Source organism: Helianthus annuus, chromosome 1, assembly GCF_002127325.2.
Source record: "Helianthus annuus cultivar XRQ/B chromosome 1, HanXRQr2.0-SUNRISE, whole genome shotgun sequence".
Lineage (NCBI taxonomy): Eukaryota > Viridiplantae > Streptophyta > Magnoliopsida > Asterales > Asteraceae > Helianthus > Helianthus annuus.
In genome coordinates this window covers 56,536,762-56,608,850 of record NC_035433.2, presented here as the reverse complement: position 1 = coordinate 56,608,850, position 72,089 = coordinate 56,536,762, and the positions used below count along the sequence as shown (strand labels likewise).

Below are 72,089 nucleotides of genomic sequence, written 5' to 3'. Positions count from 1 at the left end.
AGTACCAGCCGAGATAATCTGTGACAATGGTTCTCAATTTATAAGCAAAAGGACTACTGACTTTTGCAAGAGTTGGGGAATCAAAATGATAACATCTACTCCAGTACATCCTCAAGCGAATGGACAAGCAGAATCCTCAAACAAGATAATTGTCAATAACTTAAAGAAGAGGCTTGGAACCAAAAAAGGAAGATGGGCAGAAGAATTACCCTTTGTTTGTGGGCTGATAGGACAACGGTAAAGAACGCAACAGGCCAGACCCCATTTTCCTTGGTATTTGGAGCAGAAGCAATGATTCCAACGGAAATGACAATACCTACTGCAAGATCTACCCTAAGTGATCCTAAACAGAATCCTGAAGCCTTGAGTCAAGATTTGGATACTATAGATGAAAAGAGAGATGCAGCAAGGCTAAGGATGGCAACATATCAACAAAGAATATCCAGAGCATATAACAAGAATATCAGGGCCAGAAGATTTAAGGTTGGAGATTGGGTGTTAAGAAAGGCTTTTCAGAATACCACTAATCCTGCCGATGGCAAGCTAGCTCCAAAATGGGAAGGACCATATGAAGTTGAATCAGAAGCAGGGAAAAGAGCATATAGACTCAAGAATATGAAAGGGGATATGCTACCGAGATCTTGGAATGCTATACACCTTAAGCTTTATTTCAAGTGAGTTTAGAATTTAATTTCTAACTCAGGATGGTATGAATTCTATCTATTTTAAATATGTTTGGTTTAATTTATTCTTTGAAACCCAATACTAACTTAAGCATTGGAGGGGTGTTAGCCAAGCTAACACCCACCTTAGTGTAAGGATGTTTTGCAGTATATGCTTCGGGATATAGCTCCAGGATGCTCACTCGGGATACTTCAGAAGATTAGAGGATTGGCCCCCTCTCTCACGTACAAGGGATCCTGGTCCCTTCACAGGTTTAAAGGTATTCACCTTTCTTCCGAATTGGGTTTAAACACTCCGCCTGGAGCGCAAGTCATTCAGGGATAGTTCAAGGTGGCGGGACCAGTCCATGTAAAAGTGGCTGACAATTTCGTTACTGTTGGCTATATCCTGAATCCTAAAGGTATATGAGGATTGATCACCCTCTCTCACGAAAGGGTATTTTCATACTCTCTAAGGTTTAAAGGTTTTCACCTTTCTAAGTCTTGGAGTTTATACACTCCCGCCTGTAGCGCATGAAAATTTGGGATTTTCCCCAGGATACATGGAATTTATCTCCAGTACATTCTTGGGTTTTACCCCTGTAACATGAAAAATTGTCTATACAATGGGAACTGATATCCAGAAGATTTTTAAGTGTTTGAAGACATTGTACATAGGGGACATTCCCACTAAAGCAATGATGTAAAGCTCAAAGAGTAAGGCTCGGAACTAATGCACTAAGTATCTCACACAGGGGACATCTTCATTGGAAAAGTTGCAAAGGAATTGAGGTTTGATAATAGGGTTATATCCTATTCCTAGTATGATCTTTCCTTTGTAAATGTCGTTTGAGTTTTTGATAATACTAGGTTGGGTAAAAGGTTAAACATCCTGATTAGGATCAATTCTCGGGATATATTCTCAAAATATATTTTCAAAATACTTCTCAAAATATTTGAAACTAATACCAGTTTGAAACTTTGATCACCCAGGTATTATCAAAACAGGTTTTGGAAAGTGGACTGTTTTTCACTCTTTAAAAAGCTTTCTACAAAGTTGAAGGAATTATCTAATAACAGTTTTTATAATATATTGCTAAGCATATTGATCAGGATATTTCCATAAGATAACAATACAAAATTTTTGCAAAGCTAAGATTTATACTAAGAGAGACGGAAGATAATAGCAAGAAAAATGAAAGATGAAATTTGTTAGGGCTGGATTTTTACAATACATGATCCTCACGTGTGATCCTAACCAGTGATCCTTGTTCCTTTGGCAGATAGTGATCCTCAGCAGAGTTCCAGGATCAGGATCACGGACCATCATAGGATCCTCATGCTAACAGTTGCTTTCGTTGAATTTAATGTTGTTTTGCAGGACATCTAGCAGGAACCGCTCTTAAGCATCACAATTAAAGGACACGTCTTTACAACTATAGCATGTGCTTAATCGGAGATGGACGTTGTGAAGGATATGGAAACTTGGCATGATTTAAGGGCGATAATTTAGGCTAGATTTACTTTTATTTCTAAAGGGGTAATGAGCTGATTATTAGTCTTTTTACCTAAAATAGGTCACCTACACTTGTATATATAACACTCTTCCTCATTCGGAAGAACACACAACACAATTCTCACACGCTTAGACACTCGAAACTATAGTGATCCTTGTACTCAGCTCATTATCATCCGAAGTTGTAACTATTTTTCTTATATTAAAGTTTGGTGATCGGTAGTTGCCATCACCCGAGGTTTTTTATGCCGGAGATCATACATTGATCAAGGGCTTTTTCCTCGTATAAATCATTGTGTCTTTGCATATTTCATAGTAAAAGTGATCCTTTACTCTTTCAACAAACCAAGCATCATACCCCGTTTACATAGAGTTTGGTTGCATTATCCTTTGTGTGATTTTTGACCAAAACAGTTTGGCGCCCACCGTGGGGCAATTGGTGCTTCATTCATAAGAAAACTTTCTGTTCGAAATCATTTCAAAGAATTACATGGCTTCATCATTGAAAAACATGTCCACGGCGATGTCTGCAGTCACCTCGTCTCAGAACACTCTGCCTCCTCCACCGGCAGGATCCCAGAAGAATGCTGAGAAGAGACAAACTCCTACTAACTCTAAACCTCCATCTTCTTCTGCTATGAATTCTTATATTCCCAGTACTAGTGATGTATTTACTTTGATTTTGCAGATGAAGGATCGTATGCAGCGGCAAGATGAAACTAATGAAAGGATCCTCAGGGAAATTGGAGATCTCAAAAGACAAAGGAGAACGGCAGAGGATCATTCCCCACTGATGCCCAAATCCTTGAGCTTTGATACTCCAATGATCACTTCTCAGCCATCGGAAATTCCAGACGTGCAAATTATGGGAGAATCAAGAGGATTGCACCTCGGATCAACAGCAATGACTCAGACATCAGGCTCACACTTTCAGCCGGCAGGATCCTATCCCCAGCATATGGGATCCTTCATGAAATCAGGAGCCTATCCGGGAGCGCAGCAGTTTCAGGGATCCTACTTTGTTCCAGGATCATCCCAGGTTCAAGGATCCTCCTTCGTTCCAGGATCATCCCAGATACCAGGATCCTTCCAGATACCAGGATCCTCCCAGATGCCAGGATCCCTAAAAAGTTTGCAAACAGGAAGTCTAGATGTCCATCAAGGGGACTTCATTCCAATGCAGACCATTGCTTCCACTGGTCCCTCCGTTATTCCAGAATCCCAGCAATATGGATTCACTAACTTGAACCCAATGGGAGGTAACACTTTAAATAATTATCTTACCACTAACCATGGATTCATGCAGGATACAGGTATCAATCATGCTGTGGCCAGGGAGTTGCAGAAGCTAAAAGATATGATCTCAAGTGTTCCAGGGGTAGTCAAGCCTATCCCAGAGATTGCAGATGGAAGTCATAAGGTATCTCGCTTTGCACCACCAATTTGTGATGCAGAGGTACCCAAAAGGTTCCATATCCCTACTATGAAGCTGTATGATGGTACAACGGATCCTGAGGAGCACATAGCACAATACAGGGAAAGGATGGAGATCAATCCAATCCCGGAAAAGCTAAAGGAAGCATGCCTATGTAAAGGATTTGGATCCACTCTTACTGGATCAGCTCTTAAATGGCTGCTAAGTCTTCCCCCTTACTCTATTACTTCATTTGCTAATTTGGTTAATTTATTCAATAACCAATTCTCTTGTAGTAGAAAATTTGAAAGATTAACTAGTGATTTGTACAGGATAACTCAAAATCATAATGAATCATTAAGGGATTATATAACTAAATTTAGTAAAGAATCCTTGGACATTCCCAACTTGGATATGGCTACGGCTGTTGAAGCCTTCAAAATGGGACTGCTTAAGGATTCATTGTTCTATGATGATCTTGTTATGACACCATGCAGGAATCTAGATGAAGTAAGAACTCGGGCACTCAGGTTCATCCGGCTAGAGGATGACAAAAGGATCCAGGAGAGACAAGTAGGATCCTCAAAACAGGAGAAGCATGGATCCTCCTTCGAGAGCAATAAGTTCAAATCCTACCATAAAAACGACAACCAGAATGTGCATGCTGTTGACCAAGAAGAGGATGATGAAGATTATCCTCCAATCTCAGAATATTGTTTTTCCGTTGATAATCATGAGCTAATCCTTGCAATGCAGAATCTAGGAGAAAAAGCTAGGTGGCCCAGGAAGAATGATAAACCATCCGGGACTAAAGATAAGTCAAAATGGTGTGCATACCATGAGGATTTCGGGCATCTAACTGAAGAATGCATAGCTTTAAGAAAAGAGATTGGATATCTGTTAAGCAAGGGGCACCTAAAAGAATTGTTGGGAAGAAAAAAGCAAAAGACTCAGGATCCTGAAAGGATCCCTGAAAAGGCTCCAGCACCTCCGGCAAATGCACAAGTGATCAACTTTATTTCTGGAGGATCAGACATCTGTGGTACATCCTTCTCGGCGGCCAAAAGGCATGCAAAGGAGTCAAAAATGGATAATGGAGAAAGACCTATTAGAACATCAAGTGTCTCAGAAGGGAAGATGATAACGTTTGATGAGGATGATCGCATTAACATTCAGGATTCTCATCATGACAGTTTAGTTATTACTCTCTTTATCTCTAACCATTTTGTCCGCAGGATCCTTATCGATGGAGGAAGCTCAGTGAACATTATCCAGCTTGATGTTCTGAAGAAAATGGGTATTCCAGAATCAGACATCACACCAAGATCCTCCGTGCTTGTAGGATTCAGTGGAGAAACGAAGAAAACTCTGGGGGACATCAAACTCCCAATCTACGTGGAAGGATTACATAATTATCAAAAATTTTGTGTTATTGACTGTTTATCTTGTTGCAATGTTATCCTTGGCAGGCCCTGGATACATGATATGAAAGCAGTCCCATCCACCTATCATCAATGTGTGAAACTCCCTAGCCCATGGGGGATAATCAAGATCGACAGTGATCGGCAGGAGGCTAAGGATTGTTATACATCATCCATGAAGCCAACCTCGAAGCCAAGGGAGCAATAGCAATTACAGTATCCTCCGAGGAATGTCCTGGAGGCAAGGGAACAAGATGTGGATGAAATCCTCTTGGATCCTAGTGATCCTGAATCAAAAATTTATATCGGATCAGGGATCCTTGGCAAGATGAAAGAAGACATGATATCCTTCCTCAAAAGAAGAAAGTCTACCTTTGCATGGAAGCACGAAGATATGACAGGTATATCTAAGGATATCATAACTCATAAACTTGGCATTGACAGGTCTATCAAACCAACCCATCAAAAAAGGAGGAAGTTTGCACCAGAAAGGAATGCCATTATCCAAGAAGAAGTAGAGAGACTACTTCGAGCAGGTATGATCAGAGAGGTAAAATATCCAAAATGGTTAGCCAATGTGGTCGTTGTCCAAAAGAAAAACGGAAAGTGGAGGGTATGTGTCGATTTCACTGATCTGAATAAGGCATGTCCCAAGGATCCTTTCCCACTACCCCACATTGACTCCATGGTGGATGCAACAGCGGGGCATGAACTGTTGACCTTTATGGATGCATCATCTGGATTCCAACAAATTCAGATGGAACCATCTGACCAAGAAGATACAGCCTTTATGATCCTGACAGGTTTGTATTGTTATATTGCCATCCCTTTTGGATTAAGAAATGCAGGTGCAACATATCAAAGGTTGGTGAATATGATGTTCAAAGATCAAATTGGACAAACTATGGAAGTATACATAGATGATATGGTAGTCAAATCAAAGAAAGCTGAGGATCACCTAAGGGATTTGGAAGAAGCATTTGATATCCTTGATAAATATAACATGAAGCTTAATCCTTCAAAATGCCACTTTGGTGTTAAGACAGGAAAATTCCTAGGATATATGGTAACTCAGAGAGGCATTGAAGCAAGTCCGGAGCAAATTAAAGCACTAGTGAACATCAAGTCCCCTGCCAATGCTAAGGATGTGCAAAGGCTAACAGGCAGGATAGCAGCTCTGAACAGGTTCATATCAAAATCCTCAGAAAAATGTAAAGAATTTTACGATATCCTAAGGAAGAACAAGAAGTTTGAATGGACTGAGAAACATGAGAATGCTTTATGTTTTGGTCAAAAATCACACAAGGATAATGTAACCAAACTTTATGTAAACGGGGTATGATGCTTGGTTAATTATGAAAGTAAAGGATCACTTCTGTGATAAAAGATGCAAAGACACAATGATTTATACGAGGAAAAAGCCCTTGATCAATGAATGATCTCCGGCATAAAAAACCTCGGGTGATGGCAACCACCGATCACCAACTTCAATATAACAAAAATATGATTACAACTTTGGATGATAATGAGCTGAGTACAAGGATCACTATTGCTTTTGGTGTCTAAGTGTGTGAGAGTTGCGTTGTATGTCGTGTCTGTTCTTCCGAATGAGGAAGAGTGGTATTTATACATGTGTAGGTGACCTATTTTAGGTAGCTAAACTATTATTCAGCTCATTACCCCTTTAGAAATGAGATACAATCTAGCCTAAATAGCCGCCCATAAATCAAGCCTAGTTTCCATATCCTGTGCAACGTCTTTCTTCGATTAAGCTCTTGCCATATTTGTGAAGACGCGTCCCTGGATCATGATGTCTAGAGCATATCCTGCTAGAGGTTCCTGCAAAACAATATTGTATTGAGCGGAAGTAGCCGTTAGTATAAGGATCACTATAATGTCCCATGATCCTGATCCTGAAGTCCTCCTGAGGATCACTGTCTGCCAAAGGAACAAGGATCACTGGTTAGGATCACTTATAAGGATCACGTATAATAAAAATCCAGCCCTAACAATTGCCCCCAAAATATAAGGAGTTAGTTGTAAATAGACGAGTTATATTTTGTTTTGTTCTTATCTCCAACGGGCGACTCCGAATAACTAGCCGTTACACATGGACTAGCCGTTGTGATCATTACGTCATAGATGTGACAATCCCTGCAAATCATGATTATAAATAGGAGATAGGGTTAGGATCATTCTGCATTTAAATTCGAGATATCTTCCCTTTATAATCGCTACCGAAGACTGATCAGGTATCCTCTTCTTCTCTCTTTCCTTTCTTCTTTCTCTTAGCTCTGTTTCTGTTCCGTCACAAACATGTTGCTCCGGAACTCTCCACACAAGGATTCCAAGAAGGATAGTCCCCTAAAAAGCCAGGGGATTATCAAGGATTCTCCTACGGAGAGGTGTTGTTTCACTGATGTTCACATAGACAGAATTCGTCATTGCTTCCCGGCGAATGCTGTTTTCAAGTCCTTCACACCTACCGCTCTGAGTGACTCTGTTTCGAATACCTGGGTGGCTTTTCCTGCTACTCCATTCACCATAGGATATTCATATCCTTTCCCATCGTTCACCCAATCTTTCTTTTCCTTAACCGGCATCTCATATATCCAAGCTATGCCGATGATCTGGAGGGTTCTGTATACCTTTGAGAGGATCATCGAGCAGAAAGAGATTGATCTGGGGATGACGGAGTTGGCCGAGCTTTACGATCTTACCACTTTTGGTTCTTACCGGTATCTGCTGAAACGGAAAGCCGGGGGGGATCACCCTGTTTTGAAAGTTACAAAAAATGACACAAATTGGAAGCGTCGTTTTTTCTTCGTGAGAAGGGATTCCATCTCAGATGGGAAGGATCTGCCCAAAGAATGGGCCACTCATGGTAGGATAGAGGATCCTCGAAGGATCACTATCAGCCTTGTCTCATATAATGAGGATCACTAATATCTCTTTTTATCTTTTGTGCAGCTATATCCATTGCTCATCTGAAATTAAGCCCTGCTGCAAAAGAGAGAATCCTAGCTTTCAAAAAGCTTGATCCTGAAGTTAGAAGCTTCCAAGTCACTATCCAAGATTCTCAAGAGATATCCTCTGCATCTGCCACAATGTCAAGTAAGTATCCTCCTAGAAAGTAAGTTTTATGTAAGAGTATTTAATTTAATAAGGGAACTTATCTTGTTTCTGGATTGTGTAGGTGCTGGAAAATCTGCCAGGTCTGTTAAATCTGCCTCCTTGTTTGGGATTGATGATCTTGCCAACGTCACGTCTTCGAAGAAGAAGACTTCTGCTGCTAGTCCTTCTGCTTCAGCCCCTAAATTACCCATTAGGGGTAAGGGAAAGAAGAGGAAAGTTTCTGAGGATCTTCAAGGATTTCCCCTGATTCGCCAGCAGTTTCTTGATTCTGTCAACGAGGTCAGGATCACTGCCCCTGTTGGTTATCCTGATGGTTTTTGAGGATCACCCGTGTCTGACGTTATATCCTGTTGTTTTTGCAGAAACTTACTGAAATAGAATCTTATGTTAGCCACGTTGAAGATCAGGATCGCCAGATTGCCGACCTTCATCAAATGGGTGTACTGAAGGATCTCAAGATCACTGATCTTGAGAAGGAGATCCGGGCTGTTAAGGATGAGGCTGTCAAAGCATTGATCAAGTTTGATTATGAGAAGCATGACATTACTCAGGATGCCAAAGTCTCTGCCGCGATAGCTATGTACAAGATACAACTGCAGATGGCCACGGAGGCTCAGGATCCTTCCTTTGATAAGAGCACATGGGATGTTGAAGGCTGGAAGGCAAGGCTGGCAGAGTTGGAGGATGACGATGATGTTGAGGATATCCCTATGCTTGAAGGTGGAAACGTTGGTAAGGATCAGGGGGAGGCAAGTGGAGCTGGTGGTGATGGTGCGGCGAAGGTTTGAGCTGCAAGATTGGGCAATGATGGAAACTTCTAGACATAGCCGGAGCCCAATTTTTTAACTTTTGATAGTAGTTTGTGGTGTTTGAAACAATTATGGTCTGTAATCTTCGAACAATGGTTTTTAGGGTTAAGGATCCTGGATCCTTAGAACAATAGGTAGGATTACAAAAGGTGGAGGGATCCTCTGTTTGGGGGATGAAATCTTTGTGATCCTGCCGCTTTTAATTTCCTGCACAATGCTAAGACCGCATAGACAATGGACACCTTTTGCCAACCCATGTGGACGGGCCACGTTTTGCTGGTAGAAATGTGGGTTGGCAATTTTGACAACTTTTTGAAAGGGTTAATGATCCTTTTGTTTAATAATATAACTTAACTTTTCTGGCTTATCTCGTGTTGTCATCCTTATCTTCTTGTTTCTCAGTTGTTTTTGTAGTATATTTTAAAGTAGCAAGAGTTGAAAATATGTTATCCAAACTTAGGATATGATCCTAGATCAAATATCATGATATTGAAAGTTTTCCAAGTACTTTAGTTCAAGGATCATAGGTTTGGTTGTCAAAGTATAAGGGTCGGTTAGGATAATGAATATAATCAAAATAGTCAAGGATCATACCTGAGGACCCAAGTTAGGATCCTTACCTTCAATCAAGGCAATCATAGATAAGACTTTGATAGTTAATAAGGATTAAGGACCCTTATGTGTTTAGACTTCCAAAACCTGAAAAGTGAGATATAACTTGGGACTAAGCCAATGTAAAAGATAAATTAGTAACTGGGGACATGCTCAAAGGATAACTGGGGATGATCCCAGAGGATCACTGGGGACAAGCCCATAGGATAACTGAGAATGATCCCAGAGGATCACTGGGGACAAGCCCATAGGATAACTGAGAATGATCCCAGAGGATCACTGGGGACAAGCCCATAGGATAACTGGGGACAAGCCCAAAGGATCGTATGTAAACTGGAGTATGGCCCTTTTCTGGCGACTATCCAAACTTGGTGACATGAAAATGTCAAAACCTTAGCTAACGTGAAAACGTTAGAAACCTTAGGAACGGATGTATGGTACGTCTACCATTATACGTAGGATCCTAAATATAGCCAGTACGATGAGGTTGTCAGCCCCGAAAGTGGGTACTGGTCCCAAAGACGTGAACTATACCAGGATCATCGTGCGCTGCTGGCGGAAACTGGGGATAATCCCAAGGATAACTGGGGTTGGACCCAAGGATCTGTGGTGCTTTTGGAGATCTTTGACGACTTGCTGAAGATACCTGAACTATCATAACTCAAATGGTTTGTGAGTAGAGGATGAAGGATACATGATCCTTATCCTTAGGTAAAAAGTAAGAAAATGCAATAGTTTTAGGATAAGCATATTACCAGAGTAAGGATCACTGATATCTCCGGGATCCTTCAAGGATACTTCAATGTAAGGATCACATGCATGAAGGATCACGTTCACATGAAATATTTCTTTAAGTGAACAGCATTCCAGGCTCTTGGTAACAAGTTTCCTTCCATGGTTAGCAACCTGTATGCCCCCTTTCCTGCTTCAGCTTCAATCAAGTAGGGACCTTCCCATTTTGGTGCGAGTTTCCCGTCAGCAGGATTGATAGTATTTTGAAATGCTTTTCTCAACACCATATCTCCGACTTGGAACTTCCTTATCCTGACATTTTTGTTGTAGGTACCAGCCATTCTTTGTTGGTAGCTTGCCATCCTTATTCTAGCTAGATCCCTGATTTCCTCAATAGTATCCAAATCCTGAGCTAGGATTGCAGCATTTTCTTCAGGATCACGAGCAATTGTTCTAGCAGTTGGGATCACCATCTCTGTTGGGATCACTGCTTCTGCCCCAAATACTAAAGAGAAAGGTGTTTGACCAGTGGCATTCTTGGGAGTTGTCCTATCAGCCCATAGCACATAAGGTAACTCCTCTGCCCATTTTCCTTTCTTGGATCCTAGCTTCTTCTTCAGATTGTTGATGATGATCTTGTTGGATGATTCTGCTTGACCATTGGCTTGTGGATGAACTGGTGTTGATGTTATCATCTTGATTCCCCAACTGTTACAAAAGTTAGTGGTTCTGCTTCCAATGAATTGGGAGCCATTATCACATACAATTTCAGAGGGAATGCCAAATCTAGTTATAATGTTTCTTTTAATGAAGGATATGACTTCCTTTTCTCTGACTTGAGCGAAGGCTTCAGCTTCTATCCACTTGGAAAAATAATCAGTCATGGCAAGCATAAATACTTTTCCACCAGGTGCTTTAGGGAGCTTGCCAACTATATCCATTCCCCATCTCATGAATGGCCAAGAGGATGGTATTGGGTGTAAAAATTCAGCTGGCTGATGGAGGATATTGCTATGCCTTTGGCAAGGATCACATTTCTTAGCATACTCTACAGCATCCCTTTTCATGGTTGGCCAGTAGTATCCTGTTCTAAGGATCCTTGAGAATAATGCCCTGCCCCCAGTGTGGTTTCCGCAATCTCCTTCATGGAAATCTTTCAACACTTCCTCGATTTCAGGATCCTCGATACATCTTAAATATGGTCCTGCAAGAGATCGCTTATATAATACATTATTCAAAGTTGTAAATTGAGATACCTTAATCCTGAAAGCTCTAGGATTTTCTCCCGTCGGAATCTCCCCATGTTGCAAGTATCTCATGATTGGTGAGATCCATGATCCTGAATAAGATTGGGTTTCTTCACTAGGGATCATTGCAGTATCCTCTTCTATTTCCATGGCCACCTGATTTTCAATAGCAGGAGCCAGGATATGGATGATAGGGATACTTATATCTTCTGGAATCTTCAAGGATGATCCTAGGTTGGCCAATGCATCAGCCCCTGTGTTCTCCTCCCTTGGTACCTGTGTCAAGCTGAAAGAAACAAAAGAGAGTGCCAATTCTTTGACTATCTCTAAGTATTTGGTTAGTTTTTCACCTTTAACAGCATAGGATCCGTTAAAGTGATTAGTGATCAATAATGAGTCTACATATACTTTAAGATACTTTACCCCCATATCCTTAGCAATTTGTAAGCCAGCAATTAAGGCTTCATATTCAGCCTCATTGTTAGTTGCTTGGAACTCACAGGCTATGGAGTGGGGTATTATGTCCCCCTGTGGCGATTTTAGTAGGATCCCTAGCCCTGTGCCTTTGATATTTGAGGATCCGTCAGTGTGTAGTATCCAAGGATCCTTGGTCTCATCCAGCTGCTGGACCTCCAATTCTGCTTCTTTTTGTAGATCACTACTGAAATCAGCCACAAAGTCAGCTAGTGCTTGAGATTTAATAGCTGTTCTTGGTTCGTATCTTATATCATGGGCACTAAGCTTTACTGCCCATTTAGCCATTCTCCCTGACATATCTGGTTTCCTGAGGACATTCTTAATTGGAAAATTAGTTCTAACAACAATAGTATGGGTTTCAAAATAATGTCTTAACTTAGTCGATGCCATGATTAATGCAAGGATAAGTTTTTCGAGGTGTGAGTACCTGGATTCGGCATCAAGTAGACTTTTACTTATATAGTAGATAGGATATTGTGTACCTTCGTGATCCTTAACAAGGACAGCACTTACAGCGGTTGAGGATACCGCCAGATATAAGGATAACACATCTCCTTTTTCCGGTTTTGCTAATGCTGGTGCTGAGGACATATACTCTTTTAGGGCTTGTAAAGCATTCTCATGCTTCTCAGTCCATTCGAACTTCTTATTCTTCCTTAGGATATCGTAAAATTCTCTGCATTTCTCTGAGGATTTCGATATGAACCTGTTCAAAGCTGCTATCCTGCCTGTCAGTCTTTGAACATCCTTGGCATTGGCAGGAGATTTGATATTTATTAATGCTTTGATTTGTTCCGGGCTTGCTTCAATGCCCCTCTGGGTTACCATGTATCCTAAGAACTTTCCTGCCTTAACACCAAAATGGCATTTTGAAGGATTAAGTTTCATGTTGTAATTATCAAGGATATCGAATGCTTCTTCTAAGTCCCTTAGGTGATCCTCAGCTTTCTTTGACTTGACCACCATATCATCTATGTACACCTCCATAGTTTTTCCAATTTGATCTTTGAACATCATATTTACCAGCCTTTGATATGTTGCACCTGCATTTCTTAGTCCAAAAGGCATGGCAATATAACAATATAAACCGGTTGGGGTCATAAAGGCTGTATCCTCTTGGTCAGATGGTTCCATCTGGATTTGTTGGAACCCAGATGATGCATCCATAAAGGTCAACAGTTCATGCCCCGCTGTTGCATCCACCATGGAGTCAATGTGGGGTAATGGGAAAGGATCCTTGGGACATGCCTTGTTCAGATCAGTGAAGTCGACACATACCCTCCACTTTCCGTTTTTCTTTTGGACAACAACCACATTGGCTAACCATTTTGGATACTTTACCTCTCTGATCATACCTGCTCGAAGTAGTCTCTCTACTTCTTCTTGGATAATGGCATTCCTTTCTGGTGCAAACTTCCTCCTTTTTTGATGGATTGGTTTGATAGACCTGTCAATGCCAAGTTTGTGAGTAATAATATCCTTAGATATACCTGTCATATCTTCATGTTTCCAAGCAAAGGTAGATTTTCTTCTTTTGAGGAAGGATATCATGTCTTCTTTCATCTTGCCAAGGATCCCTGATCCGATATAGATTTTTGATTCAGGATCACTAGGATCCAAGAGGATTTCATCTACATCTTGTTCCCTTGCCTCCAAGACATTTCTTGGAGGATACTGTAATTGCTATTGCTCCCTTGGCTTCGAGGTTGGCTTCATAGATGAGGTATAACAATCCTTAGCCTCCTGCTGGTCACTATCGATCTTGATTATTCCCCATGGGTTAGGGAGCTTCACACATTGATGGTAGGTAGATGGGACTGCTTTCATATCATGTATCCAAGGCCTGCCAAGGATAACGTTGCAACAAGATAAACAGTCAATAACACAAAATTTTTGGTAATTATGTAATCCTTCCACGTAGATTGGGAGTTTGATGTCCCCCAGAGTTTTCTTCGTCTCCCCACTGAATCCTACAAGCACGGAGGATCTTGGTGTGATGTCTGATTCTGGGATTCCCATCTTCTTCAGGACATCAAGCTGGATAATGTTCACTGAGCTCCCTCCATCAATAAGGATCCTGCGGACAAAATGGTTAGAGATAAAGAGAGTGATAACTAAACTATCATGGTGAGGATCCTGAATGTTGATGCGATCATCCTCGTCAAATGTTATCATCTTCCCTTCTGAGACACTTGATGTTCTAATAGGCCTTTCTCCATTATCCATTTTTGATTCTTTTGCATGTCTTTTGGCCGCCGAGAAGGATGTACCACAGATGTCTGATCCTCCGGATATAAAGTTGATCACTTGTGCATTTGCCGGAGGTGCTGGAGCTTTTTCGGGGATCCTTTCAGGATCCTGGGTCCTTTGCTTTTTTCTCCCCAATAACTCTTTTAGATGCCCCTTGCTTAGCAGGTATCCGATTTCTTTTCTTAAGGCTATGCAATCTTCAGTTAGATGCCCGAAATCCTCATGGTATGCACACCATTTTGACTTGTCTTTAGTCCCGGATGGTTTATCATTCTTCCTGGGCCACCTAGCTTTTTCACCTAGATTCTGCATTGCAAGGATTAGTTCATGATTATCAACGGAAAAACAATATTCTGAGATTGGAGGATATCCTTCATCATCCTCTTCTTGGTCAACAGCATGCACATTCTTGTTCTCATTTCTATGGTAGGATTTGAACTTGTTGCTCTTGAAGGAGGATCCTTGCTTATCTTGTTTTGAGGATCCTACTTGCCTCTCCTGGATCCTCTTGTCATCCTCTAGCCGGATAAACCTGAGTGCTCGAGTTCTTACTTCATCTAAATTCCTGCATGGTGTCATAACAAGATCATCATAGAATAATGAATCCTTAAGCAGTCCCATTTTGAAGGCTTCAACAGCTGTAGCCATATCCAAGTTGGGAATGTCCAAGGATTCTTTACTAAATTTAGTTATATAATCCCTTAATGATTCATTATGATTTTGAGTTATCCTGTACAAATCACTAGTTAATTTTTCAAATTTTCTGCTACAAGAGAATTGGTTATTGAATAAATTAACTAAATTGGCAAATGAAGTAATAGAGTTAGGGGGAAGACTTAGCAGCCACTTAAGAGCTGATCCAGTAAGAGTGGATCCAAATCCTTTACATAGGCATGCTTCCTTCAATTTTTCTGGGATAGGATTGATCTCCATCCTCTCCCTGTATTGTGCTATATGCTCCTCTGGATCCGTTGTGCCATCATACAACTTCATGGTAGGGATATGGAACCTTTTGGGTACCTCTGCATCACAAATTGGTGGTGCAAAACGGGATACCTTGTGGCTTCCATCCGCAATCTCTGGGATAGGCTTGACTACCCCTAGAACACTTGAGATCATATCTTTTAGCTTCTGCAACTCCCTGGCCATAGCATGATTGGTACCTGTATCCTGCATGAATCCATGGTTAGTGGTAGGATAATTGTTTAAAGTGTTACCTCCCATTGGGTTCAAGTTAGGGAATCCATATTGCTGGGGTTCTGGAACAACGGAGGGACCAGTGGAAGCAATGGTCTGCATTGGAATGAAGTCTCCTTGATGGACATCTAGATTTCCTGTTTGCAGATTTTTTAGGGATCCTGGTATCTGGAAGGATCCTGGTGTCTGGGATGATCCTGGAACGAAGGAGGATCCTTGAACCCGGGATGATCCTGGAACAAAGGAGGATCCTTGAACCTGGGATGATCCTGGAACAAAGGAGGATCCTTGGCCCTGGAATGATCCTGGAATAAAGTAGGATCCTTGAAACTGCTGTGTCTCCGGATAGGCTCCCAAATTCCTGAAGGATCCCATGTACTGAGGATAGGATCCTACAGGCTGAAAATGTGAGCCTGACGTCTGAGTCATTGCTGCCGAGTTGAGATGTGATCCTCTTGACTCCCCTATGATTTGCACGTCCGGGATCCCTGATGGCTGGGAAGTGATCATTGGAGTATCAAAACTCAAGGATTTGGGCATCAGTGGAGAATGATCCTCTGCCGCTTTCTTTTGTCTTTTGAGATCTCCAATTTCCCTGAGGATCCTTTCGTTAGTTTCATCTTGCCGCTGCATACGATCCTTCATCTGCAAAATTAAAGCAAATACATCACTAGTACTGGGAATAGAAGAATTCATAGCAGAAGAAGATAGAGGTTTAGAGAAAGTGGGAGTTGATCTCTTCTCAATATTTTTCTGAGATCCTGCCGGTGGAGGAGGCAAGGTGATCTCTGATGAGGTGACTGCAGACATCGCCGTGGACGTGTTCTTCAATGATGAAGCCATGTAACTCTTTCAAATGATTTCGAACAAAAGATTTTCTTATGAATGAAGCACCAATTGCCCCACGGTGGGCGCCAAACTGTTTTGGTCAAAAATCACACAAGGATAATGTAACCAAACTTTATGTAAACGGGGTATGATGCTTGGTTAATTATGAAAGTAAAGGATCACTTCTGTGATAAAAGATGCAAAGACACAATGATTTATACGAGGAAAAAGTCCTTGATCAATGAATGATCTCCGGCATAAAAAACCTCGGGTGATGGCAACCACCGATCACCAACTTCAATATAACAAAAATATGATTACAACTTTGGATGATAATGAGCTGAGTACAAGGATCACTATTGCTTTTGGTGTCTAAGTGTGTGAGAGTTGCGTTGTATGTCGTGTCTGTTCTTCCGAATGAGGAAGAGTGGTATTTATACATGTGTAGGTGACCTATTTTAGGTAGCTAAACTATTATTCAGCTCATTACCCCTTTAGAAATGAGATACAATCTAGCCTAAATAGCCGCCCATAAATCAAGCCTAGTTTCCATATTCTGTGCAACGTCTTTCTTCGATTAAGCTCTTGCCATATTTGTGAAGACGCGTCCCTGGATCATGATGTCTAGAGCATATCCTGCTAGAGGTTCCTGCAAAACAATATTGTATTGAGCGGAAGTAGCCGTTAGTATAAGGATCACTATAATGTCCCATGATCCTGATCCTGAAGTCCTCCTGAGGATCACTGTCTGCCAAAGGAACAAGGATCACTGGTTAGGATCACTTATAAGGATCACGTATAATAAAAATCCAGCCCTAACACTTTACAAGCCCTTAAAGAATATATGTCCTCAGCACCAGCATTAACAAAACCCGAAAAAGGAGATGTGTTATCCTTATATTTGGCGGTATCCTCAACCGCTGTAAGTGCTGTCCTTGTTAAGGATCATGAAGGTACACAATATCCTATCTACTATGTAAGTAAGAGTTTACTTGATGCCGAATCCAGGTACTCACACCTCGAAAAACTTATTCTTGCATTAATCATGGCATCAACTAAGTTAAGGCATTATTTTGAAACCCATACTATTGTTGTTAGAACTAATTTTCCAATCAAGAATGTCCTCAGGAAACCAGAGATGTCCGGAAGAATGGCTAAGTGGGCAGTAAAGCTTAGTGCCCATGATATAAGATATGAGCCAAGAACAGCCATTAAATCCCAAGCACTAGCTGACTTTGTGGCTGATTTCAGTAGTGATCTACAAAAAGAAGCAGAATTGGAGGTCCAGCAGCTGGATGAGACCAAGGATCCTTGGATACTACACACTGATGGATCCTTAAATGTCAAGGGCACAGGGCTCGGGATACTACTAAAATCGCCACAGGGGGACATAATACCCCACTCCATAGCCTGTGAGTTCCAAGCAACTAACAATGAGGCTGAATATGAGGCCTTAATTGTTGGCTTGCAAATTGCTAAGGATATGGGGGTGAAATATCTTAAAGTATATGTAGACTCATTATTGATCACCAATCACTTTAATGGATCCTATGCTGTTAAAGGTGAAAAACTAACCAAATATTTAGAGATAGTCAAAGAATTGTCACTCTCTTTTGTTTCTTTCAGCTTAACACAGGTACCAAGGGAGGATAACACGGAAGCTGATGCATTGGCCAACTTAGGATCATCCTTAAAGATTCCAGAAGATATAAGTATCCCTATCATCCATATCCTGGCTCCTGCTATTGAAAATCAGGTGGCCATGGAAATAGAAGAGGATACTGCAGTAATCCCTAGTGAAGAAGCTCAATCTTATGCAGGATCATGGATCTCACCAATCATGAGATACTTGCAATACGGGGAGATTCCGATGGGAGAAAATCCTAGAGCTTTCAGGATTAAGGTATCTCAATTTACAATCTTAAATAATGTGCTATATAAACGATCTCTTGCAGGACCATATTTAAGATGTATCGAGGATCCTGAAATTGAAGAAGTGTTGAGAGACTTCCATGAAGGAGATTGTGGAAACCACACTGGCGGCAGGGCATTGTTCTCGAGGATCCTTAGAACAGGATACTACTGGCCAACCATGAAAAGGGATGCTGTAGAATATGCTAGGAAATGTGATCCTTGTCAAAGACACAGCAATATCCTTCATCAACTAGCTGAATTGCTACACCCCATACCATCCTCTTGGCCATTCATGAGATGGGGGATGGATATAGTTGGCTAGCTCCCTAAAGCACCTGGTGGAAAAGTATTTATGCTTGCCATGACTGACTACTTCTCTAAGTGAATAGAAGCTGAAGCTTTTGCTCAAGTCAGAGAAAAAGAAGTTATATCCTTTATCAAAAGAAACATTATAACTAGATTTGGCATTCCCTCTGAAATTGTATGTGATAATGGTTCCCAATTCATTGGAAGCAGAACCACTAACTTTTGTGACAGTTGGGGAATTAAGATGATAACATCAACACCAGTTCATCCACAAGCCAATGGCCAAGCAGAATCATCCAACAAGATCATCATCAACAATCTGAAGAAGAAGCTAGGATCCAAGAAGGGAAAATGGGCAGAGGAGTTACCTTATGTGCTATGGGCTGATAGAACAACTCCCAAGAATGCCACTGGTCAAACACCTTTTTCTTTAGTATTTGGGGCAGAAGCAGTGATCCCAACAGAGATGGTGATCCCAACTGCTAGAACAAGTGCTCGTGATCCTGAAGAGAATGCTACAATCCTGGCTTAGGATTTGGATACTATTGAGGAAATCAGGGATCTGGCTAGGATAAGGATGGCAAGCTACCAACAAAGAATGGCTGGTGCTTACAACAAAAATGTTAGGATAAGGAAGTTCCAAGTCGGAGATATGGTGTTGAGAAAAACATTCCAAAACACTATTAATCCTGCTGACGGGAAGTTAGCACCAAAGTGGGAAGGCCCTTACTTGATTGAAGCTGAAGCAGGAAATGGGGCATACAGATTGCTAACCATGGAAGGAAACTTGTTACCAAGAGCCTGGAATGCTGTTCACTTAAGGAGATACTTTATGTGAACGTGATCCTTCAAGCATGTGATCCTTACATTGAAGTATCCTCGAAGGATCCCGATGATGTCAGTGATCCTTACTCTGGTAATGTCCTTATCTTAAAACTATTACATTTCCTTACTTTTTACCAAAGGATAAGGATCCTGTATCCTTCATCCTCTTCTCACGAACCATTTGAGTTATGATAGTTCAGGTATCTACAGCATATCGTCAAAGATCTTCAAAAGCAACGCAGATCCTTGGGTCCAACCCCAGTTATCCTTGGGATTATCCCCAGTTTCCGCCAGCAGCGCACGATGATCCTGATATAGTTCACGTCTTTGGGACCAGTACCCACTTCCGGGGCTGACAACCTCATCGTACTGGCTATACCCAGGATCCTACGTATAATGGTAGACGTACCATACATCCGTTCATAAGGTTTCTAACGTTTTCACGTTAGCTAAGGTTTTGACATTTTCATGTCACTAAGTTTGGATAGTCGCCAGTAAGGGCCATACTCCAGTTTACATACGATCCTTTGGGCTTGTCCCCAGTTATTCTTTGGGCTTGTCCCCAGTTATCCTTTGGGCTTGTCCCCAGTGATCCTTTGGGATCATCCCCAGTTATCCTTTGGGCATGTCCCCAGCTACTAATTTATCTTTTACATTGGCTTAGTCCCAAGTTATGTTCCATTTTTCAGGTTCTCGAAGTTAAACAAATAAGGATCCTTAATCCTCATTATCCGTTAAAATTTCACTTGTGGTTATCTTGATTAAAGGTTAGGATCCTAACTTGGATCCTCAGGTATGATCCTTGACTATTTTGATTATACTAAACAACCCTTACACTTTGACAACTAAACCTATGATCCTTGAAATTGATTGCTTCAAAAATTTTCAGTGTCAGGATATTTGATCTAGGATCATATCCTAAATTTATTAAACATGGTTTGCTCAACTCTTGTTACTCTAACAAATATGTTTCTAAAACAAACTGGAAAATAAGAAGATAAATAAAGGATAACAACACGAGATAAGCCAGAAAGATTAAAGTTATATTATTAACAAAAGGATCTTAAACCCTTTCAAAAAGTTGTCAAAATTGCCAACCCACATTTCTACCAGCAAAACGTGGCCCGTCCACATGGGTTGGCAAAGGGTGTCCATTGTCTATGCGGTCTTAGCAGGTGCAGGAAATTAAAGGCGGCAGGATCACAAAGGCTTCATCCCCCAAACAGAGGATCCCTCCACCGTTTGCGATCCTACCTATTGTTCAAAGGATCCAGGATCCTTAACCCTAAAAGCTATTGTTTAAGTTACAAACCATAAATTGTTTCAAACATCACAACCACAAACCACTACCAAACTTAAAAAAATTGGGCTCCGGCCTAGTCACAAATATCCATCATCGCCCAATCCAGCAGCTCAAACTTTCACTGCTCCATCACCACCAGCTTCTCCACCTTGATCCTTCTCAGCATCACCGCCCCCCAGCATTGGGATCTCCTCGGCTTCGTCCTCATCCTCCAGCTCTGCCAATCTTGCCTTCCAGCCCTCAACATCCCATGTGCTCTTATCGAAGGCAGGATCCTGAGCCTCCGCAGCCATCTGTAGTTGTATCTTGTACATGGTAATTGCGGCAGAGACCTTGGCATCCTGGGTGATCTCCTGCTTCTCGCCATCCATGTCGATCAGCCTTTGAGCAGCCTCATCCTTTGTAGCTCGGAGTTCCTTCTCAAGATCGGCTATCTTGAGATCCTTCAATACGCCCATTTGTTGGAGGTCGGCGATTTGGCTTTCCTGATCCTCGACATGGCCAAGGTAGGTCTCAATCTCAGCAAGTTTCTGCAAAAGAGAAAAAAAGGTAAGTTCAGGATCAGGTGATCCTCAAAGAAGCAGGATATACAGGCAGAATACACAAGCAGGATATTCGAGAAGGATAACCAACAGGGGCAATGATCCTTACCTCATTGACATAGTCGAGAAACTGTTGGCGGATCAGGGGAAATCCTTGGAGATCCTCAGAAGTCTTTCTCTTCTTCCCCTTACCCCTAACAGGTGCCTTAGGGGCCGAAGCAGAGGGACTGGCAACAGAAGTCTTCTTTCTTGAAGACTTGACATTGGCAAGTTCATCAATCCCGAACTTGGAGGCAGACTTGGCAGACTTAGCAGGTTTCCCAGCGCCTACACAATCAAAACAAGATAAGTTCCCTTACTAGCTAAATAGTCTTACATATAACTTACTTTTTAATAAGGATACTTACTTGACATAGTGGCAGATGCGGAGGATACTTCTTGTGAATCTTGGACGGTGACTTGAAAACTTCTGATTTCAGGATCAAGCTTCTTGAAAGCTAGAACCCTCTCTCTGGCAGCAGGGGTTAACTTGAGATGAGCAATGGAGATAGCTGCACAATAAACAAAAAACAAAGAAAGACATTAGTGATCCTCATCATAAGAGACAAGTCTGATGGCGATCCTTCCAGGATCCTCTATCCTACCATGGGTGGCCCACTCCTTGGGCAGATCCTTCCCATTAGGGAGGGTATCCCTCCTCACAAAGAAGAAACGACGCTTCCAGTTTGTATCATTTTTGGTAACCTTTAAAACAGGGTGATCCTCCCCGGCCTTCCGTTTCAGCAAGTATCGACAGGAACCAAATGTGGTAAGATCATATAACTCGGCCAGCTCTGACATCCCTAAGTCAATCCCCTCCTGCTCGATGATCCTCTCAAGGGTACACAGAACCCTCCAGATCATCGGCATGGCTTGGATATAGGACATGCCGGTCAGAGAAAAGAAGGATTGGGTGAAGGCTGGAAAAGGATATGAATATCCTATGGTAAACGGAGTTGCAGGAAAGGCTACCCAGGCGTCGGAAACAAAATCACTCAGAACGGTGGGAGTAAAAGACTTGAAGACGGTATCCACCGGAAAACAGTGACGGATCCTATCAGCATGAGCATCAGTAAAGCAGCACCTCTCCGTAGGAGAGTCTTTGACGATCCCTTGGCTTTTCAGGGGACTGCTCTTCTTGTGATCCTTGTGAGGGGAATTTCGGAGCAACATACTCTTGGCAGGATAAAAGCAGAAAAACAGAGCAAGAGAGGGAAGAAAGAGAAGAGAATACCTGATTGATCTTCGGTAGAGATTATAAAGGGAGAATATCTTGAATTTAAATGAAGATTGATCCTAACCCTATCTCCTATTTATAATCATGATTTGCAGGGATGTCACCTCAATGACGTAAAGGTTGCAACGGCTAGTTCGAGATTAACGGCTAGTTATCCGAGTTGTTCGTTGCAGATAAGATCAAAGCAAAATATAACTCGTTAATTTACAATAAACTCCTTATATTTTGGGGGCAATTGTTAGGGCTGGATTTTTACAATACATGATCCTCACGTGTGATCCTAACCAGTGATCCTTGTTCCTTTGGCAGATAGTGATCCTCAGCAGAGTTCCAGGATCAGGATCACGGACCATCATAGGATCCTCATGCTAACAGTTGCTTTCGTTGAATTTATTGTTGTTTTGCAGGACATCTAGCAGGAACCGCTCTTAAGCATCACAATTAAAGGACACGTCTTTACAACTATAGCATGTGCTTAATCGGAGATGGACGTTGTGAAGGATATGGAAACTTGGCATGATTTAAGGGCGATAATTTAGGCTAGATTTACTTTTATTTCTAAAGGGGTAATGAGCTGATTATCAGTCTTTTTACCTAAAATAGGTCACCTACACTTGTATATATAACACTCTTCCTCATTCGGAAGAACACACAACACAATTCTCACACGCTTAGACACTCGAAACTATAGTGATCCTTGTATTCAGCTCATTATCATCCGAAGTTGTAACTATTTTTCTTATATTAAAGTTTGGTGATCGGTAGTTGCCATCACCCGAGGTTTTTTATGCCGGAGATCATACATTGATCAAGGGCTTTTTCCTCGTATAAATCATTGTGTCTTTGCATATTTCATAGTAAAAGTGATCCTTTACTCTTTCAACAAACCAAGCATCATACCCCGTTTACATAGAGTTTGGTTGCATTATCCTTTGTGTGATTTTTGACCAAAACAAAATTATTCTTGAAACAATCAATACTAGTTGATAACCGAAGGTTTCATCCTGAAACCCAGGACCCATCCACCTTCGGCTATCAAATTGTTTCGATACAAAAATGAAAATTGTTCATAAAATAGTTCAAACAATTTAAAGGAAATAAACTTTAGGGGGCAGTATCTTCTTCGTCCATAATGATTTCAGCAGCATCCGTCTTGGGATCCTCCTCAGCATCCTTCTCAGTATGGGTTGCTTTTTCAACTGCTTTGGAAGATTAAGCGATAGCTGGTTTAGAAGAAGTGTCGCCAAGGTTCTTTAGCTTGGTCTCCCAAGCACCGACGTCCCAAGAAGGGCATTCAAAACCTAATGCTTTGGCTTCATGGGCCATCTTCAACCTGGCTTGGAGAAGAGAAATGACGACGGAACTCTTAAGGCTTTCCCGGTAGCTGACCATATCCTGTTCATGTTGCATATGGACAGCTTCAAGATCGGCATGGGCTTGAAGAGTAGCTCTGTTGAGAGCAGTCTGGTGTTCTTGAGTCATAGCTTTGAATTTCTCCTCGTAATGACGGGATTTGGCGGCTGCAATCATGCCTTGATCAGAGATTGTGATTTCTGCTTCCTTTAGCTTGGATTCAAGCGTCTTGTTAAGCCTGCAGGATTCTTGATATAGGTGAACCAGACGCTCAAGACCCTGCGAAGGTAAGAGGACAGGTACTAATAAATCTTTGTAAATGATGTAAGCCGCAGGATTTAATATGAGAATACTAACCTGGTTAAGAAAGGAAGTCATAAACCCGCTAGCTTCAATGAACCCGTGCTTCTCATAAGGAAAGGTGTCAGAAATGACAGGGGAATCAGGCTCCTTCCTTTTGCGGGAACTTGAACTCCGGGGCTTGGTAGCCGGTGAAGGTTTGGGAATAATGATGGCTTTGGAGCTGCTGGGTTTGGATGAGGCTGTGGCCTTGGGACTAGGTTCCTTCTTGACCTGAACCTGATCAGAATAACTGTCCAACTCGTCGAGGTCAAAGACTTCAGGGATCTTGGCCGGTGCTGCATAAAGGGAAAAGTTTTACATCATTATTACTTTTCATTTTATTATTATACTGTGTTAGCTAATTATTTTAAAAGTAATCTTTACCAGACATTTCAGATGACGAGTATTGACTGGAACTCGGGACGTGTGTGGTGAAGGTCCTGTCTATTGCAGGTAATCGGTAAACAGTGTTGATTCTTTCTTCTGATTCGGCGGTGGGGGGAGCTACTTCCTTGAAATTCACTGCATAGGGATAAAAAAGAAGGCAAGGAAAATTGATAGAAAGTAAATAAGAAATGAAGAATTACCTGAAAGCTCTGTTGAAGATATCTGCTTTTCAAACAAGAAGAAAGAAGATATAGGGGCATTATGGATCTGCATTGAGCAAAAAGCGCGTTGGAAGTTACGATGTGATCTCGACCGTCGCTTCGTTTTAAATGCCTTGAGTTATGGGATAAGACTTTTGAAATATATCCGTTGGATTGGTATACCAACCGATATATTTGGGGACAATTGTTATGGGTCATTTTCTGAGTATACATATCCTGACTGATATCCCGCTTTTAATTGTTTATTTGTGATCAGGATACTGGACGGGGATATTGTTAACATCCTGGGCGATATCCTAAGGTTGAGTGAATTAAACACGTGCAGGTTAATGGCTGTAAGTTACTAACGGTCATCAGGACTTCTTCTCCTCAAGACTCGGGCGTATTTGTTATAAGGAAGCCGTTGAACCCGAAAGACTTGGTCCTCAACGTTCGAGTGGGGATATTCGCTGGATCCCGAAAGTTTAGGATAGTTTGTTTGTAACACCTCGAAATTTTGTGTCCAATGATGTGTTAACACGTGTCATTTGATTACACGTGGCATCTATAATAAATAAAGGACTAATTTTGACAAACCTTGAAAGTATATATAAATTCGAGGGTTATAAATGTCAACAAGGGTAAATATACTGTATAGTATCCCTAAATAATGCTTAAACCTTCAAACGAATAAATTATAGATCGTACAAAAATAAAACGCGGAAGAAAGTGAGAGATTACAAACTACAGGGGTTAACTGTGTCAACATGTTTAATAATACCTCTGAGTGACCCTTTAACGTTCCAAAGACTTTGTAACGGTATTATACCCTCACTAAAATAATATATATGAATTTCGCAAAGTTTCGATATGAAACGAGAAAGTTACGATCGAATTCGTAGAAGAAGGGTTAAAAGCGTCAACAGCGAAAGTTAAGGCTTTCCAATATAATTAATAAATAAACCGGGGACTTAATAATGCGGGTAATTAACACGAGGCCCCTATCGGTAAATAACCGAGGGCCAAACCGCAAAGTTACCCCTTCAAAACCGAAAGGTCAGGCGAATCATTACGAAAGATTTCGTTATTAATGGCCAGATTCTGTAATAATTACAAAAAGATTTAAAAATTCAGAAAATATAACCTTAGGCGACCCGCGTAAGGTTTCAACATAAGTTGAGGCGGGCCGCGAGCCTCCTCTATTTCGCGTCTGATTTTTGAACTTTAGGCGACCCGCGTTAAAATGGCATGGAACTCCCATGCGGGCCGCGTAAAGTGCCCAGATGCAGAAAAATTGTGTTTTCTTGACTTTTGGAGCTTGTGAACGATCATGCACATAATTATGGGGCATGGGCACCCTATGCTCAACCCATAACACTTAGGGGACACCTACCATCACCCCTGATCTGATAGTAGTGCTTGCAATGATCAATAAGGCTTGGCATTGGCTATAAATAGCATGCCTTAAGCATAACAATTCACACAACTCAAAAACACTTATATCTGATCATTCAAGAGCTCCCTAGCATTCTTTTCTGTTCTCTCATCAAGAGTTAGCTTCTGTAAGTCATTCATAACCATTTTGGTTTCACATTTCCATAGTTATAGCTCATAAACGCAACCGTCGTAACTAACGGTTGTCATTGCAATATCTTGCAAATGGTTCAGTCTTATGACGAATCAAAAGTAGTTTTGAGTTGGTATTTATGTGGGTAATAAACCCCTAAAAGGGTTCCCTCTGATCACCACTCTAACTATGTCAAATATCGAGTCAAACGTGCGGTTAAAAAGTCAACAGAAAGCCATTTTGGCGATTTATGCATAATCTGTAATATATATGTTATGGAACCTGTTTTGACAATCATAAAACATGATAATATGTATATAAACATGTTTGCGCTCGTTTGAATCGATCATTTACTATATAGAACCGGTTCGGAGCCGAAAGTCGCAAAAGTTTGACTTTTGCTTTGACTTCAGTTCTGACCCGTTTTAGTGAGGTATAAATATACCTTAGGACTCTCTTAGGACCAGGTCACATGTTGGTATAAGCCTCTGTGGTCGGTTCATGAGTTACCCGAGTCTTTTACGCAATTCCGTCATTCGCCTAAAAGTTGACCGTAACGGCCTTTTGAAATTAAAACGAGTATTTCGGACACGTGAACGGACCAAAACCTTGCTTATTAAATTATAAGCATGTCCCTAAAGTTTCACGTCAAACCGAGGTCTAGAATGAGAGTTATGCTAAAAGACGCACTTTTAAGAAAGTTTTGTAATTAATGGCGCAATTAGCATAACGCCCATCTAACCCAAGTTTTCGTCACCAAAACTTTTACCCACTGTGGTAAAATAATATTTTGGGAATTTTAAAGATTTTTAATAATTTTTACCTTGCTCATAACCTGCGGTTATGGCTACGGTTCGGTAGATACCGAATATGCCCTTTTTGGCCAAAACGGGAGTTCTACAAGGTCTTTTGACCCGATTCCAGTTGCTACTGGTTTTAAATAATAAATAAAGTATTTTGAGCTTCATAAACTGTTCGGGAAACTCAGATTTCCTGTAGAACTCGAAAATCCCTTTTAAAGTCTTTAAAATGACCGAAAAGCCCCTACGGGGCATAATATAAACTTAAACTCGTTACGGGCATTACGGAAGGTATCCTACTGATACCAAAATACTTTTAAGGCATATTGACTTAGGAAATAAGCGTAGGACACATATGGTTAACCGTTTCGCCTATTTGCGCACACGGTACGGCTCATGAAACTAGTTTTCGTGCAATAGCCGATATGGGTCAAAATATATTATTTGAACCCCAAAATCCAGAGTATGAACTATAAACCCATATAAAACAAGTCACTAAACTTGTTGGGTCCAAATCATACTCCATTCTCGGTTTTCGCCTCTTCGTGCGAATTAACCATATCTATATATCGGAATCAACCGGTTTAAGCTACGGCTAATATAAGGACCGTTAGGATTCTAAGAGGTTAATTAAAACCTTCGTTCCAGATTAGGAGCCCCAGTAAAAGCTATCGGTGACTTGATCTAAATTAAGGATTAATACTTGCAAAGGTAAATACTTTTGACTTATTTCCCCTATATGGGCTTGGGTTACGGTATATTAATACCGCTTGATTGAGCATTATATAATTCCATCGCTTAGGTGGTTAATTGATTAAATATGATCGGCTCATTTAAACAGTTTTGTTGCTTATAAGCCTTTGGGGGGTTTAATGACCGTTGTCCCGGATATCCTCGGCATCATTTTACGAAATGGCCACGACCATCGACATCCCGGTGTAGGCGTACACCCGGTATAAAGTGTCGACATTAAAATTAAAAGACGTAGCCGTTGGTTTTTGTACTACGGTTTTACGCAAACGTGGTGTGTCTATAAATCTTTAACCCGGCACGACCCGGGCTACTGAACGCATAAAAGAACATGTAAAACGTTCACAATATCATTATGAATTTTCCCAAGTTATAAAAGAGTTTGTGCCTTGTGCATTCAAATCAATTTTAATAAACATTTTCAAATGTGTCAGTTGAATGTATTTACCAGTGTAAACTGACGTATTTTCCCCAAAAAGATTAAGTGCAGGTACCTAAACGTAATTGGCTGGTATTAGCTCCCTAGCGTCGGGATAAGCCTCGCAAGCTTGATTGCAGTATCTAATGGAACAATACTTTATCTTTATTTTCGATCCACTGTGGATATTCAACTCTGTAATACATTGATATTATGATCAGAGGTTGAAATTTATATATTTATCTTATGCTTCCGCTGTGCATTATATAATTGTGTGGTTTGACTATATTGTTGCCAACATCGTCACGGTAATCCCCCACCGGGCCCATCGGTGAGACACGTGGAAATCGGGGTGTGACAGGTTGGTATCAGAGCCAACATTGAGTGAATTAAACACAATAGGCAATGTGTTTAATCTCAGTGACACAATTGCACATACTTGAGTCTAGACAAGAACTTAGGACAAATTCGGATTAATACTCCTTTTTGTCTTTATTTTTCGACTTGATTTTTAATAAGTATTGGAGCAGGAAAATGCCACCTGTTATATTCCGAGGAAGAGGAAGGGGAAGAAGAGGCCGAGGAGAAATCGTGACGCATCACGATCAAGAAGCTGGACCATCTGGTACAAGACATCCTTCGATGACACGAAGCGAAGAGCCACAACGACGAAGAGATCTTTACGAACCAGCGAGGCATTCCACTTCGCACAGCTCAACGCCATCCTACCGGCACTCCTTTGGGCCAGATTCAGAAAATAACCCCAACAACCCACAACCTTCCTTCATACCTCTACAACGTTCGGTATCGCACCGAAACTACGACGACCCTAGTCCATACTACGTAGCTCAGTTTAATCCGGCTGACTACATACAGGAACCTTCAGGTTTTGTTCCACTAGGGCCACAAGACCATTTTTCTGAAGATCCCATGGAGGAAGATGAGGATCCAACTGAACCAGCTCGTGGTACGCCCACGCATCCGATAGAAGTATCTGATGGATCTTCATATCATGGTCCGCAGTATCAAGGCCCAGACAGCTTTATGGCCTTGTTTGACCGACATGAGTGGTACAACACACCATCTCATCAGACACAACAACCGAGACATCCACAGGATCCCTCTGAGGATTCACGCTTTGAGGCAGTTACGCCACCACCTCCGCCACCGGCACAACCAGTTATACCTGATCCGCCGAGGCGTAGGAGGACCAATGCTCGTATGTCTACACGAGGAGGAGGGGGTAACCACTTCAGCACTCCTCGACATTCAAGTAGTAGCCACTATCCGCCACTACATGAAGAAGGACCTTCAAGTCCTATACAGGAGGCGAACTCCGCACCTACTGCACGAAATTCGCCACCATTTGGGTATGACCAACCCATACCAGCTTACACAGGTCCAACGGCTTACAACCCGTTTGAACCGTCACAAGCACAATACAACTACGGCTATGAGCGCGACCCCTATGTGGTGTCGGCAAGATATAATGCGCGCTACCCTGACGGAGCACATGGAAACATGGGACCACCGGATTACTCAGCTCATGGGTATCCAATACCTCCCAGACCTCCCGTTCCGCATCAAGCGCAACAACCACGTTTTTCTCCTCCTGAACAGGAAGAAATACTCCATCGACTAGATCGTGTGGAGAGAGAGTTCGAGGAAGAAAAGAAAAGCCACCGAGGATTTCTCAAGGGCTTGGCGAACCTACTAAAGGGCAAAAAGAAGAAACGTGACCACTAGCCCTTAATAGTAGTACTACTGTAATTTCTACTTTGAAATAAGTTCCTGCGTGGACAACTTATCGTATTTCAGTCCCTACGTGGACTTATCTTTAGTCCTTGCATGGACACCTATCTTATATTAGTCCCTGCGTGGACTTGTCACTTATTTTAAAACCTCTATGGAGGTATGTATTATTTGAAAGACCCGTTTAGGGCAATATGTAATTGTATTTGAAATTTCGGAATGTATGTTATGAGTTTTGTTTTAATATATATAAAAAAATAAATCAAAACCATTCCTTTTATATTGATCTGCCTAATAAAGAATCTTAAGGGGGTGAAACCTAGCTTGGGGTCTTTTAAAGATCAGTCAAGATGGTACGACCTAGCTGAAAAGATTCTGATTCCCTGTTAACCTCTGTACGCATGTTAACATTCATGGCAGATGTGATTCGTTATAATCACGCACGTCATTCTTATACAATAATCCTTTAAGGATTTCAAAACCCAACTAAATGATATATAAATCGTGGGTTAAATCACCAATAAAGGTGATCAATACTATAAAGACATCCATTAGTGATGCAATGCCTACGGGCCAGTATTATAAAGACATCCATTAGTGATGCACTGCCTACGGGCCAACATATTAAAACATCCATTAGTGATGTAGAGCCTACGGGCCAGTAATATTAAAACATCCATTAGTGATGCAATGCCTACGGGCCAGTATTATAAAGACATCCATTAGTGATGCACTGCCTACGGGCCAACATATTAAAACATCCATTAGTGATGCAGTGCCTACGGGCCAGAATTATTAAAACATCCATTAGTGATGCAGTGCCTACGGGCCAATATTATTAAAACATCCATTAGTGATGTAGTGCCTACGGGCCAACCATATTAAGACATCCATTAGAGGTGTAGTGCCTATGGGCCATAAATATTGTCTTATAAGACAAAAGGCAGTAGTAGTCTATGACTCTCTGTCAGAAAGAGATAAAAGAACTACGGTTCAACTCTCTATGCCTTTGATTCTCTGAAATCTCGGCTAACATTATAAAACATCATCATGATTAGGCTTTATGCCGCCAATACTATTTATATAGTTTAAATAGGAGATATTCAGATCCTAATATATAATGAAATAATAAGTTAACCAGATATGGTCTCTGTACCATGGTTGACAAATTGTCATAAAAGACAATTTTATAATAATCTCCTAAATTAAAATTTTGTTATCTTCTGTAACAGATTCAAGTTACAATGGCGGATCCCAATGGAGAGAACAGCCACACGAATGAAGATGACTATGACAATGCGTCAGTACATTTGACAGGCGCACAGCTAAAGGCTCTGATCAACAATGCTGTCCAGGCAGCTATTGATCGTCAACATACTGAGTCTCAAGGCAGATCTGTGTCAAAACCACCCTCTAAACCAAAGACACACTCCAAACCACCCTCTGAACCCAAGAAAGATGACGACAAGCATTCGTCTACTGAGCACAGCGTTCACCGCGATAGAGAATATACTGATGCGTCTAGTGCTAAGGGTTGCACCTACAAATACTTTGTATCATGTAAGCCTCGTGAATTTACAGGGGAGAAAGGTGCGGTTGACTGTATCACCTGGCTGGACGAGATGGACACGATTGTGGACATCAGCGGGTGCGCTGAGAGGGACGTGGTTAAGTTTGTGTCCCAGTCATTCAAGGGCGAGGCCCTGGCGTGGTGGAGAGCTCTGGTGCAGGCTTCAGGTAAGTCTGCCTTGTACAAAATGTCATGGGGGGAGTTTATTACCCTCATAAAAGAGAACTACTGCCCTCAGCACGAGGTTGAGAAGATTGAGGCAGATTTTGTCTCACTGGTGATGACAAACCTGGATTGTCAAGCTTATCTGACAAGCTTTAACACTATGTCACGCCTGGTGCCATATCTTGTGACACCAGAACCACGAAGGATTGCCCGATTCATTGGGGGCTTAGAGCCGGCGATCAAGGCCAGCGTAAAAGCCTCTAGGCCAACGACCTTCAGGTCAGTTACTGACCTCTCCTTGTCTCTTACACTTGATGCTGTCCGTCTGAGGGCACAAAGGAGCAAGGAGGCTGAGAAGCGAAAGCGTGAGGATGATACCTCACGAAAGTCCGGTAAAAAGCACCGTGGAAACGGTGAAGGAAAGAGAGGGTCGGAGACAAAGAAGGAGGGGCAAGCTGATGGAAGACCTTACTGCAAGGTCTGCAAGAAACCTCACTCCGGGAAGTGTAGGTTTGCGTCTGGTTCGCAGTCGCAACAACGGACTCCACCCTGTGGGCTATGCAAGTCCAAGGAGCATAAGACAGTGGAGTGCAAAAAGATAAAGGATGCAACCTGCTTTAATTGCAATGAAAAGGGGCACATAAAGAGTAATTGCCCGAAGTATGCCAAGAAGGCGGAAGAGACGAAGAAATCAAATGCGAGAATTTTTCGCTTGGATGCAAAGGAAGCAGTTAAGGACGACACTGTGCTTACAGGTACCTTTCTCGTAAATAATATATTTGCAAGAGTACTGTTCGATTCTGGCGCTGACAAGTCCTTTGTAGACCAGAAATTTTGCCAACTACTAAATATGCCAATCAAAACCCTAGACATGAAATACGAAGTAGAGTTAGCAGACGGAACGATAGAAACCGTCTCTACCGTTCTAGAAGGATGTGAAATATCCATTAGGAACCATTCTTTTCCTTTATCTCTACTTCCTTTCAAACTTGCGGGTTTTGACATCGTGCTAGGCATGGACTGGTTATCCCATAACCAGGCCCAAATCATTTGCGGCAAGCGGCAAATAGTTTTAAAGACTCCGAGTGGTGAATCTCTTACCATTCGAGGGGATACGCATTACGGATTGCCCGAAGACGTATCTATGCTGAAAGCTTCAAGGTGTTTGAACAGAGGCTGTGTAATTTACATGGCTCAAGTGATAATTGAAGAACCAAAGCCGAAGATCGAGAATCTTCCTGTCATTTCTGAATACCCCGAGGTTTTTCCTGAAGAACTACCTGGTTTGCCACCAGATAGACAAGTGGAGTTCAGAATTGACATCATTCCTGGAGCAGCTCCGATAGCAAGAGCACCTTACAGATTAGCGCCAACGGAAATGAAAGGACTGAGGACCCAGTTGGATGAACTGCTGGCGAAAGGTTTTATCAAACCTAGTTCATCTCCCTGGGGAGCTCCTGTCCTTTTTGTAAAGAAGAAGGACGGGTCGATGCGGTTGTGCATCGACTACCGAGAGCTGAATAAGGTTACCATAAAGAACAGATACCCTTTACCAAGGATCGATGATCTGTTCGACCAGCTGCAAGGAGCAAGCTACTTCTCCAAGATCGACTTAAGGTCGGGTTATCATCAACTAAGGGTCAGAGATGAAGATGTACACAAGACTGCATTTAGGACTCGCTATGGTCATTACGAGTTCCTAGTGATGCCTTTTGGGCTCACAAATGCACCGGCTGCGTTCATGGATCTCATGAATCGCGTTTGCAAGCCATACTTGGACAAATTCGTCATAGTCTTCATCGACGATATCCTTATCTATTCCAAGAATCAAGCTGACCACGAGAAGCATCTCCGTTGCATTCTCGAATTACTACAACGTGAGAAACTCTACGCCAAATTCTCGAAATGTGAATTCTGGCTACGAGAAGTTCAGTTTTTAGGACACGTTGTGAGTGAGCGTGGTATCCAAGTGGATCCCGCTAAGGTAGAGGCAGTCATGAACTGGCAAGAGCCAAAGACGCCTACCGAAATTCGAAGTTTCCTGGGTTTAGCAGGATACTACCGGAGATTTATTGAAAATTTTTCAAGGATTGCTGCGCCCTTGACTTCCTTGACCAAGAAGAAAGAAAAGTACATTTGGGGCCCGAAGCAGCAAGAGTCCTTTGAAATACTGAAGCAGAAGCTAAGCAACGCACCTGTGTTGACCTTACCTGAGGGTACAGATGAATTCGTAGTTTACTGCGATGCATCACACACGGGCATGGGGTGTGTTCTTATGCAAAAGGGCAAGGTGATTGCCTATGCTTCAAGGCAATTAAAGGTGCATGAAAAGAATTACACCACCCATGATTTGGAGTTGGGTGCCGTTGTATTTGCACTGAAGTTGTGGAGGCATTACCTTTATGGTATTAAATTTGTGATTTATTCAGATCACAAAAGCCTTCAGCACTTATTCAACCAGAAAGAGTTGAACATGAGACAGCGCCGTTGGATGGAAACCCTGAATGATTATGACTGCGAAATCAGGTACCATCCCGGCAAGGCGAATGTAGTCGCCGATGCATTGAGCAGAAAAGAAAGGGTAAAACCCATTCGAATCAATGCCAAGAGCATTGAAGTTAAAAACAATTTGATCGAAAGGATTTTGGCTGCACAGCGAGAGGCTGTGTTGGAAGCTAATTGTCCTAATGAGAAGCTGGGAGTAACTGCGGAGCAGTTGACTCTTAGCAAGGATGGAATTCTTAGGCTGAATGGACGTATATGGGTTCCGATTTATGGGGGACTACGAGATGTTGTTCTCCAGGAAGCCCATAGTTCCAAATACTCAGTCCATCCTGGTGCTGATAAAATGTACCAAGACTTAAAGGCAAATTATTGGTGGATAGGCTTGAAAAAGTCTGTAGCCGCCCATGTAGCAAAGTGCTTGACTTGTGCTCAAGTCAAAGCCGAGCACCAAAAGCCGTCTGGCTTGCTACAACAGCCTGAACTTCCCGAGTGGAAGTGGGAATGCGTAACTATGGACTTCATAACCAAGTTACCCAAAACCAGGAAAGGAAACGATACAATATGGGTCATAGTCGATAGGCTGACTAAATCAGCTCATTTTCTACCCATCAAGGAGACGTATAGCTCCGATATGTTAGCCCAACTATATGTTGATAAGATTGTAGCCTTACACGGCATACCTGTGTCTATTATCTCCGACAGGGATACTAGATACACATCTCACTTCTGGAAGAGTTTCCAGCAATCTTTGGGCACGCGTTTAAACTTTAGTACGGCTTACCATCCACAGACGGACGGTCAAAGTGAGCGTACTATCCAAACGCTAGAAGACATGCTTCGTGCATGTGCAATCGATTTAGGTGGTAACTGGGATAAAAACCTACCCCTGATCGAATTCTCCTACAATAATAGCTACCACACCAGCATAAAGGCTGCGCCTTTTGAGGCATTATATGGTAGGAAATGCAGATCGCCTGTTTGTTGGGCGGAAGTAGGAGAGGTCCAATTATCGGGACCAGAGATTGTTTTCCAGACGACGGACAAGATTGTCCAGATCCGGGAGCGTCTCAAGGCTGCCCGCGATAGGCAGAAGAGCTACGCTGATCCAAAGCGTAAGGATTTTCACTTCGAAGTGGGTGAAAAGGTATTACTTAAGGTATCGCCCTGGAAGGGGGTGATGCGTTTCGGCAAGAAGGGCAAGCTGAGTCCGAGATACATAGGGCCTTTTGAGGTCATTGAACGAGTCGGATCAGTTGCCTATAAACTAAACTTGCCTGAAGAGCTCAATGGAATTCACAATGTGTTCCACATCTGCAATCTCAAAAAGTGCTTCGCCGACGAGTCGTTGGTGATTCCACACACAGATGTGCATATAGATGAGAGCTTAAAATTCATAGAAAAACCCTTGTCGATTGAAGATCGACAGGTGAAGAAGCTTCGCAGAAAGCACGTACCGATTGTAAAAGTCAAATGGGATGCTCGTAGAGGTCCTGAATATACGTGGGAAGTCGAAGCTACAATGAAAGAAAAATACCCCTATTTATTTGAGTAAATCTCGGGTCGAGATTTATTTTAAGGGGGTGAGGATGTAACACCTCGAAATTTTGTGTCCAATGATGTGTTAACACGTGTCATTTGATTACACGTGGCATCTATAATAAATAAAGGACTAATTTTGACAAACCTTGAAAGTATATATAAATTCGAGGGTTATAAATGTCAACAAGGGTAAATATACTGTATAGTATCCCTAAATAATGCTTAAACCTTCAAACGAATAAATTATAGATCGTACAAAAATAAAACGCGGAAGAAAGTGAGAGATTACAAACTACAGGGGTTAACTGTGTCAACATGTTTAATAATACCTCTGAGTGACCCTTTAACGTTCCAAAGACTTTGTAACGGTATTATACCCTCACTAAAATAATATATATGAATTTCGCAAAGTTTCGATATGAAACGAGAAAGTTACGATCGAATTCGTAGAAGAAGGGTTAAAAGCGTCAACAGCGAAAGTTAAGGCTTTCCAATATAATTAATAAATAAACCGGGGACTTAATAATGCGGGTAATTAACACGAGGCCCCTATCGGTAAATAACCGAGGGCCAAACCGCAAAGTTACCCCTTCAAAACCGAAAGGTCAGGCGAATCATTACGAAAGATTTCGTTATTAATGGCCAGATTCTGTAATAATTACAAAAAGATTTAAAAATTCAGAAAATATAACCTTAGGCGACCCGCGTAAGGTTTCAACATAAGTTGAGGCGGGCCGCGAGCCTCCTCTATTTCGCGTCTGATTTTTGAACTTTAGGCGACCCGCGTTAAAATGGCATGGAACTCCCATGCGGACCGCGTAAAGTGCCCAGATGCAGAAAAATTGTGTTTTCTTGACTTTTGGAGCTTGTGAACGATCATGCACATAATTATGGGGCATGGGCACCCTATGCTCAACCCATAACACTTAGGGGACACCTACCATCACCCCTGATCTGATAGTAGTGCTTGCAATGATCAATAAGGCTTGGCATTGGCTATAAATAGCATGCCTTAAGCATAACAATTCACACAACTCAAAAACACTTATATCTGATCATTCAAGAGCTCCCTAGCATTCTTTTCTGTTCTCTCATCAAGAGTTAGCTTCTGTAAGTCATTCATAACCATTTTGGTTTCACATTTCCATAGTTATAGCTCATAAACGCAACCGTCGTAACTAACGGTTGTCATTGCAATATCTTGCAAATGGTTCAGTCTTATGACGAATCAAAAGTAGTTTTGAGTTGGTATTTATGTGGGTAATAAACCCCTAAAAGGGTTCCCTCTGATCACCACTCTAACTATGTCAAATATCGAGTCAAACGTGCGGTTAAAAAGTCAACAGAAAGCCATTTTGGCGATTTATGCATAATCTGTAATATATATGTTATGGAACCTGTTTTGACAATCATAAAACATGATAATATGTATATAAACATGTTTGCGCTCGTTTGAATCGATCATTTACTATATAGAACCGGTTCGGAGCCGAAAGTCGCAAAAGTTTGACTTTTGCTTTGACTTCAGTTCTGACCCGTTTTAGTGAGGTATAAATATACCTTAGGACTCTCTTAGGACCAGGTCACATGTTGGTATAAGCCTCTGTGGTCGGTTCATGAGTTACCCGAGTCTTTTACGCAATTCCGTCATTCGCCTAAAAGTTGACCGTAACGGCCTTTTGAAATTAAAACGAGTATTTCGGACACGTGAACGGACCAAAACCTTGCTTATTAAATTATAAGCATGTCCCTAAAGTTTCACGTCAAACCGAGGTCTAGAATGAGAGTTATGCTAAAAGGCGCACTTTTAAGAAAGTTTTGTAATTAATGGCGCAATTAGCATAACGCCCATCTAACCCAAGTTTTCGTCACCAAAACTTTTACCCACTGTGGTAAAATAATATTTTGGGAATTTTAAAGATTTTTAATAATTTTTACCTTGCTCATAACCTGCGGTTATGGCTACGGTTCGGTAGATACCGAATATGCCCTTTTTGGCCAAAACGGGAGTTCTACAAGGTCTTTTGACCCGATTCCAGTTGCTACTGGTTTTAAATAATAAATAAAGTATTTTGAGCTTCATAAACAGTTCGGGAAACTCAGATTTCCTGTAGAACTCGAAAATCCCTTTTAAAGTCTTTAAGATGACCGAAAAGCCCCTACGGGGCATAATATAAACTTAAACTCGTTACGGGCATTACGGAAGGTATCCTACTGATACCAAAATACTTTTAAGGCATATTGACTTAGGAAATAAGCGTAGGACACATATGGTTAACCGTTTCGCCTATTTGCGCACACGGTACGGCTCATGAAACTAGTTTTCGTGCAATAGCCGATATGGGTCAAAATATATTATTTGAACCCCAAAATCCAGAGTATGAACTATAAACCCATATAAAACAAGTCACTAAACTTGTTGGGTCCAAATCATACTCCATTCTCGGTTTTCGCCTCTTCGTGCGAATTAACCATATCTATATATCGGAATCAACCGGTTTAAGCTACGGCTAATATAAGGACCGTTAGGATTCTAAGAGGTTAATTAAAACCTTCGTTCCAGATTAGGAGCCCCAGTAAAAGCTATCGGTGACTTGATCTAAATTAAGGATTAATACTTGCAAAGGTAAATACTTTTGACTTATTTCCCCTATATGGGCTTGGGTTACGGTATATTAATACCGCTTGATTGAGCATTATATAATTCCATCGCTTAGGTGGTTAATTGATTAAATATGATCGGCTCATTTAAACAGTTTTGTTGCTTATAAGCCTTTGGGGGGTTTAATGACCGTTGTCCCGGATATCCTCGGCATCATTTTACGAAATGGCCACGACCATCGACATCCCGGTGTAGGCGTACACCCGGTATAAAGTGTCGACATTAAAATTAAAAGACGTAGCCGTTGGTTTTTGTACTACGGTTTTACGCAAACGTGGTGTGTCTATAAATCTTTAACCCGGCACGACCCGGGCTACTGAACGCATAAAAGAACATGTAAAACGTTCACAAGATCATTATGAATTTTCCCAAGTTATAAAAGAGTTTGTGCCTTGTGCATTCAAATCAATTTTAATAAACATTTTCAAATGTGTCAGTTGAATGTATTTACCAGTGTAAACTGACGTATTTTCCCCAAAAAGATTAAGTGCAGGTACCTAAACGTAATTGGCTGGTATTAGCTCCCTAGCGTCGGGATAAGCCTCGCAAGCTTGATTGCAGTATCTAATGGAACAATACTTTATCTTTATTTTCGATCCACTGTGGATATTCAACTCTGTAATACATTGATATTATGATCAGAGGTTGAAATTTATATATTTATCTTATGCTTCCGCTGTGCATTATATAATTGTGTGGTTTGACTATATTGTTGCCAACATCGTCACGGTAATCCCCCACCGGGCCCATCGGTGAGACACGTGGAAATCGGGGTGTGACATTGTTACATTATCTTTACTATAAATAGAAGGGGGCGGATCAGTTTAAGGCACATAATTTTTCACTTACACTCTCGAACACTTTTACTCTCTAGCTCACCGCAAACACCACACTCAAACACTTGTATTCAAATTACATTGTAACACATAGTCGATCCGCACCACATCCTGCACTGTATCCTGATATTTGAAGCAATAAGAAGAACAAGGCAGCTGCGATTGTCAGCTCTCGAGGTTTTATGCCGGCGATCTAGATTGATCAAGGGCTTTCCTCGTACATCACGTGTCAACCTTTACTTTTTTGCTTATTGTTTGATCATTGATACAGCTCTATATCCCGGGCTGTATCCTGAAACTGTTTTCATATCTAATTTGGCCAATACATTTTTCACATATAATTTTAGCACACTACCTCACCTAACTAATTTGATCACTTAATTGCTTAGGTAATTTTTGACCAAAACAATTTGGCGCCCACCGTGGGGCAAGTGGTGCTACTTTTACTAAAAATCTTTGTAAAATCATTAATCGGTTTTCTATTTTCAAAATTTTTTGCCACATTGTTTACAATGGCCTCCAGATCAAACATGAGCTCTTCCACTATGTCTGCTACGACCTCTGCTACTACTAGTTCGGTGCTTCCACCACCTCCTCCAAGGATGCCGTTTTCTTCACAATCTCAAGATGTTATCCCTACTCGGAGTGTCCAGGGATCTGCTCCCGTTTTAGCCTCTAACGAGAAATTTTGACTTTATTTGGAAGTGTGCAGGAACAAATGAGGCAGCAACAGGAGACTAATCAAATGCTGTTAAGAGAAATACAACTCTTAAAAGCTAGCTCGAGCAGACCTGTTGAGGAAACTGTCACTCCTATACAGCCCGGGGCTTTGAACTTCAGTTCCGCAGTTTACACTGAGGATAATAGGGGGAATATCGTCTCAAGCCATTTTCAGAATCATACCCCTGAGATACCCTCTTCGGTCAGGATATCGACTGTGAGAAGTTCAGGATATGCTTCAGGATATGGCCAAAATCCTCAGAACGGTAATGTGTCAAATAATAATACTCTTGCTACTAACAACAATGGCTCTTTGCAGGATGCAGGTATGACGTCAACATTTACCAGGGAGCTCCAGAAATTGAAGGACATGATATCCAGTGTACCTGGAGTGGTCCAGCCAATTCCGGAAGTATCCCAAGACAGCCACAGGATATCCCGCTTTGCATATCCTATCTGTGATGCTGAAATCCCAAAAAGATTTCAAACTCCCAACATGAAGCTGTATGATGGGACTACGGATCCTGAAGAGCATATTGCCCAGTATAGGGAAAGAATGGAGATTAACCCTATCCCTCCGGAGCTCAAGGAAGCATGCTTATGCAAGGGATTTGGTTCTACTCTGACAGGATCAGCCTTAAAATGGCTGTTAAACGTTCCTCCTCACTCAATTACTTCGTTTGCTCATTTGGTTAATTTATTTAACAGTCAATTTTCTTGTAGTCGGAGTTTTGAGAAACTAACCAGTGATATTTACAGGATAACTCAAGGGCCTTAGGAATCCTTGAGGGATTATGTGAACAAATTCAGTCGAGAATCCTTGGATATCCCACATCTTGATGTTGCAACAGCTGTGCAAGCTTTTAAGATGGGGTTACAAAAGGATTCTCAGTTTTATCAGGATCTTGTAATGAATCCCTGTAGGAATCTCGACGAAGCTCGTAACAGGGCTTTGAGATATATCCGTTTGGAAGATGACAAGAAGATGCAGGAGAGGATGAATTCTACCTCAACCTATGAATCAACTAACAGGAAATCAGAAACCTCATATAAGCCATATCGCTCCAAGCCATATGGCAGAAATGATAATAAGAAAGTGAATGTTGTTAAAGACGAGGATCCTGAAGAATATCCTGACTTATCTGAATACTGCTTTTCTGTTAATATACCTGAGTTAATGTATGCTATGTAGGGTTTAGGGGACAAAGCTAGGTGGCCTCGAAAGAACCAGCAGAAAGCTGATTGGAAGGATAAATCCAAATGGTGTGCCTTCCACGAAGACTTCGGACATATGACCGAGGATTGCATTGCTCTAAGGAAAGAGATAAGTTACCTGTTAAGCAAGGGGTATCTGAAGGACTTGCTGGGAAAAAAGAAGAATAAAGGGCAGGATCCCGAGAAGGATCCTGAACGAGCAGCATCACCCCCAGCAGATGCCAAGATAATTAACTTTATTTCAGGAGGATCCGATATTTGTGGAACTTCGTATTCGGCGGCCAAGAGACATGCAAAGGAAGCTAAGATTGAGAGGGGAGACAGACCAGTCAGGATGACTACCCTCACAACTGATAAAGTGATCACTTTCGATAGTGATGACAGGGCTACTGTTCAGGATCCTCACCATGATGCTTTGGTAATAACATTATATGTGGCTAACCATTTTGTACGCAGGATACTGGTAAACAACGGTAGTTCTGTCAATATAATTCAGCTGGAAACATTGAAGAGGATGAATGTATCTCCGATGGACATTACTTCGAAGTCCACTGTGCTCGTTGGTTTCAGTGGAGAAGCTAGGAATACCGTAGGGGAGATAAAGTTACCAGTATATGTTGAAGGGGTCAACTCCATACAATGCTTCTGCGTGATGGACTCCTTATCCTGCTATAACATCATACTGGGAAGACCATGGATTCACGATATGAAGGCTGTGTGATGCGTGTGTAGTGTAATATATTTTTGATGTATATTTAAGCCCTTTTTACACTTTTAACCAAGTTTTAAATTTATAAAACACGATATTCACTAACACTAAACACACATATGGGCAAGTGCACCCATCGTGGACGTAGTATAGTGTTGGTAAGATACCGAGGTCGTCCAAGGACACAAGAGCTTTTAATACCGGTTTATCCTCAACGTCTAATCAAATCAAAAAGGTTAGAAAAATGTTTTAAACTAGAAAATAGAAACTAACTAAATGCTGAAAATAAAAATAAAATAAAAACAGATAGACAAGATGAATCACTTGGATCTGACACGTGTATTAGTATAACCTTTGATTATTTTCGCACTTTTGCACTTGTTTAAGAGATTATCTTAGTTATTGTAGTAGGCCCCTCTTTTGAAGGCGACGTTACCCTCAACCCAGTAGTTTGAGTCAGCAAGGATACAATCCTAAAGGGTCGGATTATTGAAAGATAATGAATTAAGTTATTAATGCAAATTGTGGTAGGCCCCGCTTTTGGCGGTGACGTTACCCTCGGCTAAGTAGTCTGAGTCAGCAGGGATACAGTCCTAAATAGCCGGGTTATAGTATTAATAGTAGTTAACTTATGAGGGGGTCAAAGAGTTTGGATCCCCGCCATCCAATACCTATGGGCATTGAAGGAGATCCTACCAAATTTGACCCAGGTCCCAAGCAGGACCTCTAAACGCTGAACAAGGGCAAGACCCTTACCAAACCGTTCCCTTAACCCCCGACCAGGTAGCCAACATACCTCCATATAGACCGTGGAGATATGAATGGTGAAAATCTTTTATTTTATATAGACAGTAAAATAATGCCAAGACACCACGGACAAACGATAAGGAAAGATCACCTTCAACATAAGTAACTAGTTATTAAAGTCATTAATACAAAACCAAATAAAAAGTGCAAAAGATTAAAAATAAAAAGTATTATACTAAACACTTGTCTTCACCAAGTGATGTAAGAGACTTAGGCAAACATGGCCTTGATTGTCAAGAACTCTTACGATCAATCTTGGATCCCGAGACGACTCACACACACTCTACGATGGACAATGGATGATGGTGTTATGGTGGTGGTGGGTGGTGGATGAAGTGTGAGAGAGGTGGTGTGCCAAGGGATGAGAGAGAATGAAGCCAAGCTCCTCTATTTATAGGCTGAACAGAAGGCTGGACACGGCCCCGTGTCCGCTGGACACGGCCCCGTGCCCGTCTGACATTCTCTCACTTCATTAATTGTAATTGCGAATTACAATTAATGCGCCTGCTGTACTTTCACCACGCCCCCGTGCTAGCTGGACACGGCCCCGTGGTGGGCAATGGAAGCTTCTACTGGTTTGTCTTTTCTGCTGCTTCCTGGGCACGCCCCCGTGTTCGCTGGACACGGGGAGTGTTCAGACTCTGTTTCTTCTCCTTTGCCTTGGGAGGTGCCGTTGAGGGTCTGGGCAGTCCACTTTTGTTCCTTTTCTTGTATTTTATGGTAGAATTAGTTGTCTTTTTTGCTTCTTTTGTGATTTTGAGCTCATTTCATCCTGAAAATACAAAAGGAAGACAAAAACACTCTTTTTCCAACATTAGTACTTAAAAAGGGTTAGTTTTATGCCTTAATTGATGTGATTTATATGTTGCATTTTACACACATCAAATACCCCCACACTTGAACTTTTGCTTGTCCTCAAGCAAAACTCTTTAAATGTGGCTTACACTCCCAAATGGAATAGGTAGAAGAGAAGTTTTTTTAGCTTGTCCTAGAGTGTCGGGAATCCAAGGTTTTTATAGGTTTTATTTTTATTTATTTACAATCCTATTCGTTATGATTTATTTTGAACTTTTCATAAGATGAATTACTTATTTGGGCATAGCTTGCCTTATTAAAATTCCATTTATATACAAGTTCACATACCTCACGGGAGATCACTCAACACTCGGCCGAAGGTGTATATTTTTAGTGAATCACTCGAGAGCGGCACGGAACTTACGTCTTCCATAGGCTTGCCAAGCAATCAACCCTCCTCCTTTTTAACTTTTTACCTTTGTAAATATCAAGAGGACTTTTTGGGTGAAGGCTTGGGTTTAAAGGTGGGTGGTTGGTTAGTGGTTAGTAAAAAGGGCGAAAATCGTAACAAGCGTCGGTTTTCGTGAAGTACCTTGTTTTTAGTGACTTTTCATTTTGAAGTATTTCTCCAAACAAGCTTTTATAGCTTTTGTTTGTTTTTGACTTCATCATTATTTTTTTTTTATCAATCGTCACATAAAAAGGTGATGTTTACGAAAAAGCGAACTTGTTACTAAAATAAAAAATAAAAAGGTTTTTGGTGGGTAAAAAGGGTTTTGGGGTAATGAAATGAAAGGTTTAGGCTCAAAGGGGCTATCTAGGGGGATTTTGGGTAGGTAAAAAAAATGAAAAATAATGGTTTTGAAAGAAAAATTGGTTAGTCCTAATGCCTCCATCATTTACTTACTTGGGTTTAAGTTGGTAAGGACCGGGAATGTATCGTCGTGGCAAGTTCTAGATTTGTAAGGACCGAGCGGCTATTCACACAAGAAACGAAAAATGAGCATTTAATCTGAATATGTGTATTTTTGTGCTCAATAAAGGCTCAAAACTCACTTTTGTGGGAATGGGTTTTTAATGTGACCAAGCATATATAATCGAATTTTTAACTAGACTTGTTATACCGTTTCATAATTTTCTTATGTTGGTTCTTTTTTTTATCACGACGCCATCGGTTGTAAACTTGTAAAAATATAACCTTTTTAGAACTTGTTATTCCCAACTTAAACTAAGACAAGTAAATAAAAAAAAATGAAAAAAGTTTTTGAAAAAAATTTGGAGTGTTTAGCGGTTCCAATAGAGTTTTGTGTAAGGCTTGTGTTTAGGATTTTGCAAAATTTCAAGGGTTTAAGCATCCCCCCCACACTTAAATTACACATTGTCCTCAATGTGTCCAAAAATAATGTTTTTGGTTGATTAGAATGTATAAAAGTGGGTTAAAAAGCAAAGATTTATGTTACTGGCATCCTGGACACGGCCCCGTGTTGACCGGGCACGGCCCCGTGGTCAAGTGCCAGTAACAAAAATTACAGAATTGAAACAGAAGCCTGGACACGGGGGCGTGTCCGCTGAACACGGCCCGTGTCCAGTTACCTGAACTGGGTGATTTTCTGCAGGGGCTCAGCACGGGGCCGTGTTGGTTGGGCACGGCCCGTGTTGAGCCTTCTGTGATGGAGAATTTTGTCGGGTTGCTCTGTTCTTTGTGCATGGTTCCATTTTTCTCCTTCCCTTTTTCATCCATTACCTCCATGAGTGTGTTTTATTCTGCAAAAACTAAAAGATTAAACTAAACTAAGGATAGATCCGCGGAATGCCTCCGTGGTGCGCCACGTTTATAAGGGTCCTTGGCTAGACCCGATTCCTGGTTATATATCTTCTGAGTGGGGTGCCTTGCTTCCCAAGTTACACCGTCGGAGAGCGGCATCCAAGCTTGAATCAATAACCTTCATGTAATTGACTGGGTCGTCGTCCTCTATTCTCTTCCCAACTCCAAACTTCACCTCATCGTCCCCATACCTCAAAGTCAGTGTCCCGTCATTCATGTCTACCACTGCTTGTGCTGTGGCAAGGAAGGGTCTCCCTAGGATAAGGGGGACCTCGGTGTCTTCCTCCATGTCAAGTATGACAAAGTCAACTGGATAAACGAATCTGCTTACCCTTACCAAGACATTCTCGATGACACCTTGTGGGAACTTGACTGATCGATCAGCGAGTTGTATGCTTATTTTTGTAGGGCTCGTGGTTCCCAAGCCAAGCCTTTTGAACATCGATGAGGGCATGAGGTTAATGCTAGCCCCTAAGTCGGCCAAGGCATTGCGAACGGGTGATTCCCCTATTGAGCATGGAATCGTGAAACTTCCGGGATCGATTTTCTTTTGGGGTAGTTTATTGAGTACGAGGGCAGAGCATTCTTCGCCTAAATTAACTAATTGCAAATTTTCAATTTTCTTTTTATGTGTAAGGAAGTCCCTCATAAATTTAGAGTATTTGGGCATTTGGGTTAGGACTTCGATAAAAGGAATATTGACATGCAATTGTTTTAACAGACTTTCGAATTTTGCGAACTGCTCATTGGTCTTTTGACGAATTAACCTACCGGGGTACGGAACTCGAGGAGCCTTGGTAGGCCCTGGTGATGGGGGAGAGTTCTTTTCCTGCAGATGTGTTGGCATTGTTTCTTCCGTTGGTGGAGGTACTTCTGCAGGCCCTACGGTGCGGTTTCGTAGTGTGATGAGGTGAACTTGCGCCTTTGGGTTTGTTTCGGTATTGCTAGGTAATGCGCCTTGTTCTCTCGGAAAAATTTTGTGCTAGTTGATTTATCTGTTTTTCTATGTTTTGAATGCTAGCTTGTTGATTCCTAAAATTAGATTCTAATTGTAGAAATCTTTCCGAGTTTTTCTTATCAGTGTCAGAGACGAGGCGAGATATAGTATCTTCGAGCCTTTCTCGTCCACCTTGTTGTTGAGTGAAATTTTGTGACTCATTTCTTGATTGCTGAAAGTTTGTTCGTTGGGTTTGTTGGTTACTACTATTGCCGGTTTCCCTCCAACCAAGGTTTGGGTGGTTTCGCCATCCTTGGTTGTAAGTTCCCGTTGGAGGACCCGACGGCCTAGGTCTATTATCAATGTAGTTTACCATTTCTTGTTGATCGTCCGTTTCTTTCATGCAACTCCAATTTTCATGTGACCCACCACACCCTTCACAAGCCATAACCGAGACTGTTTTTGTCATTTCTAATTTTTTTATTTTTGAAGAAAGGGCCTCGATTTGGGCTTGTAAAGAGGTGCTTTCGTCGACCTTATGGGCGCCCGGGGCGATAGACTTATTTCCCCGGGGAGTGTGCCATTGAAAATTGGTTTGAGCAATTTCCTCAATCTGATTATATATTTCGTGTGGGCGTCGATTACCTAAAAGTCCCCCGGAGCTAGAATCAAGTGTCTGCCTAGTGTGTGGCAACAATCCATTGTAGAAAGTGGATACTTGTTGCCATATTGCGAGGCCGTGATGGGGACACTTGCGTAATAGCTCCTTGAACCTTTCCCAAGTTTCATATAAGGATTCCCCGTCCTCTTGTGAGTATGTATTAATTTCAGCCATTAATTTAGCAGTTTTAGAAGGAGGGAAATACTTATAAAGAAATTTTTGGGCTAGTTCATCCCAGGTGTTTACCGATCCAGCTGGGAGGGTGTTGAGCCAAGCTTTCGCTCGGTCTTTTAGTGAGAATGGAAACATACGGAGGCGGATGGCGTCGTTTGATGCTCCATTGATCCGAAAGGTATCACATATTTCTAAGAAATTAGTTATATGTAGATGAGGATCCTCGTCCGCAAGCCCGTGGAAGGTTGCGGAGTTTTGGAGCATTTGTATCAAATGCGGTCGAAGTTCGAAGTTATTGGCTTCGACATTCGGGGCATTGATAGCGGCGCCTAGATCACCTACGGTGGGCCGTAGATAATCCATAAGGGTACGTTGGTCCGCCATTGGGGGTGGATCACCCGAAACCTTCTCTTGGTTTTTGGCTTTTAACTTTTTCTGAGAAAGCGTTCGGGTTCTTCTAGCGGTTCCTTTATGTCTTTATTGGAACTGGAGCTCATACACTACGTGAGGATGGCATCGGGTTCCAAGTCCTGCAATAAAAACATAAAAGAATGTTGGTCAGAAGGTTCACCACGGCCCCGTGTTGAGTGAACACGGCCCCGTGGTCGGAATTACAGTGATTGTTTTTCAGATCCCAGTTACTGGAAGTTGGACACGGCCCCGTGTTGCACCGGCACGGCCCCGTGGTCAGCCTTCTGTAACTTGAAAACCAAAAACTGCCAGTAACGTTGCTGAGCACGGCCCGTGTCCGACCAGGCACGGCCCCGTGCTGAGCTCTGCAGAAGCTGAAAATCTAAAAAAAAATCCTAAAAAATTAAAGAAAAATAAAAATATGATTAGGCCGTTGATTCCTAACTTTCTTAAAATCCTTGTGTCCCCGGCAGCGGCGCCAAAAACTTGATGCGTGTGTAGTGTAATATATTTTTGATGTATATTTAAGCCCTTTTTACACTTTTAACCAAGTTTTAAATTTATAAAACACGATATTCACTAACACTAAACACACATATGGGCAAGTGCACCCATCGTGGACGTAGTATAGTGTTGGTAAGATACCGAGGTCGTCGAAGGACATAAGAGCTTTTAATACCGGTTTATCCTCAACGTCTAATCAAATCAAAAAGGTTAGAAAAATGTTTTAAACTAGAAAATAGAAACTAACTAAATGCTGAAAATAAAAATAAAATAAAAACAGATAGACAAGATGAATCACTTGGATCCGACACGTGTATTAGTATAACCTTTGATTATTTTCGCACTTTTGCACTTGTTTAAGAGATTATCTTAGTTATTGTAGTAGGCCCCTCTTTTGAAGGCGACGTTACCCTCAACCCAGTAGTTTGAGTCAGCAAGGATACAATCCTAAAGGGTCAGATTATTGAAAGATAATGAATTAAGTTATTAATGCAAATTGTGGTAGGCCCCGCTTTTGGCGGTGACGTTACCCTCGGCTAAGTAGTCTGAGTCAGCAGGGATACAGTCCTAAATAGCCGGGTTATAGTATTAATAGTAGTTAACTTATGAGGGGGTCAAAGAGTTTGGATCCCCGCCATCCAATACCTATGGGCATTGAAGGAGATCCTACTAAATTTGACCCAGGTCCCAAGCAGGACCTCTAAACGCTGAACAAGGGCAAGACCCTTACCAAACCGTTCCCTTAACCCCCGACCAGGTAGCCAACATACCTCCATATAGACCGTGGAGATATGAATGGTGAAAATATTTTATTTTATATAGACAGTAAAATAATGCCAAGACACCACGGACAAACGATAAGGAAAGATCACCTTCAACATAAGTAACTAGTTATTAAAGTCATTAATACAAAACCAAATAAAAAGTGCAAAAGATTAAAAATAAAAAGTATTATACTAAACACTTGTCTTCACCAAGTGATGTAAGAGACTTAGGCAAACATGGCCTTGATTGTCAAGAACTCTTACGATCAATCTTGGATCCCGAGACGACTCACACACACTCTACGATGGACAATGGATGATGGTGTTATGGTGGTGGTGGGTGGTGGATGAAGTGTGAGAGAGGTGGTGTGCCAAGGGATGAGAGAGAATGAAGCCAAGCTCCTCTATTTATAGGCTGAACAGAAGGCTGGACACGGCCCCGTGTCCGCTGGACACGGCCCCGTGCCCGTCTGACATTCTCTCACTTCATTAATTGTAATTGCGAATTACAATTAATGCGCCTGCTGTACTTTCACCACGCCCCCGTGCTAGCTGGACACGGCCCCGTGGTGGGCAATGGAAGCTTCTACTGGTTTGTCTTTTCTGCTGCTTCCTGGGCACGCCCCCGTGTTCGCTGGACACGGGGCGTGTTCAGACTCTGTTTCTTCTCCTTTGCCTTGGGAGGTGCCGTTGAGGGTCCGGGCAGTCCACTTTTGTTCCTTTTCTTGTATTTTATGGTAGAATTAGTTGTCTTTTTGCTTCTTTTGTGATTTTGAGCTCATTTCATCCTGAAAATACAAAAGGAAGACAAAAACACTCTTTTTCCAACATTAGTACTTAAAAAGGGTTAGTTTTATGCCTTAATTGATGTGATTTATATGTTGCATTTTACACACATCACTGTGCCATCAACATATCACCAATGCATCAAGATCCTTACCCCTTGGGGAGTTGTCAAGGTTGAAAGTGATCAGCAGGAAGCGAAAGAATGCTACTCATCCTCGATGAAATCCTCAACTAAGCCTAGTGCAGCATAGCAATTAAAGATGCGGGCCCAGGATATCGTGGAGGATTCGGAGCAGGATGTGAAGAAAATTATCCTGGATCAGGATAATCCTGATATCTCGGTGCTCGTAGGAACCAATATCCCTCAGGATATTGAAGAGCAGTTAACTAACTTTTTGAAATGCAGGATGTCAACATTTGCATGGAAGCATGAGGATATGACAGGCATATCCAAAGACATTATCACTCACAAGCTTGGAATTGACAAATCATTCGAGCCTGTTCAGCAAAAAAGAAGAAAATTTGCTCCTGAGCGGAATAAGATTATCCAAGAGGAAATTGAAAGATTGTTGAAGTCCAGGATGATCAGAGAAGTCAAGTTTCCACAGGGGTTCCCATATTTATATTTATTATGTTTGTGGCAAGACACCGTAATACTCTAGTAGTTCGTCAGTAATCTAAATTTGTTGTTAAAAAAAATAAGCACTTATATTTTGAGGAATTTCCAAAATATGTATTTGGTTTTCGCTTTTCAACCTTTCATTTCCACCTTAAAAATGAAATTGAAAATAGTAAAAAACATAAAAGGATGTACGAAATTAAAAGGTTTTGTCAGACAAAGTGACTTTAAAGGCTCACTGTTAACTACAAGCCATATATTTTATTATATTTTTAACTTCATCTTCTTCATATTTACATCTCTGCAAATTGTTCCTTCCGCTTGCCGTTGCCACAGTTGATCGTAAAAAATTCCATCTATTATTTTTGTTCTTGCCTCCTCACTGCTAGAGGAGGGGTAGCATATATTTTTTTCAAGGGTAGCGGAATCCAAAAAACGACAAAAAACAAAAAAAAAATTGCACTTCCGGCGAAAAGCTAAGGGGTAGCGGAGGCTACCCCTGCCATTATGGTAGATCCTCCCCTGGTTGAACATATCTTTTCAGTGAATTGAATGTTGATTGATCAGAAGATGCAGTTGAAGGTATCTTAAATAAGGTAATAATTGCAGTACATTCCTGTTGAAAAACATAGTCGACAAATCTAGGCAAAATGAGGTTGAAAGATGATATGCCAACAGCGGACGATATCATTCTACAGTTTCGATAACTTCAGGTGTATTCTCAAATAATGCTTCTTAGATGCTTCAAACATCTAGCAGCACTTTGAAGCATCTAGGAACTATTATTTGAGAATACCCCTGAATTTATCGAAAGTGTAAAATGATATCGTCCGCTGTTGGCTTATCATCTTTCAACCTCATTTTCCCTAAATTTATCGACTCTGTTTTTCAATAGGGATGTACTGCAATCATTCATTTAAGTTAAATACACAGACACTTGCTTCCTCTCAAAGGGTTATGGAGTGGTTATAACAGCTGATCATGCTTATGATTGTTATAACTAACTACTGCTCCTTATACGGATTGATGGACTTAAAGACTGATGAGGCCTTATCCACTGTTGCAGACAAAGCCCTATTAAAGACAAGCACTTTATGTACCTAGAGTTTGATTAACCAAAGGAAAACGATTGTTTAGTATCAGCAGTGGTTCGGCATCTACAACGGATTCAAATTTAGTATTTAATTATTAGTGGTTCTTATGTAACTTTAGTATTTAATTATTAGTGTTTCTTATTAAGTGTTTATATGTAACAGTATTTATCACATCACGTCATTTGTTTGATCTGTATTATAAATACAACAGTTGTTTGATCTTTATAGTACTAAATAAAAATGTAGTACACTTTTAAATAAGTTCCTCATTATGATTATTTGGATATAATGTTTTTGAAATTCGTGTTTTTTGGCAAATAGATGTTTATGGGCAAACTTCTTTTTAAGCTCAAACATTTGTTTTACCTCAAACATCTTTTTATGTTCAAACATCTGTTTAAGGTCAAATATATGTTTAACTCCAAACAACTGATATTGATATCGAAGGTCAAATATCTGTTTAAGGTCAAAGATATTTAAAATAGTAAAAACTGATAGTTTTCATTTATCCTTAAAACTCTGTTGGAACCACTGTTTTGGTTCACACATCTGATTGTTAAATGTTATCCGCTGCTGAGAGACAACCTCTGTTTCTTCATTCTTTATGTTGACCACTGACTCTCCAAACATCAGTGTTTCAATCACTGTTGGCTATCCACTGTTATTTAAAAAATAGTCACTGCTCACATTTTATTCTTAAATATGCAAAATGAGAATTTCAAATTGACAATTATTTTTTCTTAATTAAAGTTAAAATAAAAATTAGAAATGTCATGATGACAATGGCTTTCAAATCAAATCAGTAATTATTGACAATATCGTTAACTTTTCAAATTCAAAATATGCAAAATGGTAATTTAAATCACTGTTGGTTATCTACTGATAGTTAAAAAATTGTCACTGCTCACATTTTTATTCTTCATATCCACTGATATTGACCATCATTGCTTTTACTAAAAAATATCCATTGCTCACATTTTTATAATTGATGCGGTTAATTAATTATTGAATGAAATTATCAAATGAAAACTAGAATTGCAATGAAATTTCCGTTTAACCTAATCATTACATTCCAATGAGATAAGAGTTCCTCCAATATTGTTTTGGTGATAAAAATTAAAGTTAATATAAAAAATCAAAATAACTGTTGATGAAATTTTGTTGCATATAAAATTAGTAATTAATTGTAATTTTTTTAGCTTTGTACATCTAAAATATGCAAAATGGGAATTTCAAATTGACAGTTATTTTTTCTTAGTTAAAGTTAAAATAAAAATTAGAAATGTCGTGATGACAATGGCTTTCAAATCAAATCAGTAATTATTGACAATATCGTTAAAGTTAAAATAACTGTTGATTACATTTTCTTGCATATCAGATCAGTAATTAATGTTAATTTCTTGAGCTCTGGACATTGAAAAATATGCAAACTAGGAATTTCAAATTGACGGTGTTTTTCTTTTAATTAAAGTTAAAATAAAAATTTCAAATGTCATGATGACAATTGCTTTCAAATCAAATCAGTAATTACTGACAATATCCATAACTTTTGAAATTCAAAATATGCAAAATGGTAATTTAAAATTCAGGGGTATTCTGAAATAATACTTTCTAGAGTTAACTTCCGTTTTGCTCGCTGTGGTTTGGTTATTTCAACGGTTTTGCTCCAATAGTTTAAAAATAGCCAGTTAAAATGAAATTACAATTTTACCTAATCGTCACATTCCAATGAGATAAGATTTCCTTGAATATTGTTTTGGTGATAAAAATAAAAGTTAAAATAAAAAATAAAAAAAATTGTTGTTCAAAATCAGTGTTTTAACACACTGATGGCTATCCACTGCTAGCAAAAAGTTACTCACTGTTCTCATTTGTAACTGTTGCAAACCACTGATATTGTTCCATCAGTGGTTTCCTACCAACTGTCATCCATTATCATCAGAGGTTGGCAGGTGGACAGTACATAGGGGTAAGATCTTTTAGTAACCGCTGCCACGTTAGCATTCACTTTTTCACCAAAAAAAAACCCTGATCAAAACCCCCAAACAGTGTTTTTACTGTCGAATCGAATTCTAAGCAGTTATCATTCATTTCTCTCAAAATCACTCATCCTCTTCATCGTCTTCTTCCTCTCGCAATCATAATCAAATCACGATGTCTCTCCCACACAAATCCACACATAACTACTTGGGTCTACTTGAAAAACCCAGTCACACCAAAACCTTTAATTCCATCATTGATGCTCTGTCTTCTTCAAAGTACAAAACTTTGTTGACTTGTGATGCTCCGATCTACATGGATACCCAGCAAGAATTTTGGAAAAATGCTAAGTTGGAAACTAAGGATAAAAAGCCCTTAGCCATCAATTCTTCTATAAAGGATGTTCCAGTCACAATAACACCTCAAACCATTTCGGAAGTTTTTGAACTCGATGATCTTAAAGGTAAAACATCTTTCCCTAAAGAAGAGTATCAAACATTTTTCATTCAAAGGGGTTATGAAGAGGAAATAAAAAAAGACACTTTAGAAAAAGGCAGTTTTCCTCCTGCCACAAGGTTTTTGTTTCATACCCTATTGATGTGTGTCTCAAACAAGACCACTGCTTTCAATGAAATCCCATTGAAGATTCAATATCTGGGTTATGCTATCTTACATGGTGAAAATTTTAACTATTCCCAGGTAATCTTCAATTATCTTGTTACAAATGTTAATAAAAAGGCGTTTTTGCTCTTTCCAAGGTTTTTAAGTTACTATTTTAAAAAGAAATTTTCAGAAGATAATGCCCATGTGCTTATCCAGGGCAATCCTTTTTCAATTAAGAGCCTCACTTCTGAAACCTTTACAAGGATGTCAAAACTTTCCAAAACACAAGCAGAGGTTCCTGAGCAGACTTCAGCAGCTACCACTGCTCCTCAGGCAGCTGCTGTTGAGCCCACTGCTCAAAGTGATGATAGCAACAAAACAACTGCTGTTAAACCCCCACCTAAAACTACCAAAAGGTCAAAACAGAAAAAATCACAAAAGCCCCCCAAACCCAAAACAAAGGTAACTCTGGAAGATGAGATCCCAGAGTAACTACCAGTGACAAAACAAAAGTCACTAATAACCACTGCTGCTACTACCTCACAGCAGTTGGAAGAAAGATCTCAACCTGAGCCTCAAACTCCTCCTGCTTCTTCTAAAAAAGAGCAGGTTGTAATAATGTGGACGGTCATTTTGTAAGTTTGTGATGATGAGTTTACTAATATATAATACTTTAGTCAGATTTTAAAGATGTGTTAATTCTTTGTTTATTGAATTGTTCGTTGTTTGTTACAACGCCTTTTTAAAAAACAAGCTGAAGATCTTGGACTGAATCGTAAGATGGGTTTGAAGATTGTGGACGTGGCAGGTGATGTTTGGAATATTCAAGCTGCTATAGGTTCATCTCGAGGTCAACCAAGATATTATCTGCAAGGAATGAGAAAGTTTGTGAGAGATAAAGGCATGGTTTCAGGTCAAGCATTTACACTTAACTTTGTGAAACGTAAAAAGTTTTTTATGTTCGGATGAATGTTTGTGGTTTGAAGAAGGCAAATGCAGAAGCATACATTGAACCAAATTTTCGGGTTGTAGTTGTTTGCTTTTTGAAACTGATACTAGACTTGTTTGTTTAGTTTTGAAGTTGTGATTCAAAAACTATATATCTACATGTAAATTATTAGCTCCATGTCTAACGGAAACAATGTGGAGATATTCTGATCGACTTTTGGTCGTATTAATAACAGTATAAGATGGTTAATGGAATGTGGTCGTATTAATAACAAATAGTAATTAATCTAAATAACTTTCCCGAGCCCGGGAAGCAATCCTTTCATCTTGTGCAACTAACCATGGAGTAACAGGCTGAGGGGGAGTTTAGTTTGTAAGCATGCTTGTAACCTTTTTCTTTGATTTGTAATCTTTCAACTTAATGAAAAGCAAATGTTTATCAAAACTATCTTCCTCTTTCATTGTGTTTACAAAGTTTGTTGTTCATTTCCGCTGCACTTAAACTCTGTTCATTTCTATTTGATTTGTTCAAATTATACAAACAAACACAATCACGAAACCCTCCGATCCTAACAAGGTTAGCTAACGGACTAACTACCGATGTTTGTGTTAGTGTGTTGCGTGTTCCGCAGCATCGCGCGGGTTCCTTACTATAATAATATGGTAACTATGCATTAATAAGGATCACATGTGAGGTTACATTTTGTGAATTTATTGTTTCTTGAACGTTTTTTTTTTCTTGTAAGGTACTGATCGTTCATTTGTTTAAAAGTATATTAATAATTTTCTGCATACTGGGAAGCAATCCCGGTGATGTGAAAACATTGATGTTGAATCCAATGAGATGCTTGATGTAATGAGGTCGTATTAATAAGAAATAATAATTGATATAACTAAGTTTCCCGAGCTCAGGAAGCAATCCCGGGTAAAAACCTAGTAGTATATAATTATAACACATTCAATGACTATACGCCATTCACTAAAAGAGTTAGTTTGGTGATTTACTTTATAATTTTTGAATTGTAAAGTTAGTTTTTTTTACGACTAATTTTTCTCCTTAAATATTTACACCTTCCAAGAATTAAACCTTGGTCTCTACAAGAGATAATTCCTATTGACAAAACTAGCAATTGTAAAGTTGTTTTAAAATAGTATATAACTATAACATATTCAATGACTATACGCCATTCACTAAAATAGTTAGTTTGGTGATTTACTTTATAATTTTTGAAATTGCCAACCAAGTTTTGTTCCTCTATATAGAAACACTAGTAACCTACTCTTTTCATAAAATGGATTAATTGACTACATCAGAATATCACAATGTTTAGATTAAATTAATCATATTAATATTATTATTTATTAGTTTATTTATATCATTTATAATGCTTTATTATAAATTTTATACATAACATACTACGTGTGTGAGTGACTATAATGGTGCTTGTTTTTCTAAAACAAATCTGTGCAGCCTCTTCTGTCTACGTTGTGCAAACATTGTTATTAGTAGACTGTTTGGTTTTCCGAATACGTTTAATTAAAAAACATCTGTGCGAGCTTTTTTTGGGTCGAATTTGGCCCAACCACTTTTAAGAACTTCTAAGGTCTGCAGAGGGGTTAATACCACCACCGTCCACCACCCACCACCGTACACCACCACCAATTTATTTTAGAAGTCTTATACGTTAAAAAACAAACAACATTCTTCTTGCAGACTGCAAATGTTTGGTCCACCTATTCTTCTACAGATGTAGTCTGCATAGTGCAGACATTTTATGTCACACCCAACCGATGGCGGAATCATCGGGGTGCGGCACTGAGCGAAACAGATTGTTCAAAGAAATTCCATAACGACTAAATTACCGAATAGTTTAAATATCATGTCCCATACCATGACCCGTAAGATAATATAGTTATTACAGACATAGATATTCTTCAAACAAAAACATGTTCCGACAACTCAGATTTAAATAAATAAAAATAAATTGTCTTGGTTTCTAGACTCTTTCCTAGCCTCGATTTCACAGCAAGCCAAGCAATATAACATCTTAAGCACCTGCCACATACGTTAAAGTAAAAGTCAATACACATAGTGTAAATGTGAGCATACAATTTGATAGATATAATAGAGTTCGAAATCGTTTACGCATAACCAGCACGTACACAGTGTGAAATGAAGCACATAAGTTATCGACATGATCCTATCAATACCAATGACCGCGGGTTGACTGCGCAAGGCAGTTTGTAACACATGATCACCACTGTGAGCCATGTGATTAATTGTCCTTAACAACCCCTGAGTGAACAGGTGCTGAGTCCAAACTATAGTGATGTGTGTCGGTGTGTATATATTTTTGATGTATATTTAAGCCCTTTTTACACTTTTAACCAAGTTTTAAATTTATAAAACACGATATTCACTAACACTAAACACACATATGGGCAAGTGCGCCCATCGTGGACGTAGTATAGTGTTGGTAAGATACCGAGGTCGTCCAAGGACACAAGAGCTTTTAATACCGGTTTATCCTCAACGTCTAATCAAATCAAAAAGGTTAGAAAAATGTTTTAAACTAGAAAATAGAAACTAACTAAATGCTGAAAATAAAAATAAAATAAAAACAGATAGACAAGATGAATCACTTGGATCCGACACGTGTATTAGTATAACCTTTGATTATTTTCGCACTTTTGCACTTGTTTAAGAGATTATCTTAGTTATTGTAGTAGGCCCCTCTTTTAAAGGCGACGTTACCCTCAACCCAGTAGTTTGAGTCAGCAAGGATACAATCCTAAAGGGTCGGATTATTGAAAGATAATGAATTAAGTTATTAATGCAAATTGTGGTAGGCTCCGCTTTTGGCGGTGACGTTACCCTCGGCTAAGTAGTCTGAGTCAGCAGGGATACAGTCCTAAATAGCCGGGTTATAGTATTAATAGTAGTTAACTTATGAGGGGGTCAAAGAGTTTGGATCCCCGCCATCCAATACCTATGGGCATTGAAGGAGATCCTACTAAATTTGACCCAGGTCCCAAGCAGGACCTCTAAACGCTGAACAAGGGCAAGACCCTTACCAAACCGTTCCCTTAACCCCCGACCAGGTAGCCAACATACCTCCATATAGACCGTGGAGATATGAATGGTGAAAATCTTTTATTTTATATAGACAGTAAAATAATGCCAAGACACCACGGACAAACGATAAGGAAAGATCACCTTCAACATAAGTAACTAGTTATTAAAGTCATTAATACAAAACCAAATAAAAAGTGCAAAAGATTAAAAATAAAAAGTATTATACTAAACACTTGTCTTCACCAAGTGATGTAAGAGACTTAGGCAAACATGGCCTTGATTGTCAAGAACTCTTACGATCAATCTTGGATCCCGAGACGACTCACACACTCTACGATGGACAATGGATGATGGTGGTGGATGATGGTGTTATGGTGGTGGTGGGTGGTGGATGAAGTGTGAGAGAGGTGGTGTGCCAAGGGATGAGAGAGAATGAAGCCAAGCTCCTCTATTTATAGGCTGAACAGAAGGCTGGACACGGCCCCGTGTCCGCTGGACACGGCCCCGTGCCCGTCTGACATTCTCTCACTTCATTAATTGTAATTGCGAATTACAATTAATGCGCCTGCTGTACTTTCACCACGCCCCCGTGCTCGCTGGACACGGCCCCGTGGTGGGCAATGGAAGCTTCTACTGGTTTGTCTTTTCTGCTGCTTCCTGGGCACGCCCCCGTGTTCGCTGGACACGGGGCGTGTTCAGACTCTGTTTCTTCTCCTTTGCCTTGGGAGGTGCCGTTGAGGGTCCGGGCAGTCCACTTTTGTTCCTTTTCTTGTATTTTATGGTAGAATTAGTTGTCTTTTTTGCTTCTTTTGTGATTTTGAGCTCATTTCATCCTGAAAATACAAAAGGAAGACAAAAACACTCTTTTTCCAACATTAGTACTTAAAAAGGGTTAGTTTTATGCCTTAATTGATGTGATTTATATGTTGCATTTTACACACATCAAATACCCCCACACTTGAACTTTTGCTTGTCCTCAAGCAAAACTCTTTAAATGTGGCTTACACTCCCAAATGGAATAGGTAGAAGAGAAGTTTTTTAGCTTGTCCTAGAGTGTCGGGAATCCAAGGTTTTTATAGGTTTTATTTTTATTTATTTACAATCCTATTCGTTATGATTTATTTTGAACGTTTCATAAGATGAATTACTTATTTGGGCATAGCATGCCTTATTAAAATTCCATTTATATACAAGTTCACATACCTCACGGGAGATCACTCAACACTCGGCCGAAGGTGTATATTTTAGTGAATCACTCGAGAGCGGCACGGAACTTACGTCTTCCATAGGCTTGCCAAGCAATCAATCCTCCTCCTTTTTAACTTTTTACCTTTGTAAATATCAAGAGGACTTTTGGGGTGAAGGCTTGGGTTTAAAGGTGGGTGGTTGGTTAGTGGTTAGTAAAAAGGGCGAAAATCGTAACAAGCGTCGGTTTTCGTGAAGTACCTTGTTTTTAGTGACTTTTTATTTTGAAGTATTTCTCCAAACAAGCTTTTATAGCTTTTGTTTGTTTTTGACTTCATCATCATTTTTTTTTTTGATCAATCGTCACATAAAAAGGTGATGTTTACGAAAAAGCGAACTTGTTACTAAAAAATAAAAAGGTTTTTGGTGGGTAAAAAGGGTTTTGGGGTAATGAAATGAAAGGTTTAGGCTCAAAGGGGCTATCTAGGGGGATTTTGGGTAGGTAAAAAAAATGAAAAATAATGGTTTTGAAAGAAAAATTGGTTAGTCCTAATGCCTCCATCATTTACTTACTTGGGTTTAAGTTGGTAAGGACCGGGAATGTATCGTCGTGGCAAGTTCTAGATTTGTAAGGACCGAGCGGCTATTCACACAAGAAACGAAAAATGAGCATTTAATCTGAATATGTGTATTTTTGTGCTCAATAAAGGCTCAAAACTCACTTTTGTGGGAATGGGTTTTTAATGTGACCAAGCATATATAATCGAATTTTTAACTAGACTTGTTATACCGTTTCATAATTTTCTTATGTTGGTTCTTTTTTTTATCATGACGCTATCGGTTGTAAACTTGTAAAAATATAACCTTTTTAGAACTTGTTATTCCCAACTTAAACTAAGACAAGTAAATAAAAAAAAATGAAAAAAGTTTTTGAAAAAAATTTGGGGTGTTTAGCGGTTCCAATAGAGTTTTGTGTAAGGCTTGTGTTTAGGATTTTGCAAAATTTCAAGGGTTTAAGCATCCCCCCCACACTTAAATTACACATTGTCCTCAATGTGTCCAAAAATAATGTTTTTGGTTGATTAGAATGTATAAAAGTGGGTTAAAAAGCAAAGATTTATGTTACTGGCATCCTGGACACGGCCCCGTGTTGACCGGGCACGGCCCCGTGGTCAAGTGCCAGTAACAAAAATTACAGAATTGAAACAGAAGCCTGGACACGGGGGCGTGTCCGCTGAACACGGCCCGTGTCCAGTTACCTGAACTGGGTGATTTTCTGCAAGGGCTCAGCACGGGGCCGTGTTGGTTGGGCACGACCCGTGTTGAGCCTTCTGTGATGGAGATTTTTGTCGGGTTGCTCTGTTCTTCGTGCATGGTTCCATTTTTCTCCTTCCCTTTTTCATCCATTACCACCATGAGTGTGTTTTATTCTCAAAACAACCATCAATCTTAAAAACCATCATAACATTGCTAATAGAGAGACATTACATAAAGATAAAAATTACATAAATATTAAACTTATGGAGTTCTAGCCCTGTGTTTTATTTTAATTTAGCAAAATTTCCAAGAAGCTACTAATCTTGGTTAGATAAGGCTTTGTAGAACTCCTCCTTTCGGGTGTGGTTCTCTTCATATGTCGGCAAGCCACTCCTCTACCTCCCTTGGAAGGAGAAAAGAGGGCTCGTTTGCATTGGTTTGAGGAGTTTCAACTTCCGCTGGAACTTCTTGTGGGTTTTCCATAGGAGGTTCTGCGGGAAAGTCTCCCCACCCGGTAGGGTTGTTAACACCGAGTGCCAAGTTCCAGTCTTGTTGTGGAAGGACTGGTTCCATAGGGGGTGCTACCAAAATGTTTAACCTTTGGTGCAAAAGGTTAATCTCTTGGAAGCTGCTTTCAAGTCCCATTGTAAGATCGTTAATACGGTCAATGAGGACCTCCTCTACTGACGTCATTTCGTCGAGAGCTTCCCTTAGTGCTATCACGTAGTGCACAAGTGTAGCTTCAACGGAGGGCCTCCTTCCCCTTCGGCTGTTTGAGGAATGAACGGATGATGTTTCGCTGTTTTCACTCGCCATTCTATGAAAAATAAACCAAAAGCAGTTTATATGACGAAACAGTTTCTGGACACGGCCCCGTGCTCATTGAGCACGGCCCCGTGTTCATCTTTCTGCAGAATTTTGGAGCAAGGAATCTTGGGTTTTTAAGTTATTTTCTGAGTTTATGTAAGCTTTTTGACAGTAAATAACTTTAAACAATGTTACATAACATGTTTTTACCAAGATTCTATGATCAAAACTCTTTGTTCCCTACCACAAAGATTGAAAATTCAAACTTTTCATGGTAGTTCTTGAAGAAAGATGAAGAAGAAGGAAATGTCTAGAAGAGGAAAGGACAAGATGGGTTGTTGGAAACTTCTTTTAGACTTACCTAGGATTGTTTGAGAGAAGATTCCTTCAAATCTCTGTCCCCAAGTTGGTCCAAATGTGCAGGATTTTTGGCTGCATTTATAGAAAACGACAGCCTGCTGGACACGGCCCCGTGTCCGCTGGACACGGCCCCGTGTGCAGATGAAATTCTGACACAGTTTGTCCGTATTCTGACGTTCTGATCAGAGGGGAATCTTTTGGTGGACACGGGGGCGTGTTGGCCGGGCACGGCCCCGTGTCGGAAAGCTGTCTTATGAAGTTTTGTCTTTACTAAGGAGCTAATCTATATCGGGTGGCTCTTGACTTGTTGGAACAACCCCAAAGTGCCTAAGATACCTTAATTGTCCTATACTAAGGCGAGAACGCAAGAGGTTGTCGGTGAGGGTAATTCCTATTTTCATTCTAGGTGGACAAGTCCAACCCTTTCCCGGGCTCTCGTTAAAGAAGGTGTATGCCGAATCGCTCAGGTCTATGTATGCATCGAACGAAGTCGATGGGGAGTCCTTCACGGCACAATCGGCACAGGGACGACTATCGTCCGCGTCTTTTCTAGGTAAGAAGGTATTTTCGGGAGCAACGAGGTTGTCGGAATGCGGTTCCAACATTTCCTCATGGTCATTATCTTGGGATGGATCTAAAAAATCCTTCCTAAGTTCTTTTGACCAATTGAGAAGTAGTTCTTCTAGTTGAAATAACTCGTCAAGGAGCATTTCTCCTAGAATATCTGGCTGGGCGCATTCGAGGGAGAAATAGTGCTTATTTTTACTTTCGCCCCTCTTAAGGTTACAAGGAATCGGTGGGTCTATATAGTGGGGCCTATAAGTGAGGAAAAAACATTTTAATTCCTCATGTTCGCCTCCACATATTCGACACCACAAACCATAAGAGTGCCGAAAGTAAAAAGAATTACTATCACTCATGTTTGTGTCAGAGATTACCAACCGCCGGGATCTAACGGTTCTGTTTTCAGCAACTGAATCTTGGGCACGGGGGCGTGTTGAGTAGACACGGCCCCGTGTTCAGCCTACTGTCTGACTTAAAACAGGATTGCCAGTTCCAATGATTGAGCACGGGGCGTGTTCAGCGGGCACGGCCCCGTGTTGAGCTCTGCAGAAGCTAAAAATCTAAAAAAAATCCTAAAAAAATTAAAGAAAAACAAAAATATGATTCGGCCGTTGATTCCTAACTTTCTTAAAATCCTTGTGTCCCCGGCAACGGCGCCAAAAACTTGATGTGTGTCGGTGTGTATATATTTTTGATGTATATTTAAGCCCTTTTTACACTTTTAACCAAGTTTTAAATTTATAAAACACGATATTCACTAACACTAAACACACATATGGGCAAGTGCGCCCATCGTGGACGTAGTATAGTGTTGGTAAGATACCGAGGTCGTCCAAGGACACAAGAGCTTTTAATACCGGTTTATCCTCAACGTCTAATCAAATCAAAAAGGTTAGAAAAATGTTTTAAACTAGAAAATAGAAACTAACTAAATGCTGAAAATAAAAATAAAATAAAAACAGATAGACAAGATGAATCACTTGGATCCGACACGTGTATTAGTATAACCTTTGATTATTTTCGCACTTTTGCACTTGTTTAAGAGATTATCTTAGTTATTGTAGTAGGCCCCTCTTTTAAAGGCGACGTTACCCTCAACCCAGTAGTTTGAGTCAGCAAGGATACAATCCTAAAGGGTCGGATTATTGAAAGATAATGAATTAAGTTATTAATGCAAATTGTGGTAGGCCCGCTTTTGGCGGTGACGTTACCCTCGGCTAAGTAGTCTGAGTCAGCAGGGATACAGTCCTAAATAGCCGGGTTATAGTATTAATAGTAGTTAACTTATGAGGGGGTCAAAGAGTTTGGATCCCCGCCATCCAATACCTATGGGCATTGAAGGAGATCCTACTAAATTTGACCCAGGTCCCAAGCAGGACCTCTAAACGCTGAACAAGGGCAAGACCCTTACCAAACCGTTCCCTTAACCCCCGACCAGGTAGCCAACATACCTCCATATAGACCGTGGAGATATGAATGGTGAAAATCTTTTATTTTATATAGACAGTAAAATAATGCCAAGACACCACGGACAAACGATAAGGAAAGATCACCTTCAACATAAGTAACTAGTTATTAAAGTCATTAATACAAAACCAAATAAAAAGTGCAAAAGATTAAAAATAAAAAGTATTATACTAAACACTTGTCTTCACCAAGTGATGTAAGAGACTTAGGCAAACATGGCCTTGATTGTCAAGAACTCTTACGATCAATCTTGGATCCCGAGACGACTCACACACTCTACGATGGACAATGGATGATGGTGGTGGATGATGGTGTTATGGTGGTGGTGGGTGGTGGATGAAGTGTGAGAGAGGTGGTGTGCCAAGGGATGAGAGAGAATGAAGCCAAGCTCCTCTATTTATAGGCTGAACAGAAGGCTGGACACGGCCCTGTGTCCGCTGGACACGGCCCCGTGCCCGTCTGACATTCTCTCACTTCATTAATTGTAATTGCGAATTACAATTAATGCGCCTGCTGTACTTTCACCACGCCCCCATGCTCGCTGGACACGGCCCCGTGGTGGGCAATGGAAGCTTCTACTGGTTTGTCTTTTCTGCTGCTTCCTGGGCACGCCCCCGTGTTCGCTGGACACGGGGCGTGTTCAGACTCTGTTTCTTCTCCTTTGCCTTGGGAGGTGCCGTTGAGGGTCCGGGCAGTCCACTTTTGTTCCTTTTCTTGTATTTTATGGTAGAATTAGTTGTCTTTTTGCTTCTTTTGTGATTTTGAGCTCATTTCATCCTGAAAATACAAAAGGAAGACAAAAACACTCTTTTTCCAACATTAGTACTTAAAAAGGGTTAGTTTTATGCCTTAATTGATGTGATTTATATGTTGCATTTTACACACACCATATAGTACTATCGTTGCTAAGGCAGGTAGACAGCAATCCTTGTGTAATAACAAACAAGCATTCATTAAGTCACGTATAACATGCGGTAATGGTTAGCGTTAAAGTATTACGTAGTGTGTTCGATGTGATTTAGAATAAGTAACGTATGTAACACCCAAAAGTGCGTAAAGCAAAAAGGGTTCGAGTATACTCACAGCGATGATGGATTGAAGGGAGCGCTAGAGTAAGCTTAGCCTGATCAGAACGATAGCATAAACGATAAGCGATGCGTAAAACGGTGTAGAGTGTCAGTGGATTGGACGGTAATCCGATTGGCTCGCAATCTGATCGGATGGCCGGTCGATCGGGTGACAATCCGATCGGATGACCGGTCGATCAGGTGACAATCCGTTCGGATGGTCATCCGATCAGGTGACCATTCGATTGGATTGTTACCTCGTTTGGGATGGATGTGTTTGTGTATGATGGCTTGAACTTTAAAGCTTTTGTTGTAACATTTTGAAAACAGAGAAGTATCTCTACCTTTCAGGTCAGTCGATCGGACGACGGTCCGATCGGGCGACAATCCGATTGGTAGGACACTTCAGTGAGAACAAGTTCACAACAGTTTGTCACTCGATCGGATTGCAATCCGATCGGGTGGCAATCCGTTTGGAACTCATTATGCATTGAACATGTTGAAATTTGTTTCTGTGTTGAAGTCCTAACATCACATGGTCGGGTGGTAGTCCGATCGGGTGGTAGTCCGATCGGGTGGTAATCCGATCGGGCGGCAACCCATTCGATGTTCAAAACCTCAAAGTTTGAATATAAAAGTTAAGTGTGGGGCCAAGGTGATCGGGTGGCAATCCGATCGGACGGCAGTCCGATCGGACGGCAATCCGTCCCGGTAGACCTGATCGTCTTACACTTGGTCATTTTGATAGTTTGCAGTTTTCTCAAGACGTTGTGACTACTAGGGGTGTTCATCGAATCGAATATCGAATTTTCGAATTATTCGAATAATTTTTATTTTTCCTTCAATTCGTATTCGATTCGATTAAAATCTACCCAATTCGATTCGAATTCGTATTCGAATAAAAAACCCAATTCGTATTCGATTAAAAATTCGAATTCAAATCGAATTCGAATAAATTTGATTTAATCCGGATTCTTTTAAAACATGTAAAAAACTATCAAAATAAAACATAGATTTTAAAGCAGCTAAAGTACCATAAGTCTAAAATTCAAAATGAGAAGTCGGGAATTACCACTCCACATTATAAGTTAATATTTTCAAGATTCGAAATCTATTGATAGATTTGTTACTTAGGTTTTAGTTATAAGTCTTGTAGTGGGTTTGATGATTGGTAATTTTAATACATGGAATAATTTATGAAATATAGCCCAATAAAAGTTATATTTGTATTATATATAAAATAATAAATAAAAATATAATTTTTATTCGAATTTCGAATCGAATCGAATTTGAAATTATAAATTCGTATTCGACTCGTATTCGATTTACTTTACTCGAATTGAATCGAATTCAAATTCGAATTTTTATAATCGAAACGAATTCTTGATAATCGAATCGAATTTAATCGAATATCGAATTTTTCGAATTCGAAACGAATTCTGAACACCCCTAGTGACTACGTGCTAAGCAACAGAACCTCGTCAAGACTCTTGTGACCCGATCAGACAGGAATCACCCAAATCCGACCCGTACACAGATTCGTGACGGTTGTTCATGCTTAACCCGAAATCCGTTGTCTCCTTGGTAACTAGGATGATTACACTTGTGTTTAGCGTTTGCGATTCGTTTGCGATTGAGTTGCGATTGCGTTTCGATTAATTACCACAACATAAATATAAATAAGCATGCACAAGTAAACACATAAGGGCACACACATACGTAAAACAATATCCAGAACGCATAATTCGAGTTGCGAATGCGATTGCGATAAGCGAATAGCGATAAATCAAGCGATAAACATCGATAAATAGCAATAAAACCTCGATTATTAACAAGTACTTCATATAATACAACTAACGTAACAAAGTAAATAGACTATCTACAAGTCAAAGAAGTCAAAACAGCATTTGAGCAAGGAGTGACAGATCGCAATTAGCAATCTTTTCTTCATTTGACTTCAATGTTGACTTTGACTTTGACTTTCGAAACACGGGTGTTACATTTTACCTCTTAAAAACAAACTGCAACTATGTGTACATATTATTTGGAGTAAAATGCACGGATAGGTGCACGCGCGATACGATCGGAAACACATACATTGCCATGGTGTGCATTGTTTGGTTGGTTAGATTATTATCATCAACCAAATTGAGGTCATCGATTAGTCTATTTTATTAACTAATCCGTTTTCAGTTAATACTTTATCGGTTTGGTTTATTCAGTTAGATTGATGACTTTTGGTTTGATTCATTTAATTTCGATTAATAGCCAAAACCAAACTTGGGCTAAAACTTTTGATTAGAAATACATGAAATTTAGGTATAAATACATGAAATGGAGGTATAAATACATAAAATGGGGGTATAAATATGAAATACATGAACTGAAGGTATAAAAGCTAAAAATATATGAAAATATGAATGGTTCGCTTCTATTAATTTTGGTAACCGAGGGAACAAAAAAATTGATAACCATTTTTGGTTAATTCGGGTTTCGGTTAATTAGTTTTCAGTTAACTCAAATTTTGATTGATTTCGGTTCGGTTAACGATTTAGTTATTACTCACCCTTAGACACAGTTAATAACGTAAATTTGTTTTTTAATTAAAAAAAACTATAGCAATACTATACTCAAATTAAAGAGAATAAAATACTCATTTATATGGTGTAATTTAAAAAAATACTAACGTACCAAAAAGTTATGACCGTTTAAAAATCAGGGGAGGATGGGGGAGTTAATATTTTATAAGAGGATAAAGTGTAACTAGTAACTAATTATCTATAATTTTGTTAAGAATGAGGGTTCAATCACTTGACGTTTTGTACCTATTAAACATTCTGGATAATGACTAAGTATGTTGGGGTTTAGTCACTTGTAAACTAAGGTATCATCTACTTGTATCTTTTAATCCACACGTCAATACTGACCAAGACAACTATCGAAAAGTCGACAAAAATGAGTAGGTCGTCACAGTACTTTTGGATTTTTTAAAACATTATAGTTTGTAAGATATGACAAGAATATGTAAAAGAATTATAAGTTTGCTGTGGAGGGAGAAAAGTATAACTAATTACCCATAAATTATGTTAAAACTTAAGGATTTAAGTGTAGGGGAAAGTTACTGTACAAATAAAGTTAACGTACTAAACATACGAATAGCATGAAAAAGCAAAAAGCACACAGTGGCATTTTTGTAATTATCTGTATGTAGGGTAATAATCAAAATTACTCTACAAATGATACTGTAGAGTAATTTTGATCTTGTAGAGTAATTTTGTAAAATGTTCTTGTAGAGTAATTTTGATCTTGTAGGGTAATTATCAAAATTACACAACCCCCCCCCCCAAAAAAACCTAAAAAAACCTAACCCCCCCACCCCCAATAAACCTAAAAAAACCTAACCACCCACCCCCAAAAAACCTAAACAACCCCCCCCCCATCCCCAAAAACCTAAAAAAAACCTAACCCCTCCACCCCCTGAAAACCTAAAAAAACCTAACCCCCCCCCACCCAAACTAAAAGCTAAAAACTAAACCATAAATCTAAACCCCATAACTAAATGCTAACAAAATTACTCTACAAGATCAAAATTATTCTACAGGATCATTTTACAAAATTACTCTACACGATCATTTTACAAAATTACTCTACAAGATCAAAATTACCCTACAGGATCATTTGTAGAGTAATTTTGAATTGTATGTTGTTTGACAAACTTGCAGGGTAATTTTGATTCATTTGTAAAGTAATTTTGATTCAAAGTAATTTTGATACACTTGTAGAGTAATTTTGATAATTACCCTACAAGAACAAAATTACTCTACAAGAACATTTTACAAAATTACTGTACAAAAAATCAAAATTACTCTACTGGATCATTTGTAGAGTAATTTTGACAGTTACTGATAATTACAAAAATGCCACCGCATTTTTTTGTCTTTTCCTTCAGTTCGTACGTTTTGTATGTTAACTTTATTTGTATTTGATCTTTTACCTTTAAGTGTAACTAGGATTTTGACCCGCCGCGTGTTGCGGCGGCCTCAAAAGTTAAAGTAACTCGTATTTATACTGTATATTTTACCCGACTCTTTACTTAAGAAAAGTATATCGCCATCGAATGAAAACGTATTATATTTGACCCGACTTGCTTTCAATTATAGTTTACGAACGTACACAAAATAAGTATAAAACGTATTATTTTTTACCAGACTCGCTTGAGAAAAAAGTTTATATCAAAACGTGAGTCATTTATGTTGAAACTTGAATTTTAAAACGACATGTACGGTAAAACTACGATGCACACCGCTTTACGTCGACAACACCTTAGTTGTTTATAGCTGACGACACATTATGTGATGCGTTAACAACATAAAACACGTGTTTGACGTATCCGATCAAACTCAGTGTAACGTATATAAGCACTGTTGTTACAATGTACAATGATGAAATTAACATGTGATGCCCGCACGTGAATTACACGTTTTTGACTTTGTTACACACGGTACGTTCGTGAAATTAACGTCATTATATATATATATATATATATAGGGTGGAAGTTCGCTACAAAGTCTATTTTTCCAAAAAAGTGTAGAAAGTCATAAAACACCATAATGTTAACCATAAAACACACCCAAAACCCACAAATAAGATAGTGAAGGTTATTAAAACACAATATTTGTGGTTTTTGTTTTGTGTTTTGGATGTAAGGCTTTGATTATCGAATTATTAACATTAGTGTGTTTTATGTTGATTATCGTGTTGTGTTTTATAACATAGTTCTACGATGGTGTATTTGAAATTTTTATAAACTGTTAGAGTTCTAATATAGTGTTTTAGCAATATTCACTCTTGTATTTATGGGTTTTAAGTGTGTTTTATGGTTGAAATTATGGTGTTTTATGACTTTGTAGCCGAACCCCACCATATATATATATATATATATATATATATATATATACATATAGGCATTAGTGATCAACCCTCTTGATTGTGAACACTAGTGAACTAATCCTAGCCCTTGATTATCAATACATAAGTGTATACACAAGTGTAAATTAATGGCCAAAATTTGATGATAAAAATACACTAGTGTATTTTATGATTTAATGATGTAAATCAATGGTCAGGATTTGTTCACTCAGTTCACAAATACACTAGTGTTCACTCTAGAACCCCACCTTTTATATATATATATATATATATATATATATATATATATATATATATAAAGTGTATTGTACAAAATGGCTTAACGTGCGTTAGTACGCGATGTGAAATCGCATGTTATAAATAGCAGGGATGAAATCGCATGTGATAATTTTGATGAAATCACATGTTGGTTTTTTGTAACAATTTTGCATGTGGTAGTTTTGAAGAAATCGCATGTTAAAAAACCAACATGCAAAATTGTTACAAAAAACCAACATGCGAAATTGTTACAAAAAACCAACATGCTATTTCAATGTGGGACGAAGATCTGACGGCTGAGATGATCGCCTACGTAATGTAGGATAAGGGCTCTTGTACGTTAACCTAACTCTATATAGAAAAAGTGTATTGTACAAAATGGGTTAACGTACGCTACGTACGCGATATGAAATCGCATGTTATATATTTGGGTCGCTCATTGCAATTTAAAGTTGTAACAATATTTTAGACAATCGTGTAAAATCGTAAAAGTAGTTTAGACATTAATATGGTTAGACATAGATAAAAATTATATTAATGTGTGACGCTATGGTCTAAAGTCGTAAAAGCAATTCAAATAAAATGAGACGTTAAGTTATTAAGTAGAAAAAATTGGCAGATCAAATTGTCAATTACCAAAAGTTAAAAATGAATGCTTAAGTTACCTAGTTTGAGAGTGTAAAGTGAAAGAACTAAAAATATAGGGGTTAAAAAGTAAAAGTATAGGGATTAGAATTGTAATATATGAAAATTGAAAACAGATAAATGTATAGGGGATAAGTGTGTATATTTGTAAAACAGGAGGACTTAAAGACAAAGGTCCTCCATCGACCTTTGTCTTTAATATTATATAAATAAGATGGGGCTACAATACAATTATTATTTAAAATACCAATTTACCTTCATTTTTTAGGAGCGTATTTATAAATTATAAGGGAAAAAGTTGTTATTCTTTGGGTAATTTAAAATGTCCAACCCTCATAAATTATAATATAGTATAGATATAAATAAATATATATATTTAACATGTTAAAAAAATAGAAGGCTCGTTTGTGCTCGCTAAGTTGAGCTCAGATTTGGCTTAAGCTCGTCTACTCAACAAGCTTGTTTTTAGCTTCAGATTTGTGTTCGAGCCTATTTAAACTCCGCTCGTTTTGAGCTTTTCTTTTTTATCTCCAGTAATTCCCAAGCGACATGCCTCGTTTACACCCCTAACATTGATATTAGACTACACGGTATGGGGACCGTCCCCCACCCGTTCCCACCTAGCACCGTTCCAAACACCATCCCACCCCCCTTGCTTCGTCGTCACCGTTATAAATTAAAAAAAAAATTAATTTCCTTTATTGAAAAAAAACCGGCTAGAAATTCAAAACCCACACCAAAACCTTCAAATTTTAAGATAAACTCAACCTTTTATCTCATTTTTTACCCACTACCACCCCATCTCTCTCTCAACTTACATACTTTTTATAAAAAATTAATCATGTCTTCATCTTCTTTATCTTCTTCGTCAACATGGTATTCGTCATCTTCGGGTGAGAATGAAGCATTTTTTCAAAACATGATTATGTACGCGGCTCAGATGTTACGGAGGATGATGAAAACTCTGAAGCGTCGTCCCAACGGCAAACTAGGAGAGCCAAATTAAACCGAGACAAAGAAGGTAATTTAATTTTTTAGAGTTTGTTTATTTAAATTTAATAATGAATTTTATAATGAATTTAATTTATTTTTCTTTTTAAATATATAGCCGCCCACAATAAACTAGTGCCCGATTATTTTGCCAACGAACCTGTGTACACGAACGAGATGTTTCGACGTCGGTTCCGAATGAGTCGTCGACTTTTTTTACGTATCGCAGACGACTTGGCCCAGTCTGATCCGTTTTTTACACTGTGATACGACGCTGGGGGGCAAAGGGGATTCCCTACTTTACAAAAATGTATGTCGGTCATTTGCCAACTGGCATATGGGTACGCACCCGATGCATTGGACGAGTATTTAAGAATGTCCGAAAGAACCGCACGTGAATTTTTGCACAAGTTTTGCGAATGGATCGTCAAATTATATAGCAAGATATACCTGCGGAAACCAAACGCAAATGACGTTCAAAAATTATATCAAGCACACGAACAAAGACATGGTTTTCCTCAAATGCTCGGGAGCATTGATTGCATGCACTGGCCGTGGCAGAACTGCCCTACTGCTTGGCAAGGTCAGTATACTCGGGGAGATCATGGTCATCCCACTAT

At 39.9% G+C, this 72,089-nt stretch overlaps 1 protein-coding gene and 1 non-coding gene across 2 annotated transcripts; one reads left to right on the top strand and one right to left on the bottom strand.

Moving 5' to 3' along the window:
* Window positions 1-23,678: 23,678 nt before the first annotated feature.
* LOC118490202 lies at window positions 23,679-24,821 on the bottom strand. Its single transcript, XM_035987586.1, has 4 exons — window positions 24,749-24,821; window positions 24,546-24,683; window positions 24,177-24,457; window positions 23,679-24,098 (listed from the first exon to the last, which is right to left on the bottom strand). The coding sequence occupies exons 1-4, from the start codon at window positions 24,819-24,821 to the stop codon at window positions 23,679-23,681; spliced, it is 912 nt and encodes a 303-aa protein (XP_035843479.1).
* A 22,233-nt stretch (window positions 24,822-47,054) lies between these two features.
* Window positions 47,055-47,161, top strand: LOC118483058. The gene has a single exon (XR_004869527.1). It is a non-coding gene; the product is annotated as a small nucleolar RNA R71 (small nucleolar RNA).
* The last annotated feature ends 24,928 nt before the right edge of the window (window positions 47,162-72,089 follow it).

Bases quoted from the DNA above. Each gene is read 5' to 3' on its own strand.
- LOC118490202 (XM_035987586.1), bottom strand. From the start codon at position 24,821: ATGCAGATCCATAATGCCCCTATATCTTCTTTCTTCTTGTTTGAAAAG. The intron at 24,684-24,748 runs GTAATTCTTCAT...ATCCCTATGCAG, and splicing joins ATCTTCAACAGAGCTTTCAG to TGAATTTCAAGGAAGTAGCT. The intron at 24,458-24,545 runs GTAAAGATTACT...CCCTTTATGCAG, and splicing joins CTCGTCATCTGAAATGTCTG to CACCGGCCAAGATCCCTGAA.